We start from the raw sequence: 71,353 nt of genomic DNA, 5'->3' as shown, positions 1-71,353 counted from the left end.
GATCTGAAATTGCCACTCTGGTGTTATGAGTTAATACTAGAGTCTTAAAGTAGTTTCTGGATGGTGTTTTGATAGGGTTTTCAGCTGACCATGAAAGTGCCCTTTCTGTCTTCCTGCTATCTAGTAAGCGGACCTCGATTTTGCTAAACCTATTTTCATACTACGTTTGTCATTTCATCTAAAATCACCGCCAATATATGTGGGGGCCTCTGTCTGCCTTTTGGGGAAATTTCTCTAGAGGTGAGCCAGGACTGTATTTTCCTCTGCTAGGATTAGTTAGTCCTCCGGCTGGCGCTGGGCGTCTAGGGATAAAACGTAGGCACGCTACCCGGCCACTGTTAATTGTGCGGCAGGTTTAGTTCATGGTCAGTTTAGATTCCATCTTCCAAGAGCTAGTTCTTATATATGCTGGGCTATGTTCTCTCGCCATTGAGAATGATGACAGTGAGCCACCCGGAGCCGGAGCGTGGGGTAGGAGCAGAGGACTCCCCCAGCTACCCGGAGGGGCACCGCAACCAGGCCTCCACCGCTGATATTGATTTCCTGCAGGCCGGAGTGGATGACCTCGGCGACCAACTCCGGCGGAATCAGCTGAGCACTGAGGCCGGGTGGAAGAAGACCTTCATTGGGAGCCTCACCAGACGTCTGTCGGCAGCCTCGTCTGGTCCGGAGCAAGAAAGAAGTTCCAGCGCTCCGAAGCCAGAAAGCAAGGCCCTGCCGGGAAGCGAGATGCTGCAAACGGAGATGACAGCGCCGCAGCGCAAGGCCCTGCAACCAGCGTTCCAGATCCCAGCGGAGACGGAGCAGATCGGCACCGGAGGGACCGCATCTGAAGCAGGTATGAAGAACGACCCTGCCCGCCAGCAGAGGACCTGCTGATAGGCCCCATCGTGGCACCCCCTCTCCCTGGGACCTATAGACTCCAGCGCCTTACACCCTGGGATCAGGCCCTGGGTATGGAGCACTTCTTAAAGGCCCCGATCTCGCCGATCACCTTGCCGAGCGAGGTCTATGCGGAGCTACGGCCGCCAGAGCGAGAGTAAACCTCGATGCCATGGATATGTAAATAGTTAACTGCTTGTTTCCCTGCTTTTTGCTGCTAATACCCGACTAGGGTTATTCTTAAAGGGATCCCTTCATTTACCCGGGATCCCTATTGCTTTTTATTTTTGCTTTTATTTTCATTTTTGCTTTTGTTCCACAATGTTACAAAGAACTGCTGGATCATGAACACTGCATGATTACAAACTCATTGTAAATAGTTTGCACCTTCTTAAAGGTGCCCTCTACTGGTTTTACAAAAGAAAGGACTCTTTGCGAAGAGACTGTTCCTGGAAGCAGTATCGGAGTCCTTGCTGCATACGGACTTGCAGCTTGAGAAGTTGCACTACCTCATAGAGACTTGGTCCCCTCTTAAAGGGGACGTTCATCGATAATACTTAGAGAATGATGATACTTTGACAGAAGAAGCAATAATGCTGACATGTAGAAGTTAAATGTAGCTAACTAGTTGATTGTGAGAAATGTTTAATGATGTTGATAGAAGAATGAGGACAGAAAGTGAACCCGTACGGGGTTAGTCAGTGAGTTCTCCTAGGAGCCATACAGAGATGGCTCAGTAATCCTGAACTGAAAGATGAATGATAAGTTCTATACTGTGTATAGTAGTAGAAAGGCAGTAGGCCCGGGCGGAAAGAGGCGGTCCTGTAACAGAAAGGAGAGGCAGTAGGCCTGGAGCAGATAGGACAGGCGGTCCTGCAGATGTAAAGAAGGAGAATGCAGAAAAGTTGATTAGCCTTATAATGTTTTATAAGAAGGTCTTTAGTGGATTCAGCGAGTACGTCCTTAAAGGCAAAGTTAAATTATTGTTCAAAAATTTGCACTTAGTAGAATGCCCGGTTGAGTAAAAGAAGTTATTTATAGTATGTTACTTAAATAATTAACCATGTTTGTAACGTTCAAGTGTCCTCACCTCCCATAAAGGGAAGCTCTGTTAAAGTTTACTTGTTATTGCATTTCAAAAATTGTATGTCTTTTTGCTGACATGTATTGTTGTTTTCTTTCCAGTCCAGGAGTACTGGATTTAACCGGGGGGGAGTGCAGCGCCCCAGAGTCCTGGTCGTTGCAGTACTGTTGCTCCGCCACTAAGGGGGGCTATGGTACGTCTGATGGCACTGAAAGAGTTCTTCTGACCAGGTATCACAGACACCAATACATTTCACAGTCTGGCCTCCAGGGGGAGCTAAGGGCACTATGCATTAGGCCACTCCTCACAATCTGGTAAAACTGGGGGTTGGATAGGAAGTTAGATCAGAAAGCTGACTGGGTTGGAACCAGGCAACACCTTGTGGCAGAGGGTGTTGTAGGGGAAGATTCAGAGGCACAGATTTCCACCTGCAAAGGGAGCTCTGGATGTGCCATCGGACCGGCCAGGCTTGCGTGGCCCGGTTAACGGTATTCCGGATTGAGGATCCTGAAGCCTTCAGTAAAGAGGTAAAGAGACTGCAACCTGGTGTCCTCGTTATTTACTGTGACCAGCACTGCACCGCACTACCACCACCATCCACACTGTTGTGAATTGGGTTTCTGGGCTCCCCCGGTGGTCACTGGTGGTACTGAACTTGTGTGCTTCATCTCCTCTGTTCACCTGTTTCCATCAGGATGTGGGAGTTTTCTATTTAACCTTGCTCCTCAGTCATTTCTATGCCGGCCAACAATGTTACCAGAAGCCTTTCTGTTGCACTCACCTACTGTATTCTCACCCATCCCTTGTAGATTGTGAGCCCTCGCGGGCAGGGTCCTCACTCCTCCTGTACCAGTTATGACTTGTATTGTTCAAGATTATTGTACTTGTTTTTATTATGTATACCCCTCCTCACTTGTAAAGCGCCATGGAATAAATGGCGCTATAACAATAAATAATAATAATAATAATGTTCCTGCTCCTAGACTACTATCAGCTAAGTTGGACTTGTAGTCCTAAGTTTGTTTTGCATTTTTGTTCCAGTTCTCTGTGTTTGAATATTTCTGAGGCTGGAAGCTCTTGTGAGCTGAAATTGCCACTCTAGTGTCATGAGTTGATATTAGAGTCTTAAAGTAATTTCAGGATGGTGTTTTGAAAAGGGTTTTCAGCTGACTGTGAAGTTCCCTTTTCTGTCTTCCTACTATCTAGTAAGCGGACCTCAATTTGCTAAACCTATCTTCATACTTCGTATGTCTATTTCCTCTAAAATCACCGACAATATATGTGGGGGCTACTGTCTGCCTTTTGGGGAAAATTTCTCTAGAGGTAAGCCAGGTCTGTATTTTCCTCTGCTAGGGTCAGGCAGTCCTCCGGCTGGCGCTGGGCGTCTAGGGATAAAACGTAGGCACGCTACCCGGCCACTGTTAGTTGTGCGGTAGGTTTAGCTCACAGTCAGCTCGAGTTCCCATCTTCCAAGAGCTAGTCCTTTTGTATGCTTTACTACGGTCTCTTGCCATTGAGAACCATGACAGTTTGGCCGGCCAAGGGTTAAAATAATTGGCAGAAGAAAGGAGAGAAAAGAAGTCTGCAGAGAATTTTTTTTTTTTTTCCTGAGTTTGCTCATTAGTTGATTCACTTGCATCTCTGCTTACTGCAGCCTTCGTCTCTCTCTCCTTCTAATCCTTGAATGGTTCTGATTTCACCTGATAAAAATGGATCAGCAGAGTTTAGCTACAGGTTTGAATAATCTCGCTATGAAGGTTCAAAGTTTACAGGATTTTGTAATTCATGCTCCTTTATCTGAACCTAGAATTCCTTTACCTGAATTTTTCTCCGGGGATAGATCTCGCTTCCAGAATTTCAAACATAATTGTAAATTATTTTTGTCTCTGAGATCTCGCTCCGCTGGAGATCCTGCACAGCAGGTCAGGATTGTAATTTCCTTGCTCCGGGGCGACCCTCAGGATTGGGCATTTGCTTTGGCACCAGGGGATCCTGCGTTGCTCAATGTGGATGCGTTTTTCCTGGCATTGGGGTTGCTTTATGAGGAACCTCATTTAGAGATTCAGGCTGAAAAAGCCTTGATGGCCCTGTCTCAGGGGCAAGATGAGGCTGAAATATACTGCCAAAAATTTCGTAAGTGGTCTGTGCTTACTCAGTGGAATGAGTGCGCCCTGGCGGCGAATTTCAGAGAGGGTCTCTCTGATGCCATTAAAGATGTTATGGTGGGGTTCCCTGTGCCTACAGGTCTGAATGAGTCCATGACAATGGCCATTCAGATTGATCGGCGTTTGCGGGAGCGCAAACCTGTGCACCATTTGGTGGTGTCTACTGAGAAGGCGCCAGAGATTATGCAATGTGATAGAATTCTGTCCAGAAGCGAACGACAGAATTTTAGGCGAAAAAATGGGTTATGCTTCTATTGTGGTGATTCAACTCATGTTATATCAGCATGCTCTAAACGTACTAAGAAGGTTGATAAGTCTGTTTCAATTGGCACTTTACAGTCTAAGTTTATTCTGTCTGTGACCCTGATTTGCTCTTTATCGTCTATTACCGCGGACGCCTATGTCGACTCTGGCGCCGCTTTGAGTCTTATGGATTGGTCCTTTGCCAAACGTTGTGGGTTTAATTTAGAGCCTCTGGAAGTTCCTATACCTCTGAAGGGTATTGACTCCATGCCATTGGCTAGTAATAAACCACAATACTGGACACAAGTAACTATGCGTATTAATCCGGATCACCAGGAGATTATTCGCTTCCTTGTGTTGTATAATCTACATGATGTGTTGGTGCTTGGATTGCCATGGCTGCAATCTCATAACCCAGTCCTCGACTGGAAAGCAATGTCTGTGTTAAGCTGGGGATGTCAGGGGACTCATGGGGACGTACCTTTGGTTTCCATTTCGTCATCTATTCCCTCTGAGATTCCGGAATTTTTATCTGATTATCGTGACGTTTTTGAGGAGCCTAAACTTGGTTCACTACCTCCGCACAGAGATTGCGATTGTACTATAGATCTGATTCCGGGCAGTAAGTTTCCAAAGGGTCGTTTATTTAATCTATCTGTGCCTGAACATGCTGCTATGCGGGAATATATTAAGGAGTCCTTGGAAAAGGGACATATTCGTCCTTCGTCATCTCCCTTAGGAGCCGTTTTTTTCTTTGTATCTAAAAAAGATGGCTCTTTGAGGCCGTGTATTGATTATCGGCTTTTGAATAAAATCACGGTTAAATATCAGTATCCTTTGCCACTGCTTACTGATTTGTTTGCTCGAATAAAGGGGGCCAAGTGGTTCTCTAAGATTGATCTTCGTGGGGCGTATAATTTAGTGCGAATTAAGCAGGGGGATGAGTGGAAAACCGCATTTAATACGCCTGAGGGCCATTTTGAGTATTTAGTAATGCCCTTTGGTCTTTCAAATGCCCCTTCAGTCTTTCAGTCTTTTATGCATGACATTTTCCGTGAATATTTGGATAAATTTATGATTGTGTATCTGGATGATATTTTGATTTTTTCGGATGACTGGGACTCTCATGTCCAACAGGTCAGGAGGGTTTTTCAGGTTTTGCGCTCTAATTCCTTGTGTGTAAAGGGTTCTAAGTGTGTTTTTGGGGTTCAAAAGATTTCGTTTTTGGGGTACATTTTTTCCCCCTCTTCCATTGAGATGGACCCTGTCAAGGTTCAGGCTATTTGTGATTGGACGCAACCCTCTTCTCTTAAGAGCCTTCAGAAGTTTTTGGGCTTTGCTAATTTTTATCGTCGATTTATAACGGGTTTTTCTGATGTTGCTAAGCCGTTGACTGATTTGACTAAGAAGGGTGCTGATGTTGCTGATTGGTCCCCTGCTGCTGTGGAGGCCTTTCGGGAGCTTAAGCACCGCTTTTCTTCCGCCCCTGTATCGCGTCAGCCTGATGTTACTCTTCCTTTTCAGGTTGAGGTTGACGCTTCAGAAATCGGAGCTGGGGCGGTTTTGTCGCAGAAAAGTTCCGACTGCTCCGTGATGAGACCTTGCGTGTTCTTTTCTCGTAAATTTTCGCCCGCTGAGCGAAATTATGATATTGGTAATCGGGAGCTCTTGGCTATGAAGTGGGCTTTTGAGGAGTGGCGTCATTGGCTTGAGGGGGCTAGACATCAGGTGGTGGTATTGACCGACCACAAGAATTTGATTTATCTTGAGTCTGCCAGGCGCCTGAATCCTAGACAGGCGCGCTGGTCGTTATTTTTCTCTCGGTTTAATTTTGTGGTTTCTTACCTACCGGGTTCTAAAAATGTGAAGGCGGATGCCCTTTCTAGGAGTTTTGAGCCTGATTCCCCTGGTAATTCTGAACCTACAGGTATCCTTAAGGATGGGGTGATATTATCTGCTGTTTCCCCAGACTTGCGACGGGTCTTGCAGGAGTTTCAGGCGGATAGACCTGATCGTTGCCCGCCTGGTAGACTGTTTGTTCCGGATGATTGGACCAGTAGAGTCATCTTGGAGGTCCATTCTTCTGCGTTAGCTGGTCATCCTGGAATCTTTGGTACCAGGGATTTGGTGGCTAGGTCCTTCTGGTGGCCTTCCCTGTCGCGAGATGTGCGAGGTTTTGTGCAGTCTTGTGATGTTTGTGCTCGGGCCAAGCCTTGTTGTTCTCGGGCTAGTGGATTGTTGTTATCTTTGCCTATTCCGAAGAGGCCTTGGACTCACATCTCCATGGATTTTATTTCTGATCTTCCTGTTTCTCAGAGGATGTCTGTCATCTGGGTGGTGTGTGACCGTTTCTCTAAGATGGTCCATTTGGTCCCCTTGCCTAAATTGCCTTCCTCATCCGAGCTGGTTCCTCTGTTTTTTCAAAATGTGGTTCGCTTGCATGGTATTCCGGAGAATATCGTTTCTGACAGGGGAACTCAATTCGTGTCTAGATTTTGGCGAGCATTCTGTGCTAGGATGGGCATTGATTTGTCTTTTTCGTCTGCTTTCCATCCTCAGACTAATGGCCAGACCGAGCAAACTAATCAGACCTTGGAGACTTATTTGAGGTGTTTTGTGTCTGCGGATCAGGATGATTGGGTTGCCTTTTTGCCCTTGGCGGAGTTTGCCCTCAATAATCGGGCTAGTTCTGCCACCTTGGTTTCTCCTTTCTTCTGTAATTCGGGGTTTCATCCTCGTTTCTCTTCCGGTCAGGTGGAGTCTTCGGATTGTCCTGGAGTGGATGCTGTGGTGGAGAGGTTGCATCAGATTTGGGGGCATGTGGTGGACAATTTGAAGTTGTCCCAGGAGAAGACTCAGCAGTTTGCCAACCGCCGTCGTCGTGTTGGTCCTCGTCTTTGTGTTGGGGACTTGGTGTGGTTGTCTTCTCGTTTTGTCCCTATGAAGGTTTCTTCTCCTAAGTTTAAGCCTCGGTTCATCGGCCCGTACAAGATATTGGAGATTCTTAACCCTGTGTCCTTTCGTTTGGACCTCCCTGCATCTTTTTCTATTCATAATGTCTTCCATCGGTCATTGTTGCGCAGGTATGAGGTACCGGTTGTGCCTTCCGTTGAGCCTCCTGCTCCGGTGTTGGTTGAGGGTGAGTTGGAGTACGTTGTCGAGAAGATCTTGGACTCCCGTGTTTCCAGACGGAGACTTCAGTATCTGGTCAAGTGGAAGGGATACGGTCAGGAGGATAATTCTTGGGTGACAGCCTCTGATGTTCATGCCTCCGATTTGGTCCGTGCCTTTCATAGGGCTCATCCTGATCGCCCTGGTGGTTCTGGTGAGGGTTCGGTGCCCCCTCCTTGAGGGGGGGGTACTGTTGTGAATTGGGTTTCTGGGCTCCCCCGGTGGTCACTGGTGGTACTGAACTTGTGTGCTTCATCTCCTCTGTTCACCTGTTTCCATCAGGATGTGGGAGTTTTCTATTTAACCTTGCTCCTCAGTCATTTCTATGCCGGCCAACAATGTTACCAGAAGCCTTTCTGTTGCATGTTCCTGCTCCTAGACTACTATCAGCTAAGTTGGACTTGTAGTCCTAAGTTTGTTTTGCATTTTTGTTCCAGTTCTCTGTGTTTGAATATTTCTGAGGCTGGAAGCTCTTGTGAGCTGAAATTGCCACTCTAGTGTCATGAGTTGATATTAGAGTCTTAAAGTAATTTCAGGATGGTGTTTTGAAAAGGGTTTTCAGCTGACTGTGAAGTTCCCTTTTCTGTCTTCCTACTATCTAGTAAGCGGACCTCAATTTGCTAAACCTATCTTCATACTTCGTATGTCTATTTCCTCTAAAATCACCGACAATATATGTGGGGGCTACTGTCTGCCTTTTGGGGAAAATTTCTCTAGAGGTAAGCCAGGTCTGTATTTTCCTCTGCTAGGGTCAGGCAGTCCTCCGGCTGGCGCTGGGCGTCTAGGGATAAAACGTAGGCACGCTACCCGGCCACTGTTAGTTGTGTGGTAGGTTTAGCTCACAGTCAGCTCGAGTTCCCATCTTCCAAGAGCTAGTCCTTTTGTATGCTTTACTACGGTCTCTTGCCATTGAGAACCATGACACCACACCTTTCATTGGGCGCCCCTCAGCAGGGTCACGGACCGGGTCTAGCCACCGTGACAACTCCAGAACAGAGACTCAGAGACCCGGTACCGGGTACCCCTCGGCCCTGCGACAGTGGGGCGCTGCATTATCCCTTGGCCTTGCGCTGTTAGCGCTGCCCGTCTTCTGACATCATTTAATGTCGGCCGGTGCGGTTCGCGATGACCATGAATCCCAGTCCCGCAGTGCCTTTACAGTGTTTCACACTGTGGGGCTGGGATTCATGGCCTTGTGCAGTACATATGTTCGCCTCTCGCTCGGGTCCTTACACCTGCTTCAGACTGTGCGGCGTCAGCTGATCCCTTATCGCATGCCACGGCCATGAAGCCGCACAGTCTGAAGAAGGCGGAAGGAGCTGAGTGACAGCCTGGCAAAGATATGCACTGCTCATGCCCGTCAATCACACCCTCGCAGTCAAAATAAATAAGACACCGAGGGGCGTTGTGTCGGGCAGGGTGGCCGCAGAGGCGCAGCCAGCCAAACAATGATGTCAGAAGAAGGGCTGCGCTACCAAGGGGGTCACTGCGTGTCATTACAAAGGAAAGTTACACCTCAGGGACGTTTTAATGGTGTCGGGGGACACATTTTAGACGTGTTTCGTTCCACGTGTGCAAGGAGAATAACTTAGTGAGCTACCTTGTACAAATGCAGCATTACTGCTGTACAAGGTGGCTGATGAAGGAACCTGCACTTTCATCTGCACCTTCCTCTTTGTCCCTGTGTAAGGTGGTATAACATGCGGGAAGGGGAACCTTACTTTCAGCAGGGTCAGATTCTGGCTGTGTAGAGTGCAAGGGGAATGTAGTGGTCTAGGTCAATGTACCAGCAGACTCATCTAGCAGTGGCTGGGCAATGGGCAGGATGAGGAGGAAACAGATATAGGGCCAAAGAATAAATTAGGCTAAATGCAGTTCAAAATTGGTAACAGGACTAAACAGGCGGCATTGCTTTGTTAAGTGGAGTAGCAAACCCAAGAGCAGCAAACACTTTTTCAAGGGCCCAACCACACCAGTAGGCCAAATGCAGTTTAATATCTGATACTACAGGCCAAAAGCCAGAAGGTAGAAGCTCAGCTGTATTCAGTTGAGGACAAACACCAGTCAGGGGCAGACACCGTTAGTAGGCCCTAAACACCATTTTTTTTTAAAATGAACAGCACTTAATGAGAGCCAGAAGGTTGAAGCTCAGCTGTATTCAGTTGAGGACAAACACCAGGGAGCAGCAAACAGAGGTATTAGGCCCCATCCAGCAATTAAAAAAAAAAAAAAAAAAAAAAAGCTTAATAAGAACCAGAAGGTAGAAGCTCAGCTTTATTCAGTTGAGGACAACACCAGGGAGGGGCAGACACCGTTAGTAGGCCGGAACCAACAATTTGTTTAAAAACAGCAGTTAATCAGAGCCAGAAGGAAGAAGCTCAGCTTTATTCAGTTGAGGACAACACCAGGCAGGGGCAGACACCGTTAGTAGGCCGGAACCACCAATTTTTTTAAAACAGCAGTTAATCAGAGCCAGAAGGTAGAAGCTCAGCTTTATTCAGTTGAGGACAACACCAGGCAGGGGCAGACACCGTTAGTAGGCCGGAACCACCAATTTTTTTAAAAACAGCAGTTAATCAGAGCCAGAAGGTAGAAGCTCAGCTTTATTCAGTTGAGGACAACACCAGGCAGGGGCAGACACCGTTAGTAGGCCGGAACCACCAATTTGTTTAAAAACAGCAGTTAATCAGAGCCAGAAGGTAGAAGCTCAGCTTTATTAAGTTGAGGACAACACCAGGCAGGGGCAGACACCGTTAGTAGGCCGGAACCACCAATTTTTTTAAAAACAGCAGTTAATCAGAGCCAGAAGGTAGAAGCTCAGCTTTATTCAGTTGAGGACAACACCAGGCAGGGGCAGACACCGTTAGTAGGCCGGAACCACCAATTTGTTTAAAAACAGCAGTTAATCAGAGCCAGAAGGTAGAAGCTCAGCTTTATTCAGTTGAGGACAACACCAGGCAGGGGCAGACACCGTTAGTAGGCCGGAACCACCAATTTGTTTAAAAACAGCAGTTAATCAGAGCCAGAAGGTAGAAGCTCAGCTTTATTCAGTTGAGGACAACTTGAATTAGGGAATGCAGACAGACTTAGCAGGCTGTCACCTGTGTGGACCATGCATCCAATACATTAACCCATTGAGCCACAAAGGACACGTAACCTTCCGTGGCCATGCCTACAGGTCCATGTGTCTGTTGTCAGGTGTACCTTTGGACTCACAGATTGACAGAATGCAAGGACAATGCGGTCTTTAACATGCTGGTGGAGGGGTGGGATGGCTTTTCTCGCAAAAGAATTGTCAACTGGGTAGCTCATAGCGTGGTACATCGTAGTCCATCCTGGCTTTATTAATATTAAATAAAATAAAAAAATAGGCTCTATGCACTTTATAATTGGTTCCAGGGGTACACGGGCAGCAGTGGTCAGGTCAGTGGAGGCCTAGTGGAAGGAGGGACCGCAGACAGGCTTCGAAGGCCTAACACAATAAAATGGGCTGGCTGTAGGCACTTTATAATTGGTTCCAGGGGTACACGGGCAGCAGTGGTCAGGTCAGTGGAGGCCTAGTGGAAGGAGGGACCGCAGACAGGCTTCGAAGGCCTAACACAATAAAATGGGCTGGCTGTAGGCACTTTATAATTGGTTCCAGGGGTACACGGGCAGCAGTGGTCAGGTCAGTGGAGGCCTAGTGGAAGGAGGGACCGCAGACAGGCTTCGAAGGCCTAACACAATAAAATGGGCTGGCTGTAGGCACTTTATAATTGGTTCCAGGGGTACACGGGCAGCAGTGGTCTGGTCAGTGGAGGCCTAGTGGAAGGAGGGACCGCAGACAGGCTTCGAAGGCCTAACACAATAAAATGGGCTGGCTGTAGGCACTTTATAATTGGTTCCAGGGGTACACGGGCAGCAGTGGTCTGGTCAGTGGAGGCCTAGTGGAAGGAGGGACCGCAGACAGGCTTCGAAGGCCTAACACAATAAAATGGGCTGGCTGTAGGCACTTTATAATTGGTTCCAGGGGTACACGGGCAGCAGTGGTCTGGTCAGTGGAGGCCTAGTGGAAGGAGGGACCGCAGACAGGCTTCGAAGGCCTAACACAATAAAATGGGCTGGCTGTAGGCACTTTATAATTGGTTCCAGGGGTACACGGGCTGCAGTGGTCTGGTCAGTGGAGGCCTAGTGGAAGGAGGGACCGCAGACAGGCTTCGAAGGCCTAACACAATAAAATGGGCTTGCTGTAGGCACTTTATAATTGGTTCCAGGGGTACACGGGCAGCAGTGGTCAGGTCAGTGGAGGCCTAGTGGAAGGAGGGACCGCAGACAGGCTTCGAAGGCCTAACACAATAAAATGGGCTGGCTGTAGGCACTTTATAATTGGTTCCAGGGGTACACGGGCAGCAGTGGTCTGGTCAGTGGAGGCCTAGTGGAAGGAGGGACCGCAGACAGGCTTCGAAGGCCTAACACAATAAAATGGGATGGCTGTAGGCACTTTATAATTGGTTCCAGGGGTACACGGGCAGCAGTGGTCTGGTCAGTGGAGGCCTAGTGGAAGGAGGGACCGCAGACAGGCTTCGAAGGCCTAACACAATTAAATGGGCTGGCTGGAGGCACTTTATAATTGGTTCCAGGGGTACACGGGCCGCAGTGGTCTGGTCAGTGGAGGCCTAGTTGAAGGAGGGACCGCAGACAGGCTTCGAAGGCCTAACACAATAAAATGGGCTGGCTGTAGGCACTTTATAATTGGTTCCAGGGGTACACGGGCAGCAGTGGTCTGGTCAGTGGAGGCCTAGTGGAAGGAGGGACCGCAGACAGGCTTCGAAGGCCTAACACAATAAAATGGGCTGGCTGTAGGCACTTTATAATTGGTTCCAGGGGTACACGGGCTGCAGTGGTCTGGTCAGTGGAGGCCTAGTGGAAGGAGGGACCGCAGACAGGCTTCGAAGGCCTAACACAATAAAATGGGCTTGCTGTAGGCACTTTATAATTGGTTCCAGGGGTACACGGGCAGCAGTGGTCAGGTCAGTGGAGGCCTAGTGGAAGGAGGGACCGCAGACAGGCTTCGAAGGCCTAACACAATAAAATGGGCTGGCTGTAGGCACTTTATAATTGGTTCCAGGGGTACACGGGCAGCAGTGGTCTGGTCAGTGGAGGCCTAGTGGAAGGAGGGACCGCAGACAGGCTTCGAAGGCCTAACACAATAAAATGGGATGGCTGTAGGCACTTTATAATTGGTTCCAGGGGTACACGGGCAGCAGTGGTCTGGTCAGTGGAGGCCTAGTGGAAGGAGGGACCGCAGACAGGCTTCGAAGGCCTAACACAATTAAATGGGCTGGCTGGAGGCACTTTATAATTGGTTCCAGGGGTACACGGGCCGCAGTGGTCTGGTCAGTGGAGGCCTAGTTGAAGGAGGGACCGCAGACAGGCTTCGAAGGCCTAACACAATAAAATGGGCTGGCTGTAGGCACTTTATAATTGGTTCCAGGGGTACACGGGCAGCAGTGGTCTGGTCAGTGGAGGCCTAGTGGAAGGAGGGACCGCAGACAGGCTTCGAAGGCCTAACACAATAAAATGGGCTGGCTGTAGGCACTTTATAATTGGTTCCAGGGGTACACAGGCTGCAGTGGTCTGGTCAGTGGAGGCCTAGTGGAAGGAGGGACCGCAGACAGGCTTCGAAGGCCTAACACAATAAAGTGGGCTGGCTGTAGGCACTTTATATATGGTTCCAGGGGTACACGGGCCGCAGTGGTCTGGTCAGTGGAGGCCTAGTGGAAGGAGGGACCGCAGACAGGCTTCGAAGGCCTAACACAATAAAATGGGCTGGCTGTAGGCACTTTATAATTGGTTCCAGGGGTACACGGGCAGCAGTGGTCTGGTCAGTGGAGGCCTAGTGGAAGGAGGGACCGCAGACAGGCTTCGAAGGCCTAACACAATAAAATGGGCTGGCTGTAGGCACTTTATAATTGGTTCCAGGGGTACACGGGCAGCAGTGGTCTGGTCAGTGGAGGCCTAGTGGAAGGAGGGACCGCAGACAGGCTTCGAAGGCCTAACACAATAAAATGGGCTGGCTGTAGGCACTTTATAATTGGTTCCAGGGGTACACGGGCAGCAGTGGTCTGGTCAGTGGAGGCCTAGTGGAAGGAGGGACCGCAGACAGGCTTCGAAGGCCTAACACAATAAAATGGGCTGGCTGTAGGCACTTTATAATTGGTTCCAGGGGTACACGGGCAGCAGTGGTCTGGTCAGTGGAGGCCTAGTGGAAGGAGGGACCGCAGACAGGCTTCGAAGGCCTAACACAATAAAATGGGCTTGCTGTAGGCACTTTATAATTGGTTCCAGGGGTACACGGGCAGCAGTGGTCTGGTCAGTGGAGGCCTAGTGGAAGGAGGGACCGCAGACAGGCTTCGAAGGCCTAACACAATAAAATGGGCTGGCTGTAGGCACTTTATAATTGGTTCCAGGGGTACACGGGCAGCAGTGGTCTGGTCAGTGGAGGCCTAGTGGAAGGAGGGACCGCAGACAGGCTTCGAAGGCCTAACACAATAAAATGGGCTGGCTGTAGGCACTTTATAATTGGTTCCAGGGGTACACGGGCAGCAGTGGTCTGGTCAGTGGAGGCCTAGTGGAAGGAGGGACCGCAGACAGGCTTCGAAGGCCTAACACAATAAAATGGGCTGGCTGTAGGCACTTTATAATTGGTTCCAGGGGTACACGGGCAGCAGTGGTCTGGTCAGTGGAGGCCTAGTGGAAGGAGGGACCGCAGACAGGCTTCGAAGGCCTAACACAATAAAATGGGCTGGCTGTAGGCACTTTATAATTGGTTCCAGGGGTACACAGGCAGCAGTGGTCTGGTCAGTGGAGGCCTAGTGGAAGGAGGGACCGCAGACAGGCTTTGAAGGCCTAACACAATAAAATGGGCTGGCTGTAGGCACTTTATAATTGGTTCCAGGGGTACACGGGCAGCAGTGGTCTGGTCAGTGGAGGCCTAGTGGAAGGAGGGACCGCAGACAGGCTTCGAAAGCCTAACACAATAAAATGGACTGGCTGTAGGCACTTTATAATTGGTTCCAGGGATACACGGGCAGCAGTGGTCTGGTCAGTGGAGGCCTAGTGGAAGGAGGGACCGCAGACAGGCTTCGAAGGCCTAACACAATAAAATGGGCTGGCTGTAGGCACTTTATAATTGGTTCCAGGGATACACGGGCAGCAGTGGTCTGGTCAGTGGAGGCCTAGTGGAAGGAGGGACCGCAGACAGGCTTCGAAGGCCTAACACAATAAAATGGGCTGGCTGTAGGCACTTTATAATTGGTTCCAGGGGTACACGGGCAGCAGTGGTCTGGTCAGTGGAGGCCTAGTGGAAGGAGGGACCGCAGACAGGCTTCGAAGGCCTAACACAATAAAATGGGCTGGCTGTAGGCACTTTATAATTGGTTCCAGGGGTACACGGGCAGCAGTGGTCTGGTCAGTGGAGGCCTAGTGGAAGGAGGGACCGCAGACAGGCTTCGAAGGCCTAACACAATAAAATGGGCTGGCTGTAGGCACTTTATAATTGGTTCCAGGGGTACACGGGCAGCAGTGGTCTGGTCAGTGGAGGCCTAGTGGAAGGAGGGACAGCAGACAGGCTTCGAAGGCCTAACACAATAAAATGGGCTGGCTGTAGGCACTTTATAATTGGTTCCAGGGGTACACGGGCAGCAGTGGTCTGGTCAGTGGAGGCCTAGTGGAAGGAGGGACCGCAGACAGGCTTCGAAGGCCTAACACAATAAAATGGGCTGGCTGTAGGCACTTTATAATTGGTTGCAGGGGTACACGGGCAGCAGTGGTCAGGTCAGTGGAGGCCTAGTGGAAGGAGGGACCGCAGACAGGCTTCGAAGGCCTAACACAATAAAATGGGCTGGCTGTAGGCACTTTATAATTGGTTCCAGGGGTACACGGGCAGCAGTGGTCTGGTCAGTGGAGGCCTAGTGGAAGGAGGGACCGCAGACAGGCTTCGAAGGCCTAACACAATAAAATGGGCTGGCTGTAGGCACTTTATAATTGGTTCCAGGGGTACACGGGCAGCAGTGGTCTGGTTAGTGGAGGCCTAGTGGAAGGAGGGACCGCAGACAGGCTTCGAAGGCCTAACACAATAAAATGGGCTGGCTGTAGGCACTTTATAATTGGTTCCAGGGGTACACGGGCAGCAGTGGTCTGGTCAGTGGAGGCCTAGTGGAAGGAGGGACCGCAGACAGGCTTCGAAGGCCTAACACAATAAAATGGGCTGGCTGTAGGCACTTTATAATTGGTTCCAGGGGTACACGGGCAGCAGTGGTCTGGTCAGTGGAGGCCTAGTGGAAGGAGGTACCGCAGACAGGCTTCGAAGGCCTAACACAATAAAATGGGCTGGCTGTAGGCACTTTATAATTGGTTCCAGGGGTACACGGGCAGCAGTGGTCTGGTCAGTGGAGGCCTAGTGGAAGGAGGGACCGCAGACAGGCTTCGAAGGCCTAACACAATAAAATGGGCTGGCTGTAGGCACTTTATAATTGGTTCCAGGGGTACACGGGCTGCAGTGGTCTGGTCAGTGGAGGCCTAGTGGAAGGAGGGACCGCAGACAGGCTTCGAAGGCCTAACACAATAAAATGGGCTGGCTGTAGGCACTTTATAATTGGTTCCAGGGGTACACGGGCAGCAGTGGTCTGGTCAGTGGAGGCCTAGTGGAAGGAGGGACCGCAGACAGGCTTCGAAGGCCTAACACAATAAAATGGGCTGGCTGTAGGCACTTTATAATTGGTTCCAGGGGTACACGGGCAGCAGTGGTCTGGTCAGTGGAGGCCTAGTGGAAGGAGGGACCGCAGACAGGCTTCGAAGGCCTCACACAATAAAATGGGCTGGCTGTAGGCACTTTATAATTGGTTCCAGGGGTACACGGGCAGCAGTGGTCTGGTCAGTGGAGGCCTAGTGGAAGCAGGGACCGCAGACAGGCTTCGAAGTCCTAACACAATAAAATGGGCTGGCTGTAGGCACTTTATAATTGGTTCCAGGGGTACACGGGCAGCAGTGGTCAGGTCAGTGGAGGCCTAGTGGAAGGAGGGACCGCAGACAGGCTTTGAAGGCCTAACACAATAAAATGGGCTGGCTGTAGGCACTTTATAATTGGTTCCAGGGGTACACGGGCAGCAGTGGTCTGGTCAGTGGAGGCCTAGTGGAAGGAGGGACCGCAGACAGGCTTCGAAGGCCTAACACAATAAAATGGGCTGGCTGTAGGCACTTTATAATTGGTTCCAGGGGTACACGGGCAGCAGTGGTCTGGTCAGTGGAGGCCTAGTGGAAGGAGGGACCGCAGACAGGCTTCGAAGGCCTAACACAATAAAATGGGCTGGCTGTAGGCACTTTATAATTGGTTCCAGGGGTACACGGGCAGCAGTGGTCTGGTCAGTGGAGGCCTAGTGGAAGGAGGGACTGCAGACAGGCTTCGAAGGCCTAACACAATAAAATGGGCTGGCTGTAGGCACTTTATAATTGGTTCCAGGGGTACACGGGCAGCAGTGGTCTGGTCAGTGGAGGCCTAGTGGAAGGAGGGACTGCAGACAGGCTTCGAAGGCCTAACACAATAAAATGGGCTGGCTGTAGGCACTTTATAATTGGTTCCAGGGGTACACGGGCAGCAGTGGTCTGGTCAGTGGAGGCCTAGTGGAAGGAGGGACCGCAGACAGGCTTCGAAGGCCTGTCACAATAAAATGGGCTGGCTGTAGGCACTTTATAATTGGTTCCAGGGGTACACGGGCAGCAGTGGTCAGGTCAGTGGAGGCCTAGTGGAAGGAGGGACCGCAGACAGGCTTCGAAGGCCTAACACAATAAAATGGGCTGGCTGTAGGCACTTTATAATTGGTTCCAGGGGTACACGGGCAGCAGTGGTCTGGTCAGTGGAGGCCTAGTGGAAGGAGGGACCGCAGACAGGCTTCGAAGGCCTAACACAATAAAATGGGCTGGCTGTAGGCACTTTATAATTGGTTCCAGGGGTACACGGGCAGCAGTGGTCTGGTCAGTGGAGGCCTAGTGGAAGGAGGGACCGCAGACAGGCTTCGAAGGCCTAACACAATAAAATGGGCTGGCTGTAGGCACTTTATAATTGGTTCCAGGGGTACACGGGCAGCAGTGGTCTGGTCAGTGGAGGCCTAGTGGAAGTAGGTACCGCAGACAGGCTACGAAGGCCTAACACAATAAAATGGGCTGGCTGTAGGCACTTTATAATTGGTTCAAGGGGTACACGGGCAGCAGTGGTCTGGTCAGTGGAGGCCTAGTGGAAGGAGGGACCGCAGACAGGCTTCGAAGGCCTAACACAATAAAATGGGCTGGCTGTAGGCACTTTATAATTGGTTCCAGGGGTACACGGGCAGCAGTGGTCTGGTCAGTGGAGGCCTAGTGGAAGGAGGGACCGCAGACAGGCTTCGAAGGCCTAACACAATAAAATGGGCTGGCTGTAGGCACTTTATAATTGGTTCCAGGGGTACACGGGCCGCAGTTGTCTGGTCAGTGGAGGCCTAGTGGAAGGAGGGACCGCAGACAGGCTTCGAAGGCCTAACACAATAAAATGGGCTGGCTGTAGGCACTTTATAATTGGTTCCAGGGGTACACGGGCAGCAGTGGTCTGGTCAGTGGAGGCCTAGTGGAAGGAGGGACCGCAGACAGGCTTCGAAGGCCTAACACAATAAAATGGGCTGGCTGTAGGCACTTTATAATTGGTTCCAGGGGTACACGGGCAGCAGTGGTCTGGTCAGTGGAGGCCTAGTGGAAGCAGGGACCGCAGACAGGCTTCGAAGGCCTAACACAATAAAATGGGCTGGCTGTAGGCACTTTATAATTGGTTCCAGGGGTACACGGGCAGCAGTGGTCAGGTCAGTGGAGGCCTAGTGGAAGGAGGGACCGCAGACAGGCTTTGAATGCCTAACACAATAAAATGGGCTGGCTGTAGGCACTTTATAATTGGTTCCAGGGGTACACGGGCAGCAGTGGTCTGGTCAGTGGAGGCCTAGTGGAAGGAGGGACCGCAGACAGGCTTCGAAGGCCTAACACAATAAAATGGGCTGGCTGTAGGCACTTTATAATTGGTTCCAGGGGTACACGGGCAGCAGTGGTCTGGTCAGTGGAGGCCTAGTGGAAGGAGGGACCGCAGACAGGCTTCGAAGGCCTAACACAATAAAATGGGCTGGCTGTAGGCACTTTATAATTGGTTCCAGGGGTACACGGGCAGCAGTGGTCTGGTCAGTGGAGGCCTAGTGGAAGGAGGGACTGCAGACAGGCTTCGAAGGCCTAACACAATAAAATGGGCTGGCTGTAGGCACTTTATAATTGCTTCCAGGGGTACACGGGCAGCAGTGGTCTGGTCAGTGGAGGCCTAGTGGAAGGAGGGACCGCAGACAGGCTTCGAAGGCCTAACACAATAAAATGGGCTGTCTGTAGGCACTTTATAATTGGTTCCAGGGGTACACGGGCAGCAGTGGTCAGGTCAGTGGAGGCCTAGTGGAAGGAGGGACCGCAGACAGGCTTCGAAGGCCTAACACAATAAAATGGGCTGGCTGTAGGCACTTTATAATTGGTTCCAGGGGTACACGGGCAGCAGTGGTATGGTCAGTGGAGGCCTAGTGGAAGGAGGGACCGCAGACAGGCTTCGAAGGCCTAACACAATAAAATGGGCTGGCTGTAGGCACTTTATAATTGGTTCCAGGGGTACACGGGCAGCAGTGGTCTGGTCAGTGGAGGCCTAGTGGAAGCAGGGACCGCAGACAGGCTTCGAAGGCCTAACACAATAAAATGGGCTGGCTGTAGGCACTTTATAATTGGTTCCAGGGGTACACGGGCAGCAGTGGTCTGGTCAGTGGAGGCCTAGTGGAAGGAGGGACCGCAGACAGGCTTCAAAGGCCTAACACAATAAAATGGGCTGGCTGTAGGCACTTTATAATTGGTTCCAGGGGTACACGGGCAGCAGTGGTCAGGTCAGTGGAGGCCTAGTGGAAGGAGGGACCGCAGACAGGCTTCGCAGGCCTAACACAATAAAATGGGCTGGCTGTAGGCACTTTATAATTGGTTCCAGGGGTACACGGGCAGCAGTGGTCTGGTCAGTGGAGGCCTAGTGGAAGGAGGGACCGCAGACAGGCTTCGAAGGCCTAACACAATAAAATGGGCTGGCTGTAGGCACTTTATAATTGGTTCCAGGGGTACACGGGCAGCAGTGGTCTGGTCAGTGGAGGCCTAGTGGAAGGAGGGACCGCAGACAGGCTTCGAAGGCCTAACACAATAAAATGGGCTGGCTGTAGGCACTTTATAATTGGTTCCAGGGGTACACGGGCAGCAGTGGTCTGGTCAGTGGAGGCCTAGTGGAAGGAGGGACCGCAGACAGGCTTCGAAGGCCTAACACAATAAAATGGGCTGGCTGTAGGCACTTTATAATTGGTTCCAGGGGTACACGGGCAGCAGTGGTCTGGTCAGTGGAGGCCTAGTGGAAGGAGGGACCGCAGACAGGCTTCGAAGGCCTAACACAATAAAATGGGCTGGCTGTAGGCACTTTATAATTGGTTCCAGGGGTACACGGGCAGCAGTGGTCTGGTCAGTGGAGGCCTAGTGGAAGGAGGGACCGCAGACAGGCTTCGAAGGCCTAACACAATAAAATGGGCTGGCTGTAGGCACTTTATAATTGGTTCCAGGGGTACACGGGCAGCAGTGGTCTGGTCAGTGGAGGCCTAGTGGAAGGAGGGACCGCAGACAGGCTTCGAAGGCCTAACACAATAAAATGGGCTGGCTGTAGGCACTTTATAATTGGTTCCAGGGGTACACGGGCAGCAGTGGTCTGGTCAGTGGAGGCCTAGTGGAAGGAGGGACCGCAGACAGGCTTCGAAGGCCTAACACAATAAAATGGGCTGGCTGTAGGCACTTTATAATTGGTTCCAGGGGTACACGGGCTGCAGTGGTCTGGTCAGTGGAGGCCTAGTGGAAGGAGGGACCGCAGACAGGCTTCGAAGGCCTAACACAATAAAATGGGCTTGCTGTAGGCACTTTATAATTGGTTCCAGGGGTACACGGGCTGCAGTGGTCAGGTCAGTGGAGGCCTAGTGGAAGGAGGGACCGCAGACAGGCTTCGAAGGCCTAACACAATAAAATGGGCTGGCTGTAGGCACTTTATAATTGGTTCCAGGGGTACACGGGCAGCAGTGGTCTGGTCAGTGGAGGCCTAGTGGAAGGAGGGACCGCAGACAGGCTTCGAAGGCCTAACACAATAAAATGGGATGGCTGTAGGCACTTTATAATTGGTTCCAGGGGTACACGGGCAGCAGTGGTCTGGTCAGTGGAGGCCTAGTGGAAGGAGGGACCGCAGACAGGCTTCGAAGGCCTAACACAATTAAATGGGCTGGCTGTAGGCACTTTATAATTGGTTCCAGGGGTACACGGGCCGCAGTGGTCTGGTCAGTGGAGGCCTAGTTGACGGAGGGACCGCAGACAGGCTTCGAAGGCCTAACACAATAAAATGGGCTGGCTGTAGGCACTTTATAATTGGTTCCAGGGGTACACGGGCAGCAGTGGTCTGGTCGGTGGAGGCCTAGTGGAAGGAGGGACCGCAGACAGGCTTCGAAGGCCTAACACAATAAAATGGGCTGGCTGTAGGCACTTTATAATTGGTTCCAGGGGTACACAGGCTGCAGTGGTCTGGTCAGTGGAGGCCTAGTGGAAGGAGGGACCGCAGACAGGCTTCGAAGGCCTAACACAATAAAATGGGCTGGCTGTAGGCACTTTATAATTGGTTCCAGGGGTACACGGGCAGCAGTGGTCTGGTCAGTGGAGGCCTAGTGGAAGGAGGGACCGCAGACAGGCTTCGAAGGCCTAACACAATAAAATGGGCTGGCTGTAGGCACTTTATAATTGGTTCCAGGGGTACACGGGCCGCAGTGGTCTGGTCAGTGGAGGCCTAGTGGAAGGAGGGACCGCAGACAGGCTTCGAAGGCCTAACACAATAAAATGGGCTGGCTGTAGGCACTTTATAATTGGTTCCAGGGGTACACGGGCAGCAGTGGTCTGGTCAGTGGAGGCCTAGTGGAAGGAGGGACCGCAGACCGGCTTCGAAGGCCTAACACAATAAAATGGGCTGGCTGTAGGCACTTTATAATTGGTTCCAGGGGTACACGGGCAGCAGTGGTCTGGTCAGTGGAGGCCTAGTGGAAGGAGGGACCGCAGACAGGCTTCGAAGGCCTAACACAATAAAATGGGCTGGCTGTAGGCACTTTATAATTGGTTCCAGGGGTACACGGGCAGCAGTGGTCTGGTCAGTGGAGGCCTAGTGGAAGGAGGGACCGCAGACAGGCTTCGAAGGCCTAACACAATAAAATGGGCTGGCTGTAGGCACTTTATAATTGGTTCCAGGGGTACACGGGCAGCAGTGGTCTGGTCAGTGGAGGCCTAGTGGAAGGAGGGACCGCAGACAGGCTTCGAAGGCCTAACACAATAAAATGGGCTGGCTGTAGGCACTTTATAATTGGTTCCAGGGGTACACGGGCAGCAGTGGTCTGGTCAGTGGAGGCCTAGTGGAAGGAGGGACCGCAGACAGGCTTCGAAGGCCTAACACAATAAAATGGGCTGGCTGTAGGCACTTTATAATTGGTTCCAGGGGTACACGGGCAGCAGTGGTCTGGTCAGTGGAGGCCTAGTGGAAGGAGGGACCGCAGACAGGCTTCGAAGGCCTAACACAATAAAATGGGCTGGCTGTAGGCACTTTATAATTGGTTCCAGGGGTACACGGGCAGCAGTGGTCTGGTCAGTGGAGGCCTAGTGGAAGGAGGGACCGCAGACAGGCTTCGAAGGCCTAACACAATAAAATGGGCTGGCTGTAGGCACTTTATAATTGGTTCCAGGGGTACACGGGCAGCAGTGGTCAGGTCAGTGGAGGCCTAGTGGAAGGAGGGACCGCAGACAGGCTTCGAAGGCCTAACACAATAAAATGGGCTGGCTGTAGGCACTTTATAATTGGTTCCAGGGGTACACGGGCAGCAGTGGTCTGGTCAGTGGAGGCCTAGTGGAAGGAGGGACCGCAGACAGGCTTTGAAGGCCTAACACAATAAAATGGGCTGGCTGTAGGCACTTTATAATTGGTTCCAGGGGTACACGGACAGCAGTGGTCTGGTCAGTGGAGGCCTAGTGGAAGGAGGGACCGCAGACAGGCTTCGAAAGCCTAACACAATAAAATGGACTGGCTGTAGGCACTTTATAATTGGTTCCAGGGGTACACGGGCAGCAGTGGTCTGGTCAGTGGAGGCCTAGTGGAAGGAGGGACCGCAGACAGGCTTCGAAGGCCTAACACAATAAAATGGGCTGGCTGTAGGCACTTTATAATTGGTTCCAGGGGTACACGGGCCGCAGTGGTCTGGTCAGTGGAGGCCTAGTGGAAGGAGGGACCGCAGACAGGCTTCGAAGGCCTAACACAATAAAATGGGCTGGCTGTAGGCACTTTATAATTGGTTCCAGGGGTACACGGGCAGCAGTGGTCTGGTCAGTGGAGGCCTAGTGGAAGGAGGGACCGCAGACAGGCTTCGAAGGCCTAACACAATAAAATGGGCTGGCTGTAGGCACTTTATAATTGGTTCCAGGGGTACACGGGCCGCAGTGGTCTGGTCAGTGGAGGCCTAGTGGAAGGAGGGACCGCAGACAGGCTTCGAAGGCCTAACACAATAAAATGGGCTGGCTGTAGGCACTTTATAATTGGTTCCAGGGGTACACGGGCAGCAGTGGTCTGGTCAGTGGAGGCCTAGTGGAAGGAGGGACCGCAGACCGGCTTCGAAGGCCTAACACAATAAAATGGGCTGGCTGTAGGCACTTTATAATTGGTTCCAGGGGTACACGGGCAGCAGTGGTCTGGTCAGTGGAGGCCTAGTGGAAGGAGGGACCGCAGACAGGCTTCGAAGGCCTAACACAATAAAATGGGCTGGCTGTAGGCACTTTATAATTGGTTCCAGGGGTACACGGGCAGCAGTGGTCTGGTCAGTGGAGGCCTAGTGGAAGGAGGGACCGCAGACAGGCTTCGAAGGCCTAACACAATAAAATGGGCTGGCTGTAGGCACTTTATAATTGGTTCCAGGGGTACACGGGCAGCAGTGGTCTGGTCAGTGGAGGCCTAGTGGAAGGAGGGACCGCAGACAGGCTTCGAAGGCCTAACACAATAAAATGGGCTGGCTGTAGGCACTTTATAATTGGTTCCAGGGGTACACGGGCAGCAGTGGTCTGGTCAGTGGAGGCCTAGTGGAAGGAGGGACCGCAGACAGGCTTCGAAGGCCTAACACAATAAAATGGGCTGGCTGTAGGCACTTTATAATTGGTTCCAGGGGTACACGGGCAGCAGTGGTCTGGTCAGTGGAGGCCTAGTGGAAGGAGGGACCGCAGACAGGCTTCGAAGGCCTAACACAATAAAATGGGCTGGCTGTAGGCACTTTATAATTGGTTCCAGGGGTACACGGGCAGCAGTGGTCTGGTCAGTGGAGGCCTAGTGGAAGGAGGGACCGCAGACAGGCTTCGAAGGCCTAACACAATAAAATGGGCTGGCTGTAGGCACTTTATAATTGGTTCCAGGGGTACACGGGCAGCAGTGGTCAGGTCAGTGGAGGCCTAGTGGAAGGAGGGACCGCAGACAGGCTTCGAAGGCCTAACACAATAAAATGGGCTGGCTGTAGGCACTTTATAATTGGTTCCAGGGGTACACGGGCAGCAGTGGTCTGGTCAGTGGAGGCCTAGTGGAAGGAGGGACCGCAGACAGGCTTTGAAGGCCTAACACAATAAAATGGGCTGGCTGTAGGCACTTTATAATTGGTTCCAGGGGTACACGGACAGCAGTGGTCTGGTCAGTGGAGGCCTAGTGGAAGGAGGGACCGCAGACAGGCTTCGAAAGCCTAACACAATAAAATGGACTGGCTGTAGGCACTTTATAATTGGTTCCAGGGGTACACGGGCCGCAGTGGTCTGGTCAGTGGAGGCCTAGTGGAAGGAGGGACCGCAGACAGGCTTCGAAGGCCTAACACAATAAAATGGGCTGGCTGTAGGCACTTTATAATTGGTTCCAGGGATACACGGGCAGCAGTGGTCTGGTCAGTGGAGGCCTAGTGGAAGGAGGGACCGCAGACAGGCTTCGAAGGCCTAACACAATAAAATGGGCTGGCTGTAGGCACTTTATAATTGGTTCCAGGGGTACACGGGCAGCAGTGGTCTGGTCAGTGGAGGCCTAGTGGAAGGAGGGACCGCAGACAGGCTTCGAAGGCCTAACTGTTGTGAATTTGGATTCTGGGCTCCCCCGGTGGCCGCTTGTGGAATTGGACTTGTCATCCTCTTTCCTGTTTCACCTGTTCCATCAGTAGTGGGTGTCGCTATTTAAGCTCATTTCTCTGGTGGTTTCTTGCCGGTCAACAATGTTATCTGATGCCTCTCAGTGCTTGTTCCTGCTTCTGACAACTACTAGATAAGTTGGACTTTTGTCCATGTTTCGTTTTGCCTATTTGTTCCAGTTCACAGCTGAAGTTTTGTTACTGTGTCTGGAAAGCTCTCGTTGATCAGGGATTGCTACTCTGGCGTTATGAGTTAATGCCAGAGTTTAAGGTAATCTCTGGATGGTGTTTTGTTAGTGTTTTTCTGCTGACCATGAAAGTATACTATCTGTCTTCTGCTATCTAGTAAGCGGACCTCAAATTTGCTAAGACTATTTTCCTGCTGCGTTTGTTGTTTCATCTGAACTCACCGTCATTATATGTGGGGGGCTATTGTCTTCTTTGGAATATTTCTCTAGAGGTGAGCCAGGTCTTATATTTCCCTCTGCTAGCTATTTAGGTCTTAGGCCAGAGCTGGGCATCTAGCGATAAATAGGAAATGCTACCTGGCTATTTCTAGTTGCGCGGCAGGCTTAGTTCATGGTCAGTATAGTTCCATCTTCCGAGAGCTTGTCCCTCTATAGGCTTGCTATGATCTCTGCCTGCAGAGATCATGACAGTTTGACCGGCCAATAAAGTGTTAAAGACCCAGGTTGAGAAAGGAGAGTTATAAGAAGTCTGCTGGAATTTTTTTTTTTTTTTTTTCCTCCAGTTTGCCTTGCTGCAGTCTTTTTTCTCTCTCTCCTCCTAATCTCTGTATGGCTCTGTGTGCACCTGACAATAATGGATCTTCAGAGTGTAACTGCGGGTTTGAATAATCTCATCACGAAAGTACAAAATTTACAAGATTTTGTGGTACATGCTCCAGTATCTGAGCCGAGAATTCCTTTGCCGGAGTTCTTCACAGGGAATAGAGCTAGCTTCCAGAATTTCCGAAATAATTGTAAGCTTTATTTGTCCCTGAAGTCTCGTTCAGCTGGAGACCCTGCTCAGCAGGTTAGGATTGTGATTTCCTTGCTCAGGGGTGACCCTCAAGATTGGGCCTTCTCATTGCCAGCAGGGGATCCTGCGTTGCGCGATGTGGATGCGTTTTTTCTGGCCTTGGGCTTGCTTTATGAGGAACCTCATTTGGAACTTCAGGCAGAAAAAACTTTGATGGCACTATCTCAGGGGCAAGACGAAGCTGAGGTTTACTGCCAAAAATTCCGTAAATGGTCTGTGCTTACTCAGTGGAATGAGTGCGCCTTGGCGGCAACTTTCAGAGAAGGTCTCTCTGATGCCGTTAAGGATGTTATGGTGGGGTTCCCTGTGCCTGCAGGTCTGAATGAGTCCATGACAATGGCTATTCAGATTGATAGGCGTCTGCGGGAGCGCAAACCGGTGCACCATCTGGCGGTGTCTATGGAAAAGACGCCAGAAAGTATGCAGTGTGATAGAATTCTGTCCAGGAGCGAGCGACAGAATTTTAGACGGAAGAATGGATTGTGCTTCTATTGTGGGGATTCTACTCATGTTATATCAGCATGCTCTAGGCGTACAAAGAAGCTTGATAAGTCTGTTTCCATTGGCACCATTCAGTCTAAGTTTATTTTGTCTGTAACCCTGATTTGCTCTTTGTCATCCATTGCCACGGACGCCTATGTTGACTCTGGCGCCGCTCTGAGTCTTATGGATTGGTCCTTTGCCAATCGTTGTGGTTTTGATTTAGAGCCTTTGGAGACTCTTATTCCTCTGAAGGGGATTGACTCCACCCCATTGGCTAATAATAAACCACAATACTGGACACAAGTAACCATGCGTATCAATCCGGATCACCAGGAGATTATTCGTTTCCTGGTGCTGTATAATTTACATGACGATTTGGTACTGGGATTGCCATGGTTGCAGTCTCACAATCCAGTCTTGGACTGGAGAGCAATGTCTGTGTTGAGCTGGGGATGTAAGGGTATTCATGGGGACTTACCTTTGGTTTCTATTTCGTCGTCCATTCCCTCTGAAGTCCCTGAGTTCCTCTCTGATTATCAAGACGTCTTTGACGAACCCAAGCTTGGGTCGTTACCTCCGCACCGTGAGTGCGATTGTGCCATAGATTTGATACCGGGTTGCAAATATCCAAAGGGTCGTTTGTTTAATCTGTCTGTGCCGGAACATGCTGCTATGCGGGAATATATAAAGGAGTCTTTGGAAAAGGGACATATTCGTCCATCTTCTTCTCCCTTGGGAGCTGGGTTTTTCTTTGTCTCAAAAAAGGACGGCTCTTTGAGACCATGTATTGATTATCGGCTTCTGAATAAGATCACTGTTAAGTACCAATACCCATTGCCATTGCTTACTGATTTGTTTGCTCGTATAGAGGGTGCTAAGTGGTTCTCTAAAATTGATCTTCGTGGGGCGTATAATTTGGTGCGGATCAGGCAGGGGGATGAGTGGAAGACCGCATTTAATACGCCCGAGGGCCACTTTGAGTATTTGGTCATGCCTTTTGGTCTTTCTAATGCCCCTTCAGTTTTCCAGTCTTTTATGCATGATATTTTCCGCGATTTTCTGGATAAATTTATGATAATATATCTGGATGATATTCTGATTTTTTCTGATGACTGGGACTCTCATGTCCAGCAGGTCAGGAGAGTTTTTCAGGTTCTGCGGTCTAATTCTTTATGTGTGAAGGGGTCTAAGTGCGTTTTTGGGGTCCAGAAAATTTCCTTTTTGGGGTATATTTTTTCTCCCTCTTCCATTGAGATGGATCCCGTCAAGGTGCAAGCTATTTGTGACTGGACTCAGCCCTCCTCTCTTAAGGGTCTTCAGAGATTTTTGGGCTTTGCCAACTTTTACCGCCGATTTATTGCTGGTTTTTCGGATGTCGTTAAACCACTGACTGATTTGACCAGACATGGCGCTGATGTTGCTAATTGGTCCCCTCATGCTGTAGAGGCCTTTCAGGAGCTTAAGCACCGTTTTGCCTCTGCCCCTGTGTTACGTCAGCCTGATGTGAATCTGCCTTTTCAGGTTGAGGTTGACGCTTCGGAGATCGGAGCTGGGGCAGTGTTGTCGCAGAAAGGTTCCGACTGCTCCGTCATTAGGCCTTGTGCCTTCTTTTCTCGCAAATTTTCGCCCGCAGAGCGGAATTATGATGTTGGGAATAGGGAGCTTTTGGCCATGAAGTGGGCGTTTGAGGAGTGGCGCCATTGGCTAGAGGGGGCTAAGCATCAGGTGGTGGTATTGACTGACCACAAAAATTTGATTTATCTTGAGACTGCCAGGCGCCTGAATCCTAGACAGGCGCGCTGGTCTTTATTTTTTTCTCGCTTTAATTTTGTGGTGTCATACCTACCGGGTTCTAAGAATGTTAAGGCAGATGCCCTTTCTAGGAGTTTTGACCCGGACTCTCCTGGTAATGCTGAACCCACAGGTATCCTTAGGGAGGGAGTAATTTTGTCGGCCGTTTCTCCTGATCTGCGGCGGTCCTTGCAAGAGTTTCAGGCGGATAGACCGGATCGTTGTCCGCCTGATAGACTGTTTGTTCCGGATGATTGGACCAGTAGAGTCATCTCTGAGGTACATTCTTCTGCATTGGCAGGTCATCCCGGAATTTTTGGTACCAGGGATTTGGTGGCAAGATCCTTCTGGTGGCCTTCCCTGTCACGAGATGTGCGAGTCTTTGTGCAGTCATGTGACATTTGTGCTCGGGCCAAGTCTTGTAGTTCTCGGGCTAGCGGACTGCTGTTGCCCTTGCCTATTCCTAAGAGGCCTTGGACACACATCTCGATGGATTTTATTTCAGATCTGCCTGTTTCCCAGAAGATGTCTGTCATCTGGGTGGTCTGTGACCGTTTCTCTAAAATGGTCCATTTGGTTCCTCTGCCCAAGTTGCCTTCTTCTTCTGAGTTGGTTCCTCTGTTTTTTCAGAATGTTGTCCGATTGCACGGTATTCCTGAGAATATTGTTTCTGACAGAGGTACCCAATTTGTGTCTAGATTTTGGCGGGCATTCTGTGCTAGGATGGGCATAGATTTGTCTTTTTCATCTGCTTTTCACCCTCAGACTAATGGCCAGACCGAGCGGACTAATCAGACCCTGGAGACATATCTGAGGTGTTTTGTCTCTGCTGACCAGGATGATTGGGTTGCTTTTTTGCCATTGGCAGAGTTCGCCCTCAATAATCGGGCCAGCTCTTCCACCTTGGTGTCCCCGTTTTTCTGTAATTCGGGGTTTCACCCTCGATTTTCCTCCGGTCAGGTGGAATCCTCGGATTGTCCTGGAGTGGATGCGGTGGTGGAGAGATTGCATCACATCTGGGGGCAGGTTATGGACAATTTGAAGTTGTCCCAGGAGAAGACTCAGCGTTTTGCCAACCGTCATCGTCGTGTTGGTTCTCGGCTTTGTGTTGGAGATTTGGTGTGGTTGTCTTCTCGTTTTGTCCCTTTGAGGGTCTCTTCTCCTAAGTTTAAACCTCGGTTCATCGGCCCTTATAGAATATTGGAGATTCTTAATCCTGTTTCTTTCCGTTTGGACCTCCCTGCGTCCTTTTCCATTCATAACGTTTTTCATCGGTCGTTATTGCGCAGGTATGAGGTACCTGTTGTACCTTCAGTTGAGCCTCCTGCTCCGGTTTTGGTTGAGGGTGAGTTGGAGTACGTTGTGGAGAAAATTTTGGACTCTCGTGTTTCCAGACGGAGACTCCAGTATCTGGTCAACTGGAAGGGTTACGGCCAGGAGGATAATTCTTGGGTCAATGCATCTGATGTTCATGCTTCTGATCTTGTTCGTGCCTTCCATAGGGCTCATCCTGGTCGCCCTGGTGGATCTGGTGAGGGTTCGGTGCCCCCTCCTTGAGGGGGGGGTACTGTTGTGAATTTGGATTCTGGGCTCCCCCGGTGGCCGCTTGTGGAATTGGACTTGTCATCCTCTTTCCTGTTTCACCTGTTCCATCAGTAGTGGGTGTCGCTATTTAAGCTCATTTCTCTGGTGGTTTCTTGCCGGTCAACAATGTTATCTGATGCCTCTCAGTGCTTGTTCCTGCTTCTGACAACTACTAGATAAGTTGGACTTTTGTCCATGTTTCGTTTTGCCTATTTGTTCCAGTTCACAGCTGAAGTTTTGTTACTGTGTCTGGAAAGCTCTCGTTGATCAGGGATTGCTACTCTGGCGTTATGAGTTAATGCCAGAGTTTAAGGTAATCTCTGGATGGTGTTTTGTTAGTGTTTTTCTGCTGACCATGAAAGTATACTATCTGTCTTCTGCTATCTAGTAAGCGGACCTCAAATTTGCTAAGACTATTTTCCTGCTGCGTTTGTTGTTTCATCTGAACTCACCGTCATTATATGTGGGGGGCTATTGTCTTCTTTGGAATATTTCTCTAGAGGTGAGCCAGGTCTTATATTTCCCTCTGCTAGCTATTTAGGTCTTAGGCCAGAGCTGGGCATCTAGCGATAAATAGGAAATGCTACCTGGCTATTTCTAGTTGCGCGGCAGGCTTAGTTCATGGTCAGTATAGTTCCATCTTCCGAGAGCTTGTCCCTCTATAGGCTTGCTATGATCTCTGCCTGCAGAGATCATGACACCTAACACAATAAAATGGGCTGGCTGTAGGCACTTTATAATTGGTTCCAGGGGTACACGGGCAGCAGTGGTCTGGTCAGTGGAGGCCTAGTGGAAGGAGGGACCGCAGACAGGCTTCGAAGGCCTAACACAATAAAATGGGCTGGCTGTAGGCACTTTATAATTGGTTCCAGGGGTACACGGGCAGCAGTGGTCTGGTCAGTGGAGGCCTAGTGGAAGGAGGGACTGCAGACAGGCTTCGAAGGCCTAACACAATAAAATGGGCTGGCTGTAGGCACTTTATAATTGGTTCCAGGGGTACACGGGCAGCAGTGGTCTGGTCAGTGGAGGCCTAGTGGAAGGAGGGACCGCAGACAGGCTTCGAAGGCCTAACACAATAAAATGGGCTGGCTGTAGGCACTTTATAATTGGTTCCAGGGGTACACGGGCAGCAGTGGTCAGGTCAGTGGAGGCCTAGTGGAAGGAGGGACCGCAGACAGGCTTCGAAGGCCTAACACAATAAAATGGGCTGGCTGTAGGCACTTTATAATTGGTTCCAGGGGTACACGGGCAGCAGTGGTCTGGTCAGTGGAGGCCTAGTGGAAGGAGGGACCGCAGACAGGCTTCGAAGGCCTAACACAATAAAATGGGCTGGCTGTAGGCACTTTATAATTGGTTCCAGGGGTACACGGGCAGCAGTGGTCTGGTCAGTGGAGGCCTAGTGGAAGGAGGGACCGCAGACAGGCTTCGAAGGCCTAACACAATAAAATGGGCTGGCTGTAGGAACTTTATAATTGGTTCCAGGGGTACACGGGCAGCAGTGGTCTGGTCAGTGGAGGCCTAGTGGAAGGAGGGACCGCAGACAGGCTTCGAAGGCCTAACACAATAAAATGGGCTGGCTGTAGGCACTTTATAATTGGTTCCAGGGGTACACGGGCAGCAGTGGTCTGGTCAGTGGAGGCCTAGTGGAAGGAGGTACCGCAGACAGGCTTCGAAGGCCTAACACAATAAAATGGGCTGGCTGTAGGCACTTTATAATTGGTTCCAGGGGTACACGGGCAGCAGTGGTCTGGTCAGTGGAGGCCTAGTGGAAGGAGGGACCGCAGACAGGCTTCGAAGGCCTAACACAATAAAATGGGCTGTCTGTAGGCACTTTATAATTGGTTCCAGGGGTACACGGGCAGCAGTGGTCTGGTCAGTGGAGGCCTAGTGGAAGGAGGGACCGCAGACAGGCTTCGAAGGCCTAACACAATAAAATGGGCTGGCTGTAGGCACTTTATAATTGGTTCCAGGGGTACACGGGCAGCAGTGGTCTGGTCAGTGGAGGCCTAGTGGAAGGAGGGACCGCAGACAGGCTTCGAAGGCCTAACACAATAAAATGGGCTGGCTGTAGGCACTTTATAATTGGTTCCAGGGGTACACGGGCAGCAGTGGTCTGGTCAGTGGAGGCCTAGTGGAAGGAGGGACCGCAGACAGGCTTCGAAGGCCTAACACAATAAAATGGGCTGGCTGTAGGCACTTTATAATTGGTTCCAGGGGTACACGGGCAGCAGTGGTCTGGTCAGTGGAGGCCTAGTGGAAGCAGGGACCGCAGACAGGCTTCGAAGGCCTAACACAATAAAATGGGCTGGCTGTAGGCACTTTATAATTGGTTCCAGGGGTACACGGGCAGCAGTGGTCAGGTCAGTGGAGGCCTAGTGGAAGGAGGGACCGCAGACAGGCTTTGAAGGCCTAACACAATAAAATGGGCTGGCTGTAGGCACTTTATAATTGGTTCCAGGGGTACACGGGCAGCAGTGGTCTGGTCAGTGGAGGCCTAGTGGAAGGAGGGACCGCAGACAGGCTTCGAAGGCCTAACACAATAAAATGGGCTGGCTGTAGGCACTTTATAATTGGTTCCAGGGGTACACGGGCAGCAGTGGTCTGGTCAGTGGAGGCCTAGTGGAAGGAGGGACTGCAGACAGGCTTCGAAGGCCTAACACAATAAAATGGGCTTGCTGTAGGCACTTTATAATTGGTTCCAGGGGTACACGGGCAGCAGTGGTCTGGTCAGTGGAGGCCTAGTGGAAGGAGGGACCGCAGACAGGCTTCGAAGGCCTGTCACAATAAAATGGGCTGGCTGTAGGCACTTTATAATTGGTTCCAGGGGTACACGGGCAGCAGTGGTCAGGTCAGTGGGGGCCTAGTGGAAGGAGGGACCGCAGACAGGCTTCGAAGGCCTAACACAATAAAATGGGCTGGCTGTAGGCACTTTATAATTGGTTCCAGGGGTACACGGGCAGCAGTGGTCTGGTCAGTGGAGGCCTAGTGGAAGGAGGGACCGCAGACAGGCTTCGAAGGCCTAACACAATAAAATGGGCTGGCTGTAGGCACTTTATAATTGGTTCCAGGGGTACACGGGCAGCAGTGGTCTGGTCAGTGGAGGCCTAGTGGAAGGAGGGACCGCAGACAGGCTTCGAAGGCCTAACACAATAAAATGGGCTGGCTGTAGGCACTTTATAATTGGTTCCAGGGGTACACGGGCAGCAGTGGTCTGGTCAGTGGAGGCCTAGTGGAAGGAGGGACCGCAGACAGGCTTCGAAGGCCTAACACAATAAAATGGGCTGGCTGTAGGCACTTTATAATTGGTTCCAGGGGTACACGGGCAGCAGTGGTCTGGTCAGTGGAGGCCTAGTGGAAGGAGGGACCGCAGACAGGCTTCGAAGGCCTAACACAATAAAATGGGCTGGCTGTAGGCACTTTATAATTGGTTCCAGGGGTACACGGGCCGCAGTTGTCTGGTCAGTGGAGGCCTAGTGGAAGGAGGGACCGCAGACAGGCTTCGAAGGCCTAACACAATAAAATGGGCTGGCTGTAGGCACTTTATAATTGGTTCCAGGGGTACACGGGCAGCAGTGGTCTGGTCAGTGGAGGCCTAGTGGAAGGAGGGACCGCAGACAGGCTTCGAAGGCCTAACACAATAAAATGGGCTGGCTGTAGGCACCTTATAATTGGTTCCAGGGGTACACGGGCAGCAGTGGTCTGGTCAGTGGAGGCCTAGTGGAAGGAGGGACCGCAGACAGGCTTCGCAGGCCTAACACAATAAAATGGGCTGGCTGTAGGCACTTTATAATTGGTTCCAGGGGTACACGGGCAGCAGTGGTCTGGTCAGTGGAGGCCTAGTGGAAGGAGGGACAGCAGACAGGCTTCGAAGGCCTAACACAATAAAATGGGCTGGCTGTAGGCACTTTATAATTGGTTCCAGGGGTACACGGGCAGCAGTGGTCTGGTCAGTGGAGGCCTAGTGGAAGGAGGGACTGCAGACAGGCTTCGAAGGCCTAACACAATAAAATGGGCTGGCTGTAGGCACTTTATAATTGCTTCCAGGGGTACACGGGCAGCAGTGGTCTGGTCAGTGGAGGCCTAGTGGAAGGAGGGACCGCAGACAGGCTTCGAAGGCCTAACACAATAAAATGGGCTGGCTGTAGGCACTTTATAATTGGTTCCAGGGGTACACGGGCAGCAGTGGTCAGGTCAGTGGAGGCCTAGTGGAAGGAGGGACCGCAGACAGGCTTCGAAGGCCTAACACAATAAAATGGGCTGGCTGTAGGCACTTTATAATTGGTTCCAGGGGTACACGGGCAGCAGTGGTCTGGTCAGTGGAGGCCTAGTGGAAGGAGGGACCGCAGACAGGCTTCGAAGGCCTAACACAATAAAATGGGCTGGCTGTAGGCACTTTATAATTGGTTCCAGGGGTACACGGGCAGCAGTGGTCTGGTCAGTGGAGGCCTAGTGGAAGCAGGGACCGCAGACAGGCTTCGAAGGCCTAACACAATAAAATGGGCTGGCTGTAGGCACTTTATAATTGGTTCCAGGGGTACACGGGCAGCAGTGGTCTGGTCAGTGGAGGCCTAGTGGAAGGAGGGACCGCAGACAGGCTTCGAAGGCCTAACACAATAAAATGGGCTGGCTGTAGGCACTTTATAATTGGTTCCAGGGGTACACGGGCAGCAGTGGTCTGGTCAGTGGAGGCCTAGTGGAAGGAGGAACCGCAGACAGGCTTCGAAGGCCTAACACAATAAAATGGGCTGGCTGTAGGCACTTTATAATTGGTTCCAGGGGTACACAGGCTGCAGTGGTCTGGTCAGTGGAGGCCTAGTGGAAGGAGGGACCGCAGACAGGCTTCGAAGGCCTAACACAATAAAATGGGCTGGCTGTAGGCACTTTATAATTGGTTCCAGGGGTACACGGGCAGCAGTGGTCTGGTCAGTGGAGGCCTAGTGGAAGGAGGGACCGCAGACAAGCTTCGAAGGCCTAACACAATAAAATGGGCTGGCTGTAGGCACTTTATAATTGGTTCCAGGGGTACACGGGCCGCAGTGGTCTGGTCAGTGGAGGCCTAGTGGAAGGAGGGACCGCAGACAGGCTTCGAAGGCCTAACACAATAAAATGGGCTGGCTGTAGGCACTTTATAATTGGTTCCAGGGGTACACGGGCAGCAGTGGTCAGGTCAGTGGAGGCCTAGTGGAAGGAGGGACCGCAGACAGGCTTCGAAGGCCTAACACAATAAAATGGGCTGGCTGTAGGCACTTTATAATTGGTTCCAGGGGTACACGGGCAGCAGTGGTCTGGTCAGTGGAGGCCTAGTGGAAGGAGGGACCGCAGACAGGCTTCGAAGGCCTAACAGAATAAAATGGGCTGGCTGTAGGCACTTTATAATTGGTTCCAGGGGTACACGGGCAGCAGTGGTCTGGTCAGTGGAGGCCTAGTGGAAGGAGGGACCGCAGACAGGCTTCGAAGGCCTAACACAATAAAATGGGCTGGCTGTAGGCACTTTATAATTGGTTCCAGGGGTACACGGGCAGCAGTGGTCAGGTCAGTGGAGGCCTAGTGGAAGGAGGGACCGCAGACAGGCTTCGAAGGCCTAACACAATAAAATGGGCTGGCTGTAGGCACTTTATAATTGGTTCCAGGGGTACACGGGCAGCAGTGGTCTGGTCAGTGGAGGCCTAGTGGAAGGAGGGACCGCAGACAGGCTTCGAAGGCCTAACACAATAAAATGGGCTGGCTGTAGGCACTTTATAATTGGTTCCAGGGGTACACGGGCAGCAGTGGTCTGGTCAGTGGAGGCCTAGTGGAAGGAGGGACCGCAGACAGGCTTCGAAGGCCTAACACAATAAAATGGGCTGGCTGTAGGCACTTTATAATTGGTTCCAGGGGTACACGGGCAGCAGTGGTCTGGTCAGTGGAGGCCTAGTGGAAGGAGGGACCGCAGACAGGCTTCGAAGGCCTAACACAATAAAATGGGCTGGCTGTAGGCACTTTATAATTGGTTCCAGGGGTACACGGGCAGCAGTGGTCTGGTCAGTGGAGGCCTAGTGGAAGGAGGTACCGCAGACAGGCTTCGAAGGCCTAACACAATAAAATGGGCTGGCTGTAGGCACTTTATAATTGGTTCCAGGGGTACACGGGCAGCAGTGGTCTGGTCAGTGGAGGCCTAGTGGAAGGAGGGACCGCAGACAGGCTTCGAAGGCCTAACACAATAAAATGGGCTGGCTGTAGGCACTTTATAATTGGTTCCAGGGGTACACGGGCAGCAGTGGTCTGGTCAGTGGAGGCCTAGTGGAAGGAGGGACCGCAGACAGGCTTCGAAGGCCTAACACAATAAAATGGGCTGGCTGTAGGCACTTTATAATTGGTTCCAGGGGTACACGGGCAGCAGTGGTCTGGTCAGTGGAGGCCTAGTGGAAGGAGGGACCGCAGACAGGCTTCGAAGGCCTAACACAATAAAATGGGCTGGCTGTAGGCACTTTATAATTGGTTCCAGGGGTACACGGGCAGCAGTGGTCTGGTCAGTGGAGGCCTAGTGGAAGGAGGGACCGCAGACAGGCTTCGAAGGCCTAACACAATAAAATGGGCTGGCTGTAGGCACTTTATAATTGGTTCCAGGGGTACACGGGCAGCAGTGGTCTGGTCAGTGGAGGCCTAGTGGAAGCAGGGACCGCAGACAGGCTTCGAAGGCCTAACACAATAAAATGGGCTGGCTGTAGGCACTTTATAATTGGTTCCAGGGGTACACGGGCAGCAGTGGTCAGGTCAGTGGAGGCCTAGTGGAAGGAGGGACCGCAGACAGGCTTTGAAGGCCTAACACAATAAAATGGGCTGGCTGTAGGCACTTTATAATTGGTTCCAGGGGTACACGGGCAGCAGTGGTCTGGTCAGTGGAGGCCTAGTGGAAGGAGGGACCGCAGACAGGCTTCGAAGGCCTAACACAATAAAATGGGCTGGCTGTAGGCACTTTATAATTGGTTCCAGGGGTACACGGGCAGCAGTGGTCTGGTCAGTGGAGGCCTAGTGGAAGGAGGGACTGCAGACAGGCTTCGAAGGCCTAACACAATAAAATGGGCTGGCTGTAGGCACTTTATAATTGGTTCCAGGGGTACACGGGCAGCAGTGGTCTGGTCAGTGGAGGCCTAGTGGAAGGAGGGACTGCAGACAGGCTTCAAAGGCCTAACACAATAAAATGGGCTGGCTGTAGGCACTTTATAATTGGTTCCAGGGGTACACGGGCAGCAGTGGTCTGGTCAGTGGAGGCCTAGTGGAAGGAGGGACCGCAGACAGGCTTCGAAGGCCTGTCACAATAAAATGGGCTGGCTGTAGGCACTTTATAATTGGTTCCAGGGGTACACGGGCAGCAGTGGTCAGGTCAGTGGAGGCCTAGTGGAAGGAGGGACCGCAGACAGGCTTCGAAGGCCTAACACAATAAAATGGGCTGGCTGTAGGCACTTTATAATTGGTTCCAGGGGTACACGGGCAGCAGTGGTCTGGTCAGTGGAGGCCTAGTGGAAGGAGGGACCGCAGACAGGCTTCGAAGGCCTAACACAATAAAATGGGCTGGCTGTAGGCACTTTATAATTGGTTCCAGGGGTACACGGGCAGCAGTGGTCAGGTCAGTGGAGGCCTAGTGGAAGGAGGGACCGCAGACAGGCTTCGAAGGCCTAACACAATAAAATTGGCTGGCTGTAGGCACTTTATAATTGGTTCCAGGGGTACACGGGCAGCAGTGGTCTGGTCAGTGGAGGCCTAGTGGAAGGAGGGACCGCAGACAGGCTTCGAAGGCCTAACACAATAAAATGGGCTGGCTGTAGGCACTTTATAATTGGTTCCAGGGGTACACGGGCAGCAGTGGTCTGGTCAGTGGAGGCCTAGTGGAAGGAGGGACCGCAGACAGGCTTCGAAGGCCTAACACAATAAAATGGGCTGGCTGTAGGCACTTTATAATTGGTTCCAGGGGTACACGGGCAGCAGTGGTCTGGTCAGTGGAGGCCTAGTGGAAGGAGGGACCGCAGACAGGCTTCGAAGGCCTAACACAATAAAATGGGCTGGCTGTAGGCACTTTATAATTGGTTCCAGGGGTACACGGGCAGCAGTGGTCTGGTCAGTGGAGGCCTAGTGGAAGGAGGGACCGCAGACAGGCTTCGAAGGCCTAACACAATAAAATGGGCTGGCTGTAGGCACTTTATAATTGGTTCCAGGGGTACACGGGCAGCAGTGGTCAGGTCAGTGGAGGCCTAGTGGAAGGAGGGACCGCAGACAGGCTTCGAAGGCCTAACACAATAAAATGGGCTGGCTGTAGGCACTTTATAATTGGTTCCAGGGGTACACGGGCAGCAGTGGTCTGGTCAGTGGAGGCCTAGTGGAAGGAGGGACCGCAGACAGGCTTCGAAGGCCTAACACAATAAAATGGGCTGGCTGTAGGCACTTTATAATTGGTTCCAGGGGTACACGGGCAGCAGTGGTCTGGTCAGTGGAGGCCTAGTGGAAGGAGGGACCGCAGACAGGCTTCGAAGGCCTAACACAATAAAATGGGCTGGCTGTAGGCACTTTATAATTGGTTCCAGGGGTACACGGGCAGCAGTGGTCAGGTCAGTGGAGGCCTAGTGGAAGGAGGGACCGCAGACAGGCTTCGAAGGCCTAACACAATAAAATGGGCTGGCTGTAGGCACTTTATAATTGGTTCCAGGGGTACACGGGCAGCAGTGGTCTGGTCAGTGGAGGCCTAGTGGAAGGAGGGACCGCAGACAGGCTTCGAAGGCCTAACACAATAAAATGGGCTGGCTGTAGGCACTTTATAATTGGTTCCAGGGGTACACGGGCAGCAGTGGTCTGGTCAGTGGAGGCCTAGTGGAAGCAGGGACCGCAGACAGGCTTCGAAGGCCTAACACAATAAAATGGGCTGGCTGTAGGCACTTTATAATTGGTTCCAGGGGTACACGGGCAGCAGTGGTCAGGTCAGTGGAGGCCTAGTGGAAGGAGGGACCGCAGACAGGCTTTGAAGGCCTAACACAATAAAATGGGCTGGCTGTAGGCACTTTATAATTGGTTCCAGGGGTACACGGGCAGCAGTGGTCTGGTCAGTGGAGGCCTAGTGGAAGGAGGGACCGCAGACAGGCTTCGAAGGCCTAACACAATAAAATGGGCTGGCTGTAGGCACTTTATAATTGGTTCCAGGGGTACACGGGCAGCAGTGGTCTGGTCAGTGGAGGCCTAGTGGAAGGAGGGACTGCAGACAGGCTTCGAAGGCCTAACACAATAAAATGGGCTGGCTGTAGGCACTTTATAATTGGTTCCAGGGGTACACGGGCAGCAGTGGTCTGGTCAGTGGAGGCCTAGTGGAAGGAGGGACTGCAGACAGGCTTCAAAGGCCTAACACAATAAAATGGGCTGGCTGTAGGCACTTTATAATTGGTTCCAGGGGTACACGGGCAGCAGTGGTCTGGTCAGTGGAGGCCTAGTGGAAGGAGGGACCGCAGACAGGCTTCGAAGGCCTGTCACAATAAAATGGGCTGGCTGTAGGCACTTTATAATTGGTTCCAGGGGTACACGGGCAGCAGTGGTCAGGTCAGTGGAGGCCTAGTGGAAGGAGGGACCGCAGACAGGCTTCGAAGGCCTAACACAATAAAATGGGCTGGCTGTAGGCACTTTATAATTGGTTCCAGGGGTACACGGGCAGCAGTGGTCGGGTCAGTGGAGGCCTAGTGGAAGGAGGGACCGCAGACAGGCTTCGAAGGCCTAACACAATAAAATGGGCTGGCTGTAGGCACTTTATAATTGGTTCCAGGGGTACACGGGCAGCAGTGGTCTGGTCAGTGGAGGCCTAGTGGAAGGAGGGACCGCAGACAGGCTTCGAAGGCCTAACACAATAAAATGGGCTGGCTGTAGGCACTTTATAATTGGTTCCAGGGGTACACGGGCAGCAGTGGTCTGGTCAGTGGAGGCCTAGTGGAAGGAGGGACCGCAGACAGGCTTCGAAGGCCTAACACAATAAAATGGGCTGGCTGTAGGCACTTTATAATTGGTTCCAGGGGTACACGGGCAGCAGTGGTCAGGTCAGTGGAGGCCTAGTGGAAGGAGGGACCGCAGACAGGCTTCGAAGGCCTAACACAATAAAATGGGCTGGCTGTAGGCACTTTATAATTGGTTCCAGGGGTACACGGGCCGCAGTTGTCTGGTCAGTGGAGGCCTAGTGGAAGGAGGGACCGCAGACAGGCTTCGAAGGCCTAACACAATAAAATGGGCTGGCTGTAGGCACTTTATAATTGGTTCCAGGGGTACACGGGCAGCAGTGGTCTGGTCAGTGGAGGCCTAGTGGAAGGAGGGACCGCAGACAGGCTTCGAAGGCCTAACACAATAAAATGGGCTGGCTGTAGGCACTTTATAATTGGTTCCAGGGGTACACGGGCAGCAGTGGTCTGGTCAGTGGAGGCCTAGTGGAAGCAGGGACCGCAGACAGGCTTCGAAGGCCTAACACAATAAAATGGGCTGGCTGTAGGCACTTTATAATTGGTTCCAGGGGTACACGGGCAGCAGTGGTCAGGTCAGTGGAGGCCTAGTGGAAGGAGGGACCGCAGACAGGCTTTGAAGGCCTAACACAATAAAATGGGCTGGCTGTAGGCACTTTATAATTGGTTCCTGGGGTACACGGGCAGCAGTGGTCTGGTCAGTGGAGGCCTAATGGAAGGAGGGACCGCAGACAGGCTTCGAAGGCCTAACACAATAAAATGGGCTGGCTGTAGGCACTTTATAATTGGTTCCAGGGGTACACGGGCAGCAGTGGTCTGGTCAGTGGAGGCCTAGTGGAAGGAGGGACCGCAGACAGGCTTCGAAGGCCTAACACAATAAAATGGGCTGGCTGTAGGCACTTTATAATTGGTTCCAGGGGTACACGGGCAGCAGTGGTCTGGTCAGTGGAGGCCTAGTGGAAGGAGGGACTGCAGACAGGCTTCGAAGGCCTAACACAATAAAATGGGCTGGCTGTAGGCACTTTATAATTGCTTCCAGGGGTACACGGGCAGCAGTGGTCTGGTCAGTGGAGGCCTAGTTTAAGGAGGGACCGCAGACAGGCTTCGAAGGCCTAACACAATAAAATGGGCTGGCTGTAGGCACTTTATAATTGGTTCCAGGGGTACACGGGCAGCAGTGGTCAGGTCAGTGGAGGCCTAGTGGAAGGAGGGACCGCAGACAGGCTTCGAAGGCCTAACACAATAAAATGGGCTGGCTGTAGGCACTTTATAATTGGTTCCAGGGGTACACGGGCAGCAGTGGTCTGGTCAGTGGAGGCCTAGTGGAAGGAGGGACCGCAGACAGGCTTCGAAGGCCTAACACAATAAAATGGGCTGGCTGTAGGCACTTTATAATTGGTTCCAGGGGTACACGGGCAGCAGTGGTCTGGTCAGTGGAGGCCTAGTGGAAGCAGGGACCGCAGACAGGCTTCGAAGGCCTAACACAATAAAATGGGCTGGCTGTAGGCACTTTATAATTGGTTCCAGGGGTACACGGGCAGCAGTGGTCTGGTCAGTGGAGGCCTAGTGGAAGGAGGGACCGCAGACAGGCTTCAAAGGCCTAACACAATAAAATGGGCTGGCTGTAGGCACTTTATAATTGGTTCCAGGGGTACACGGGCAGCAGTGGTCAGGTCAGTGGAGGCCTAGTGGAAGGAGGGACCGCAGACAGGCTTCGAAGGCCTAACACAATAAAATGGGCTGGCTGTAGGCACTTTATAATTGGTTCCAGGGGTACACGGGCAGCAGTGGTCTGGTCAGTGGAGGCCTAGTGGAAGGAGGGACTGCAGACAGGCTTCGAAGGCCTAACACAATAAAATGGGCTGGCTGTAGGCACTTTATAATTGGTTCCAGGGGTACACGGGCAGCAGTGGTCTGGTCAGTGGAGGCCTAGTGGAAGGAGGGACCGCAGACAGGCTTCGAAGGCCTAACACAATAAAATGGGCTGGCTGTAGGCACTTTATAATTGGTTCCAGGGGTACACGGGCAGCAGTGGTCTGGTCAGTGGAGGCCTAGTGGAAGGAGGGACCGCAGACAGGCTTCGAAGGCCTAACACAATAAAATGGGCTGGCTGTAGGCACTTTATAATTGGTTCCAGGGGTACACGGGCAGCAGTGGTCTGGTCAGTGGAGGCCTAGTGGAAGGAGGGACCGCAGACAGGCTTCGAAGGCCTAACACAATAAAATGGGCTGGCTGTAGGCACTTTATAATTGGTTCCAGGGGTACACGGGCAGCAGTGGTCTGGTCAGTGGAGGCCTAGTGGAAGGAGGGACCGCAGACAGGCTTCGAAGGCCTAACACAATAAAATGGGCTGGCTGTAGGCACTTTATAATTGGTTCCAGGGGTACACGGGCAGCAGTGGTCTGGTCAGTGGAGGCCTAGTGGAAGGAGGGACCGCAGACAGGCTTCGAAGGCCTAACACAATAAAATGGGCTGGCTGTAGGCACTTTATAATTGGTTCCAGGGGTACACGGGCAGCAGTGGTCTGGTCAGTGGAGGCCTAGTGGAAGGAGGGACCGCAGACAGGCTTCGAAGGCCTAACACAATAAAATGGGCTGGCTGTAGGCACTTTATAATTGGTTCCAGGGGTACACGGGCAGCAGTGGTCTGGTCAGTGGAGGCCTAGTGGAAGGAGGGACCGCAGACAGGCTTCGAAGGCCTAACACAATAAAATGGGCTGGCTGTAGGCACTTTATAATTGGTTCCAGGGGTACACGGGCAGCAGTGGTCTGGTCAGTGGAGGCCTAGTGGAAGGAGGGACCGCAGACAGGCTTCGAAGGCCTAACACAATAAAATGGTCTGGCTGTAGGCACTTTATAATTGGTTCCAGGGGTACACGGGCAGCAGTGGTCTGGTCAGTGGAGGCCTAGTGGAAGGAGGGACCGCAGACAGGCTTCGAAGGCCTAACACAATAAAATGGGCTGGCTGTAGGCACTTTATAATTGGTTCCAGGGGTACACGGGCAGCAGTGGTCAGGTCAGTGGAGGCCTAGTGGAAGGAGGGACCGCAGACAGGCTTCGAAGGCCTAACACAATAAAATGGGCTGGCTGTAGGCACTTTATAATTGGTTCCAGGGGTACACGGGCAGCAGTGGTCTGGTCAGTGGAGGCCTAGTGGAAGGAGGGACCGCAGACAGGCTTCGAAGGCCTAACACAATAAAATGGGCTGGCTGTAGGCACTTTATAATTGGTTCCAGGGGTACACGGGCAGCAGTGGTCAGGTCAGTGGAGGCCTAGTGGAAGGAGGGACCGCAGACAGGCTTCGAAGGCCTAACACAATAAAATGGGCTGGCTGTAGGCACTTTATAATTGGTTCCAGGGGTACACGGGCAGCAGTGGTCTGGTCAGTGGAGGCCTAGTGGAAGGAGGGACCGCAGACAGGCTTCGAAGGCCTAACACAATAAAATGGGCTGGCTGTAGGCACTTTATAATTGGTTCCAGGGGTACACGGGCAGCAGTGGTCTGGTCAGTGGAGGCCTAGTGGAAGGAGGGACCGCAGACAGGCTTCGAAGGCCTAACACAATAAAATGGGCTGGCTGTAGGCACTTTATAATTGGTTCCAGGGGTACACGGGCAGCAGTGGTCTGGTCAGTGGAGGCCTAGTGGAAGGAGGGACCGCAGACAGGCTTCGAAGGCCTAACACAATAAAATGGGCTGGCTGTAGGCACTTTATAATTGGTTCCAGGGGTACACGGGCAGCAGTGGTCTGGTCAGTGGAGGCCTAGTGGAAGGAGGGACCGCAGACAGGCTTCGAAGGCCTAACACAATAAAATGGGCTGGCTGTAGGCACTTTATAATTGGTTCCAGGGGTACACGGGCAGCAGTGGTCTGGTCAGTGGAGGCCTAGTGGAAGGAGGGACCGCAGACAGGCTTCGAAGGCCTAACACAATAAAATGGGCTGGCTGTAGGCACTTTATAATTGATTCCAGGGGTACACGGGCAGCAGTGGTCTGGTCAGTGGAGGCCTAGTGGAAGGAGGGACCGCAGACAGGCTTCGAAGGCCTAACACAATAAAATGGGCTGGCTGTAGGCACTTTATAATTGGTTCCAGGGGTACACGGGCAGCAGTGGTCTGGTCAGTGGAGGCCTAGTGGAAGCAGGGACCGCAGACAGGCTTCGAAGGCCTAACACAATAAAATGGGCTGGCTGTAGGCACTTTATAATTGGTTCCAGGGGTACACGGGCAGCAGTGGTCAGGTCAGTGGAGGCCTAGTGGAAGGAGGGACCGCAGACAGGCTTTGAAGGCCTAACACAATAAAATGGGCTGGCTGTAGGCACTTTATAATTGGTTCCAGGGGTACACGGGCAGCAGTGGTCTGGTCAGTGGAGGCCTAGTGGAAGGAGGGACCGCAGACAGGCTTCGAAGGCCTAACACAATAAAATGGGCTGGCTGTAGGCACTTTATAATTGGTTCCAGGGGTACACGGGCAGCAGTGGTCTGGTCAGTGGAGGCCTAGTGGAAGGAGGGACCGCAGACAGGCTTCGAAGGCCTAACACAATAAAATGGGCTGGCTGTAGGCACTTTATAATTGGTTCCAGGGGTACACGGGCAGCAGTGGTCTGGTCAACGGAGGCCGATTGTAATGAGTGTCTGCCAGTTAGTAGTCAAAAACAACAAATAAATGTGAATGTCTCGCATTAAAACAAAACAAAAACACTAAAGGGTGCAATCATTAGGTTCAGGGGTGGGATCCTCTGCGTTGTTTCAGACCTACTAATTTAGCGCAAAGTATTTACTGTGGTAAATAGAGGACACTGCCCCTGACTATGTTAAGTACCATCATACATGTCAACACAATGGTATTGTCAGTGGCAGGTATGGAAGGATGTCAGCGCATAGACTAAACATTGGTGGAAGTGTGAGAGATAACTGTGGAAGTGGTAGAGCAATGTTTGACCTGGGGGTGGGTGAACTCTCTTGTGGCCGGCGGTACAGGCCCAGGGCCCCTCATGTTACAACAGTGTGTCTGACGTTGGGTGCGCACCACCACCGCCAGAGACACTTTATTGTACTATGAGGGACCCAGTAGCAATGCCGTCGACCAAAAGCGGGCACACCCACCTCTTCAGACAAACAGCAGTCTCACGGGTGCTTGCGCCAAGTCGCGATACCACGGCCCCGTGTGGGGAGTTTGGCCATTTAGGGAGGTACAGCAAAACAAGGCAGAGATGCTTACCTGCCTAGGCCACCAAACAAATGCACTCTCAGGATGCAGTGGACCCATGTGATAGAAAAAACACAGGTGCAGCATAACCGATGAAGCAGCCACTCACAACCTACCAAATTAATGGAGGGGGTGGCTGCTTGGCACATTGCTGCACATAAAAGACTTGTATGCGGCGCTGTTCACACAATGGAGATGCACAGCATCCAGGCAGGCCTAGTAGTGACACCCTTCTATTAGATCAGGCGGGCCTGCCCAGCGCTATCCAAATGCACCCCATGTGAACAGACACCACAGTTTACAAGACAAAAATGGGCCCAACTGCACCCTGGAAAAAAAGTGCAAAAAACACATAAAAAAAAAAAAAATTCTATGTGAGGTATTGGTATTTAGGGAGGTGTAAACATGTCGTATGCTGGACAATCAGCTGCAGAAAATTAGACATTAGAAAAGTAATTCACAGTAGTCCACAGGCAAGAGCTTTTCATAGGAAAGCTAGGTGTCGGCCGGGCAAGGTGGGGCAAAAGATTTTGAAATCCAGTTGTGGTTCATTTTAATGAATGTTAGATCGTCAACATTTTGGGTAGCCAGACGAGTCCTTTTTTCAGTTAATATTGAACCTGCAGCACTGAATACTCTTTCTGATAGGACACTTGCTGCCGGGCAAGCAAGCTCCTGCAATGCATATTCTGCCAATTCTGGCCAGGTGTCTAATTTTGATGCCCAGTAATCAAATGGGAATGACGGTTGAGGGATAACATCGATAAGGGATGAAAAATAGTTAGTAACCATACTGCACAAATGTTGTCGCCTGTCACTTTCAATTGATGCAGCAGTACCTGTCCTGTCTGCGGTCATAGCAAAATCACTCCACAACCTGGTCAGAAAACCCCTCTGTCCAACGCCACTTCTGATGTGTGCACCCCTAACACTCCTAGTCTGCTGCCCCCTGGAGCTCGTGTGAGAACGATCACGTGCGCTGTGTGCTGGGAATGCCTGAAGCAAACGGTCAACAAGAGTTGATTGTTTGGTTGCTAATATTAGTTCCAAGTTCTCATGTGGCATAATATTTTGCAATTTGCCTTTATAGCGTGGATCAAGGAGGCAGGCCAACCAGTAATCGTCATCGTTCATCATTTTCGTAATGCGTGTGTCCCTTTTTAGGATACGTAAGGCATAATCCGCCATGTGGGCCAAAGTTCCAGTTGTCAAATCTCCGGTTGTGATTGGTTGAGGGGCAGTTTCAGGCAAATCTACGTCACTTGTGTCCCTCAAAAAACCAGAACCCGGCCTTGCCACGCAACCAATTTCCAGTGCCCCCGGGAAAGCTTCCGCATTAAAAATATACTCATCCCCATCATCCTCCTCGTCCTCCACCTCCTCTTCGCCCGCTACCTCGTCCTGTACACTGCCCTGACCAGACAATGGCTGACTGTCATCAAGGCTTTCCTCTTCCTCTGGTGCAGACGCCTGATCCTTTATGTGCGTCAAACTTTGCATCAGCAGACGCATTAGGGGGATGCTCATGCTTATTTCGGCGTTGTCTGCACTAACCAGCCGTGTGCATTCCTCAAAACACTGAAGGACTTGACACATGTCTTGTATCTTCGACCACTGCACACCTGACAACTCCATGTCTGCCATCCTACTGCCTGCCCGTGTATGTGTATCCTCCCACAAAAACATAACAGCCCGCCTCTGTTGGCACAGTCTCTGAAGCATGTGCAGTGTTGAGTTCCACCTTGTTGCAACGTCTATGATTAGGCGATGCTGGGGAAGGTTCAAAGACCGCTGATAGGTCTGCATACGGCTGGAGTGTACAGGCGAACGTCGGATATGTGAGCAAAGTCCACGCACTTTGAGGAGCAGGTCGGAGAACCCAGGATAAGTTTTCAATAAGCACTGCACCACCAGGTTTAAGGTGTGAGCCAGGCAAGGAATGTGTTTCAGTTGGGAAAGGGAGATGGCAGCCATGAAATTCCTTCCGTTATCACTCACTACCTTGCCTGCTTCAAGATCTACTGTGCCCAGCCACGACTGTGTTTCTTGTTGCAAGAACTCGGACAGAACTTCCGCGGTGTGTCTGTTGTCTCCCAAACACTTCATAGCCAATACAGCCTGCTGACGCTTGCCAGTAGCTGGCCCATAATGGGCAACTGGTGTGCAACAGTGTCATCTGCCGATGGAGTGGTTGGCCGACTGCGGTCTGTGGAAGAGCTGTAGCTTCTGCAGGAGGACGAGGAGGAGGAGGAGGGGGTGCGAACGCCTACAGCCAACTGTTTCCTAGACCGTGAGCTAGGCACAACTGTCCCGAAATTGATGTCCCCTGTGGACCCTGCATCCACCACATTCACCCAGTGTGCCGTGATGGACACATAACGTCCCTGGCCATGCCTACTGGTCCATGCATCTGTAGTCAGGTGCACCTTTGTACTCACAGATTGCCTGAGTGCATGGACGATGCGCTGTTTAACATGCTGGTGCAGGGCTGGGATGGCTTTTCTGGAAAAAAAGTGTCGACTGGGTAGCTCGTATCGTGGTTCAGCGTACTCCATCAGGGCTTTGAAAGCTTCGCTTTCAACTAACCGGTAGGGCATCATCTCTAACGAGATTAGTCTAGCTATGTGGGCGTTAAAACCCTGTGTATGCGGATGCGAGGATAAGTACTTCCTTTTTCTAACCAGAGTCTCATGTAGGGTGAGCTGGACTGGAGAGCTGGAGATCGTGGAACTTTCGGGTGTGCCGGTGTACATGGCAGACTGAGAGACGGTTGGAGACGGTATTGTTTCCGCCGGTGCCCTAGATGCAATATTTCCTCCTACAAAACTGGTGATTCCCTGACCCTGACTGCTTTTGGCTGGCAAAGAAACCTGCACAGATACTGCCGGTGGTGCGGAAAATGGTGGCCTTACAGTGACGGAAGGGATGTTGCGTTGATGACTAGTGTTGTGAATTTGGATTCTGGGCTCCCCCGGTGGCTACTGGTGGAATTGAACTGGTGTCTTCATCTTCTCTGCTCACCTGTTCCCATCAAGATGTGGGAGTCGCTATATAACCTTGCTGCTCTGTTAGTTTCTTGCCGGTCAACAATGTTATCAGAAGCCTCTCTGTGCTTGTTCCTGCTCCTAGACAACTACTAGATAAGTTGGACTCTTGTCCATGTTTGTTTTTGCATTTTTGTTCCAGTTCACAGCTGTAGTTTCGTTACTGTGTCTGGAAAGCTCTTGTGAACAGGAATTGCCACTCTGGTGTTATGAGTTAATGCCAGAGTTTTAAAGTAATTTCTGGATGGTGTTTTGATTAGGGTTTTTAGCTGACCATGAAAGTGTCCTTTCTGTCTTCTGCTATGTAGTAAGTGGACCTCAAATTTGCTAAACCTATTTTCATACTACGTTTGTTGTTTCATCTTAATTCACCGCCAATACATGTGGGGGGCCTCTGTCTCCTTTTGGGGTATTTCTCTAGAGGTGAGCTAGGACTAATATTTTCCTCTGCTAGCATTATTTAGTCCTCCGGCTGGTGCTGGGCATCTAGAATCAACGTAGGCATGCTACCCGGCCACTGCTAGTTGTGTGTTAGGTTTAGTTCATGGTCAGCTCAGTTCCCATCTTCCAAGAGCTAGTTCCTATATATGCTTATGCTATGATCTCTTGCCATTGAGATCATGACAGTTTGACCGGCCCACTAAAGGGTTAAAATCCTTGGCTGAGAAAGGAGAGAAATAAGTAGTCTGCTGAAATTTTTTTTTTTTTTTTTTTTTTTTTTCTCCCCTTTGAATGGCTCTGTGTCCACCTGTTTGTAATGGATCTTCAGAGGGTAACTGCAGGTTTGAATAATCTCGCCACGAAGGTACAAAATTTGCAAGATTTTGTTTGTCATGCACCTGTATCTGAGCCGAGAATTCCTTTGCCGGAATTTTTCTCGGGGAATAGATCTGGGTTTCAGAATTTTCGAAATAATTGCAAATTATTTTTGTCCCTGAAATCTCGCTCTGCCGGAGACCCTGCACAGCAGGTCAGGATTGTGATTTCCTTGCTCCGGGGCGACCCTCAAGACTGGGCTTTTTCATTGACACCAGGGGATCCTGCGTTGCTCAATGTGGATGCGTTTTTTCTGGCCTTGGGGTTGCTTTATGACGAACCTCATTTGGAGCTTCAGGCAGAAAAAACTTTGATGTCCCTATCTCAGGGGCAAGATGAAGCGGAAATCTACTGCCAAAGATTCCGTAAATGGTCTGTGCTTACTCAGTGGAATGAGTGCGCCCTGGCGGCGACTTTCAGAGAGGGTCTCTCTGATGCCATTAAGGATGTTATGGTGGGGTTCCCTGTGCCTGCGGGTCTGAATGAGTCCATGACAATGGCTATTCAGATCGATAGGCGTTTGCGGGAGCGCAAACCAGTGCACCATCTGGCGGTGTCCACTGAGAAATCGCCAGAGAGTATGCAGTGTGATAGAATTCTGTCCCGAAGCGAGCGGCAGAATTTTAGACGGAAAAATGGGTTGTGTTTCTATTGTGGTGATTCTACTCATGTTATATCAGCATGCTCTAAGCGCACTAAAAAACTTGGTAAATCTGTTTCCATTTGCACCTTACCGTCTAAGTTTATTCTATCTGTGACCCTGATTTGCTCTTTGTCATCTATTACCACGGACGCCTATGTCGACTCTGGCGCCGCTTTGAGTCTTATGGATTGGTCCTTTGCCAAACGCTGTGGGTATGATTTAGAGCCTTTGGAGACTCCTATTCCTCTGAAGGGGATTGACTCCACCCCATTGGCTAATAATAAACCACAATACTGGACACAAGTAACTATGCGTATTAATCCGGGTCACCAGGAGATTATTCGCTTTCTGGTGCTGTATAATCTACATGATGATTTGGTGCTAGGATTGCCTTGGCTGCAATCTCACAACCCAGTCCTCGACTGGAGAGCTATGTCTGTGTTGAGCTGGGGATGTAAGGGGGCTCATGGGGATGTACCTGTGGTTTCCATTTCATCATCTATTCCCTCTGAAATTCCTGAGTTCCTGTCTGACTATCGTGACGTCTTTGAAGAATCCAAGCTTGGTTCGTTACCTCCGCACCGAGAGTGCGATTGTGCCATAGATTTAATCCCGGGTAGTAAATACCCAAAGGGTCGTTTATTTAATCTGTCTGTGCCTGAACATGCTGCTATGCGAGAATATATAAAGGAGTCCTTGGAAAAGGGACATATTCGTCCTTCGTCATCTCCCTTAGGAGCCGGTTTTTTCTTTGTGTCAAAAAAAGACGGCTCTTTGAGACCATGTATTGATTATCGGCTTTTGAATAAAATCACTGTTAAATATCAATACTAGTGTTGAGCGATACCGTCCGATACTTGAAAGTATCGGTATCGGAAAGTATCGGCCGATACCGGCAAAATATCGGATCCAATCCGATACCGATACCCGATACCAATACAAGTCAATGGGACTCAGGTATCGGACGGTATTCCTGATGGTTCCCAGGGTCTGAAGGAGAGGAAACTCTCCTTCAGGCCCTGGGAACCATATAAATGTGTAAAATAAAGAATTAAAATAAAAAATATCGCTATACTCACCTGTCCGACGCAGCCGGGACCTCGGCGATTGTAAGCGGCAGCGTTGTTTCTTTAAAATTCGCGCTTTTACTTGCTTACGTGAATTCCCGGCTTCTGATTGGTCAGGGCGGCCATGTTGCCGGGACTCGGACCAATCACAGCAAGCCGTGACGAAATTACGTCACGGCTTGCTGTGATTGGTCCGCGTCCCGGCAATATGGCGCCGTGACCAATCACAAGCCGTGACGTCACGGGAGGCTGGACACGCGCGCTTTTCAAAATAAGCGCGTGTCCAGCCTCCCGTGACGTCACGGCTTGTGATTGGTTAATGGCGGCCATGTTCCTGGGACGCGGACCAATCACAGCAAGCCGTGACGTAATTTCGTCACGGCTTGCTGTGATTGGTCCGCATCCCGGCAATATGGCGCCGTGACCAATCACAAGCCGTGACGTCACGGGAGGCTGGACACGCGCGCTTTTCAAAATAAGCGCGTGTCCAGCCTCCCGTGACGTCACGGCTTGTGATTGGTTAATGGCGGCCATGTTGCCGGGACGCGGACCAATCACAGCAAGCCGTGACGTAATTTCGTCACGGCTTGCTGTGATTGGTCCGCGTCCCGGCAACATGGCCGCCCTGACCAATCAGAAGCCGGGAATTCACGTAAGCAAGTAAAAGCGCGAATTTTAAACAAACAACGCTGCCGGTTCCTTCGCTGAGGTCCCGGCTGCGTCGGAGAGGTGAGTATAGCGATTTTTTTTATTTTAATTCTTTCTTTTACACCTTTTTACATTAATGTTGTTTCGATACCGATATCCGATATTACAAAAATATCGGATCTCGGTATCGGAAATTCCGATACAGCAAGTATCGGCCGATACCCGATACTTGCAGCATCGGAATGCTCAACACTAATCAATACCCATTGCCGTTGCTGACTGATTTGTTTGCTCGCATAAAGGGGGCCAAGTGGTTCTCTAAGATTGACCTTCGTGGGGCGTATAATTTGGTGCGAATCAGGCAGGGGGATGAGTGGAAAACCGCATTTAATACGCCCGAGGGCCACTTTGAGTATTTAGTGATGCCTTTTGGTCTTTCTAATGCTCCGTCAGTTTTCCAGTCCTTTATGCATGATATTTTTCGCGATTATTTGGATAAATTTATGATTGTGTATCTGGATGATATTCTGATTTTTTCGGATGACTGGGACTCTCATGTCCAGCAAGTCAGGAGGGTTTTTCAGGTTTTGCGGTCTAATTCTTTGTGTGTGAAGGGTTCTAAGTGTGTTTTTGGGGTACAGAGGATTTCCTTTTTGGGATATATTTTTTCCCCCTCTTCCATTGAAATGGATCCTGTCAAGGTTCAAGCTATTTGTGATTGGACGCAGCCCTCTTCTCTTAAGAGTCTTCAGAAATTTTTGGGCTTTGCTAACTTTTATCGTCGATTTATTGCTGGTTTTTCGGATATTGCTAAGCCATTGACCGATTTGACTAAGAAGGGTGCTGATGTTGCTGATTGGTCCCCTGATGCTGTGGAGGCCTTTCGGGAGCTTAAGCGCCGTTTTTCCTCTGCCCCTGTGTTGCGTCAGCCTGATGTTGCTCTACCTTTTCAGGTTGAGGTCGACGCTTCTGAGATCGGAGCTGGGGCAGTGTTGTCGCAGAAAAGTTCTGACTGCTCCGTGATGAGGCCTTGTGCCTTCTTTTCCCGTAAATTTTCGCCCGCTGAGCGGAATTATGATGTTGGGAATCGGGAGCTTTTGGCCATGAAGTGGGCTTTTGAGGAGTGGCGCCATTGGCTTGAGGGGGCCAGACATCAGGTGGTGGTATTGACTGACCACAAAAATTTGATTTATCTTGAGACCGCCAGGCGCCTGAATCCTAGACAGGCGCGCTGGTCATTATTTTTCTCTCGGTTTAATTTTGTGGTGTCATACCTACCGGGTTCTAAGAATGTTAAGGCGGATGCCCTTTCTAGGAGTTTTGAGCCTGACTCACCTGGTAACTCTGAGCCCACAGGTATCCTTAAGGATGGAGTGGTATTGTCAGCCGTTTCTCCAGACCTGCGGCGGGCCTTGCAGGAGTTTCAGGCGGATAGACCTGATCGTTGCCCACCTGATAAACTGTTTGTTCCTGATGATTGGACCAGTAGAGTCATCTCTGAGGTTCATTCTTCTGCGTTGGCAGGTCATCCTGGCATTTTTGGTACCAGGGATTTGGTGGCAAGGTCCTTCTGGTGGCCTTCCCTGTCACGAGATGTGCGAGGCTTTGTGCAGTCTTGTGACGTTTGTGCTCGGGCCAAGCCTTGTTGTTCTCGGGCTAGTGGATTGTTGTTGCCCTTGCCTATTCCTAAGAGGCCTTGGACGCACATCTCGATGGATTTTATTTCAGATCTGCCTGTTTCTCAGAAGATGTCTGTCATCTGGGTGGTGTGTGACCGTTTCTCTAAGATGGTCCATTTGGTTCCTCTGCCCAAGTTGCCTTCTTCTTCCGAGTTGGTTCCTCTGTTTTTTCAAAATGTTGTTCGCTTGCATGGTATTCCTGAGAATATCGTTTCTGACAGAGGGACCCAATTCGTGTCTAGATTTTGGCGGGCATTCTGTGCTAGGATGGGCATAGATTTATCTTTTTCGTCCGCTTTCCATCCTCAGACGAATGGCCAGACCGAGCGGATTAATCAGACCCTGGAGACATATCTGAGGTGTTTTGTGTCTGCTGACCAGGATGATTGGGTTGCTTTTTTGCCATTGGCGGAGTTCGCTCTCAATAATCGGGCCAGCTCTGCCACTTTGGTGTCCCCGTTTTTCTGTAATTCGGGGTTTCATCCTCGATTTTCCTCTGGTCAGGTGGAATCTTCGGATTGTCCTGGAGTGGATGCTGTGGTGGAGAGATTGCATCAGATCTGGGGGCAGGTGGTGGACAATTTGAGGTTGTCCCAGGAGAAGACTCAGCTTTTTGCCAACCGCCACCGTCGTGTTGGTCCTCGGCTTTGTGTTGGGGATTTGGTGTGGTTGTCTTCTCGTTTTGTCCCTATGAGGGTCTCTTCTCCTAAGTTTAAGCCTCGGTTCATTGGCCCGTATAAGATATTGGAGATTCTTAACCCTGTTTCCTTCCGTTTGGACCTCCCTGCATCCTTTTCTATTCATAACGTTTTTCATCGGTCATTATTGCGCAGGTATGAGGTACCGGTTGTGCCTTCCGTTGAGCCTCCTGCTCCGGTGTTGGTTGAGGGTGAGTTGGAGTACGTTGTGGAGAAAATCTTAGACTCTCGTGTTTCCAGACGGAGACTCCAGTATCTGGTCAAGTGGAAGGGATACGGCCAGGAGGATAATTCTTGGGTGAATGCATCTGATGTTCATGCCTCTGATCTGGTTCGTGCCTTTCATAGGGCCCATCCTGATCGCCCTGGTGGTTCTGGTGAGGGTTCGGTGCCCCCTCCTTGAGGGGGGGGTACTGTTGTGAATTTGGATTCTGGGCTCCCCCGGTGGCTACTGGTGGAATTGAACTGGTGTCTTCATCTTCTCTGCTCACCTGTTCCCATCAAGATGTGGGAGTCGCTATATAACCTTGCTGCTCTGTTAGTTTCTTGCCGGTCAACAATGTTATCAGAAGCCTCTCTGTGCTTGTTCCTGCTCCTAGACAACTACTAGATAAGTTGGACTCTTGTCCATGTTTGTTTTTGCATTTTTGTTCCAGTTCACAGCTGTAGTTTCGTTACTGTGTCTGGAAAGCTCTTGTGAACAGGAATTGCCACTCTGGTGTTATGAGTTAATGCCAGAGTTTTAAAGTAATTTCTGGATGGTGTTTTGATTAGGGTTTTTAGCTGACCATGAAAGTGTCCTTTCTGTCTTCTGCTATGTAGTAAGTGGACCTCAAATTTGCTAAACCTATTTTCATACTACGTTTGTTGTTTCATCTTAATTCACCGCCAATACATGTGGGGGGCCTCTGTCTCCTTTTGGGGTATTTCTCTAGAGGTGAGCTAGGACTAATATTTTCCTCTGCTAGCATTATTTAGTCCTCCGGCTGGTGCTGGGCATCTAGAATCAACGTAGGCATGCTACCCGGCCACTGCTAGTTGTGTGTTAGGTTTAGTTCATGGTCAGCTCAGTTCCCATCTTCCAAGAGCTAGTTCCTATATATGCTTATGCTATGATCTCTTGCCATTGAGATCATGACAGACTAGCTTCATTGGCCGAGGGTGCTACAACCTTAAGGGACGTTTGGTAGTTAGTCCAGGCTTGAAAATGCATGGTGGTTAAGTGTCTATGCATGCAACTAGTATTTAGACTTTTCAGATTCTGACCTCTGCTTAAGCTAGTTGAACATTTTTGACAGATGACTTTGCACTGATCAATTGGATGTTGTTTAAAAAAATGCCAGACTGCACTCTTCCTAGCATCGGATCCCTTTTCAGAGATTGCAGACTGAGCTTTAACCGGATGGCCACGCTGTCCTCCAACAGGTTTTCGCTTTGACACGCGTTTTGGGCCAGATACGGGCCCGGCAGATGGAACCTGTTGCGATGTTGATGCCTGCTGCGGCCCCTCCTCCACCTCCGCTTCTGAACTACTGCCGCCTGCACCCTGTTCCCCCAATGGCTGCCAATCGGGGTCAACAACTGGGTCATCTATTACCTCCTCTTCGTGCTCGTGTGCAACTTCATCTGTGTCACTGTGTCGGTCGGTGGTATAGCGTTCGTGGCGGGGGCAACATAGTCTCATCAGGGTCTGATTGTGGATCAGTACCCTGAGAGGGCAATGTGGTGGTCTGAGTCAAAGGAACAGCATAGTACTCTGGCTGTGGCTGTGCATCAGTGCACTCCATGTCAGAATCTACTTGTAATGGGCATGGCCTGTTAAGTGTTTCACTTTCTAAGCCAGGGACGGTATGTGTAAAGAGCTCCATGGAGTAACCCGTTGTGTCGCCTGCTGCATCCTTCTCTCTTGTTGTAGTTTTTGCTGAAGAGGACAAGGAAGCGATTTGTCCCCGACCGTGAACATCCACAAGCGACGCGCTGCTTTTACATTTACCAGTTTCAGAAGAGGAGGCAAAAGAGCTAGAGGCTGAGTCTGCAATGTAAGCCAAAACTTGCTGTTGCTGCTCCGCCTTTAAAAGCGGTTTTCCTACTCCCAGAAAAGAGAGCGTTCGAGGCCTTGTGTAGCCAGACGACGAAACTGGCTCCACAGCTCCAGACTTAGGTGGAATATTTTTATCCCCACGACCACCTGATGCTCCACTACCACTACCATCATTACCAGCTGACAATGAACGCCCACGGCCACGACGACCTCTTGCACCAGACTTCCTCATTGTTTTAAAAACTTAACCAAAGTAACTTTATTTGTTGCTGTCAAACAACTTACACGGTGAGCTATAACTTCAGTATGATTTCAATATCACTTAACAGGTTGGTGAGACCACAAGGAAAATCAGGCACAATGTTACACACTCTGTTTTCTGTGGCACCAAATCACAGAGATGCCACACACGCAGGACTGTCACTCAAGCACAAATATCAATATTAATCTCCCACTGTTTTATTTTTTTTTTCTTTTTCAGGGAGACTTTAGAAACCAAATAATAAAAAATAAATAGGATTTCTATGGCCCACTGAGTGAGAGATGGCACACACAGGAGTCACGAGTGGCACACAAGCAGAAAGGGCAATATTAATCTCCCACTGTTTTCTTTTTTTTTTCTTTTTCAGGGAGACTTTAGAAACCAAATAATAAAAAATAAATAGGCTTTCTATGGCCCACTGAGTGAGAGATGGCACACACAGGAGTCAGGAGTGGCACACAAGCAGAAAGGGCAATATTAATCTCCCACTGTTTTATTTTTTTTTTATTTTTCAGGGAGACTTTAGAAACCAAATAATAAAAAATAAATAGGCTTTCTATGGCCCACTGAGTGAGAGATGGCACACACAGGAGTCAGGAGTGGCACACAAGCAGAAAGGGCAATATTAATCTCCCACTGTTTTATTTTTTTTTCTTTTTCAGGGAGACTTTAGAAACCAAATAATAAAAAATAAATAGGCTTTCTATGGCCCACTGAGTGAGAGATGGCACACACAGGAGTCACGAGTGGCACACAAGCCCTGACTGAGGCCAATATTTTTCTCCCACTGATTGATGTAGTGATTTTTTTTTCAGGTAGATTTTAGAACCCAAATGAAGCAAAAAAATTAATAGGCTTTCTATGGTCCACTGAGTGAGAGATGGCACACACAGGAGTCAGGAGTGGCACACAAGCCCTGACTGAGGCCAATATTTTTCTCCCACTGATTGATGTAGTGATTTTTTTCAGGTAGATTTTAGAACCCAAATCAAGCAAAAAAATTAATAGGCTTTCTATGGCCCACTGTTGTGAATTTGGATTCTGGGCTCCCCCGGTGGCCGCTTGTAGAATTGGACTTGTCATCCTCTTTCCTGTTTCACCTGGTTCCATCAGTAGTGGGTGTCGCTATTTAAGCTCATTTCTCTGGTGGTTTCTTGCCGGTCAACAATGTTATCTGATGCCTCTCAGTGTTTGTTCCTGCTTCTGACAACTACTAGATAAGTTGGACTTTTGTCCATGTTTCGTTTTGCCTATTTGTTCCAGTTCACAGCTGAAGTTTTGTTACTGTGTCTGGAAAGCTCTCGTTGATCAGGGATTGCTACTCTGGCGTTATGAGTTAATGCCAGAGTTTAAGGTAATCTCTGGATGGTGTTTTGTTAGTGCTTTTCTGCTGACCATGAAAGTATACTATCTGTCTTCTGCTATCTAGTAAGTAGTGTTGAGCATTCCGATACCGCAAGTATCGGGTATCGGCCGATACTAGCGGTATCGGAATTCCGATACCGGGATTCCGATACTTGGCGCGTATCGGATACCGGAATCGGAAGTTCCATGATTCAAAATTCAGAAATTCAGCCAATGAGAAAGATTCCAAGTGTGGGCACATCCTGTTTAGCATGGAGGGCATGAAAGTACTGGCAAGGCTGTGATTGGCTGCTGAAATGATGTCATGATGCAGTTTAAAAGTCGCTGGCGCCATTTTGCGATCACTCTGCTGTGAATTCAGTTAGTGACAGGACACTGTTTGCTGACTGAGGGACAGTTTAGAGATAGCGATTTGCTTCTTTGTGCTTTCCAAAGGCTAATTTAGCAACCGCTGTGTTCACCTACTATTCACCTTGCTTTTGCCTTGTAGCGCTGTTTTCACAGCGATCTGCAAGGTCTCTCTGTGTGTGTGTGTGTGAGTGCAGCCCACTCTCTAGTCTGAGTGCAGCCACATAGGCCATCCATAGCTGGTTGTATTCAGTTCAGGGAGGGTGGTTCATTGCCTCATACTGTCCTTTTTTTTTTTTTTTTTTGAAGTAGTGCAGGCTGCTGCACATTTTTTCAAATAATTCCTATTAGTGTCTTTCCACCCGTCTCCATCTAATTTGTGGAAAAACACTACATAGGATAAAGTAGAGGAGGGTTTTTGGGCCTTGCAGCGCCGTTTACGGCTGTCTGCACGGTCTCCGTGTGACTGCAGCTCGCCCTGTAGTCTGTGAGCAGCCGTAGCTTGGTTGTCTCCAGCTCAGGGTTGTTCACTGCGTCATACCGCCAAATCAATTTTAATTTTTTTTCAAGTACTGTAGTCTGCTGTTAATTAATTTAAAAAAATCCTATTAGTGTCTTTCCACCCGTCTCCAGCTAATTTGTGGAAAAACACTACATAGGATAAAGTAGAGGAGGGTTTTTGGGCCTTGCAGCGCCGTTTACGGCTGTCTGCACGGTCTCCGTGTGACTGCAGCTCGCCCTGTAGTCTGTGAGCAGCTATAGCCTGGTTGTCTCCAGCTCAGGGTTGTTCACTGCGTCATACCGCCAAATCAATTTTAATTTTTTTTCAAGTACTGTAGTCTGCTGCTAATTAATTTAAAAAAATCCTATTAGTGTCTTTCCACCCGTCTCCAGCTAATTTGTGGAAAAACACTACATAGGATAAAGTAGAGGAGGGTTTTTGGGCCTTGCAGCGCCGTTTACGGCTGTCTGCACGGTCTCCGTGTGACTGCAGCTCGCCCTGTAGTCTGTGAGCAGCCGTAGCTTGGTTGTCTCCAGCTCAGGGTTGTTAACTGCGTCATACCGCCAAATCAATTTTAATTTTTTTTCAAGTACTGTAGTCTGCTGCTAATTAATTTAAAAAAATCCTATTAGTGTCTTTCCACCCGTCTCCAGCTAATTTGTGGAAAAACACTACATAGGATAAAGTAGAGGAGGGTTTTTGGGCCTTACAGCGCCGTTAACGTCTGTCTGCACGGTCTCCGTGTGACTGCAGCTCTATCCGTTGTCAGTTCAGCCCCCAAAAAAGAAATAAATAATAAAGTTCACCAAACACACCAGTTACACCACTTTACATTTGTGTAGGCCACATTAACTCATATTAAAGTCTAGTCCACACTTTAGCTAATTAGTGTTTCTTATACCTGTTAGGAGGAGTTTTTCAGGAATAAGCACACAAAGCCGTTAGTACTTTTCTGCTTTTCTTTATCAGTCAACCACGATGAAGAAGGCAGTGAGTAAGGCACGTGGGCGTGGGCGCGGAGCAGGGAGGGGACGTGGGGATTCTGTGCCCGCTGCGGGCACCGGTGACTCATCAGCACCCACTTTCACGAGGGAACAGTCGTTCATGCGCAGCTTTGTCGCCGAGCGCCGTACACCGCTGCTGCGTGAAGACCAAATTGAAGCCGTTGTGGGATGGATGGCAGCTAATGCATCAACTTCCATTAGTGCCACATCCTCTCAGACACAGAGCACTGGAGAGCAGCCATCTGTCTCTTCACCACCTGCCAAATTGCCCAGGCAGACAGAGAGCCCAGGACAGGAGCCGTCTCTACTTCTGTTCTCTGAATCTCTTGGCTTGGAAACAGGGGGCCAGCCAAGCAGCATTGGAGAAATGGAAGAAGAGGCAGGGTGCAGTGATGCCCAACAGCTTTTTCTCTCTGAGTCTGAAGAGGCGGGTGGGCCAGTGGCTCCGTTCACCACATCGCAGGCCGCATCAGCTGATGATGACACTCAGGTGCCACTTACTGGTGCGTGCTCTGCTGCTGAGACTACCCGGGAGGAGCAGTTGGGGGCAGAGGGTAGTGTGGATGACGAGGTCCTTGACCCATCTTGGCGTCAGGGACAGGAAGGTGGTGGGAGCAGCTCTGAGGAAGAGATTCCCCGTACGGTCCAAAGAGGGAGAGGGAGGGGGAAGACTGCGGATCCTGCAGCCTCCGCTTTGGCACCCGTAAGGAGCATGTCTCTTCCAAAAGTCAAAAGGGGGGCTCCCAAGACTTGCAGTGCCTGGTCCTTTTTTGACACAGTTGCAGATGACATTTGCTATGTCAGATGCAAGGTGTGTCATCAAAAAATCAAAAGAGGTCAAAAAGTCGCCAACCTCAATACCTCCAACATGTGGAAACATGTGCGCAACAGGCACCCGGCGGAGTTAGACAAACACACTGAAGAGCTAGGCCAACCAACAGCGGCAGCTACCACCTCTTCAGCTCGTGTTGCCTCTTCCTCTAGCTCACACGCAGCTGGTTCGGCTTCCTCCCAGGATCGCCGTGGAAGAACCTCTGGCCCTGTTGTCCAGAGACCCGCTGTAATTCCACCCGCAGCACCACTTTCCCAGTCAACCACACACTCCCAGCCCAGTCTACAGCCATCGGTAGTACAGGCATGGGAGAAAAGGCGGCCTTTCTCGTCAAACCACCCACGAGCACAGGCTCTGACTGCAGGCATTGCCAAACTTCTGTCACTGGAAATGCTGTCATTCAGGCTGGTGGAGACTGACAGCTTCCGTGACTTGATGTCATTGGCAGTCCCACAGTACAGTGTGCCCAGCCGCTTTTACTTCAGCAGGCAAGCCGTCCCTGCCCTGCACAAGCATGTGGAGGGACACATAAAACATGCGCTACTGAACGCCGTCAGTAGCAAGGTCCACCTCACCACCGATGCGTGGACCAGTCAACATGGACAGGGGCGATACCTTTCCCTCACTGCCCATTGGGTTAATGTAGTTGAGCCGGGTACAGACCGTGCGAGTGGCGCAGGACGTGTCCTGCCCACTCCAAGGATTGCAGGAATCCATTCTGTACGCATTGACTCCTCCTCTTACACCAGTTCCTCAGAATCATCGCTGCAGGAGCCGTCACAGTCCACCTCCACATGGACCCGTGATGAACGTGTACCTGTTACGACCGACATGAGCACAGCCGTGGCCAAACGTCAACAGGCCGTCTTGAAATTAATTTTTTTGGGGAATCGTAGCCACACAGCGCAGGAGCTCTGGAATGCCATCAAGCAGGAGAGCGATGTGTGGTTTGAGCCAGCGAATCTCCAGCCAGGCATGGTAGTGTGTGATAATGGCCGAAATCTGGTGGCAGCCCTGGGCCTCGGCAACCTCACTCACATCCCATGTCTGGCACATGTGCTCAATTTGGTCGTGCAGAGTTTTTTGAGGGACTATCCGGATCTTGATGCACTGCTGCACAAGGTCCGCCTAGAGTGTGCTCACTTGCGGCGTTCCAGCACGGCAAAAGCGCGCATTGCGGCTCTGCAGCGCCGACACCGCCTGCCGGAACATCGCATCATATGTGACCTACCTACCAGGTGGAATTCCACGTTACATATGTTGGAGCGGTTGTGTGAGCAGCAGCAAGCTGTAATGGAGTACCAGCTGTATCAGGCGCACAAAAGTCGCAGTCAGCGCCGTACAGACTTCACAACCACAGAGTGGGCCACTATGAAGGATGTCTGCCAGGTTTTGCGTCCCTTCGATTATTCCACGCGGATGGCGAGTGCAGATGATGCACTAGTCAGCATGACTGTCCCCCTTATCTGCCTGCTTGAAAAATCACTGCAAGCGCTAAGGGATGATGTTGTGGAAGAGGTGGAGGATGAGGATTCACCACTTCCATCATCTTCTGGACAGTCAGCGCCACGTGGTTCCTCACAAACGCGTAGGCAGGGGACAGTTTGTGAGGAGGATGAGGAGGAGTCAATGGAGGAGGAAGACATCCGTCCAGAGGAGGGAGTTACACAATTGTCCAGTACTCAGTGTGTACAGCGAGGGTGGGGTGATGACGAGCGGGCAGAGATCACGCCTCCAGCTGGGGACAGCGTTTCTTGGGCAGTTGGCAGTCTGCAGCACATGGTGGATTACATGCTGCAGTGCCTGAGAAACGACCGCCGCATCGACCACATTCTCAACATGTCTGATTACTGGGTGTTCACCCTCCTCGATCCTCGCTACCGGGACAACGTAGAAAGCCTCATCACACCGTTGAACCGGGAGCGAAAAATGCGGGAGTACCAAGACACACTGGTCAGTTCCATCATCTTCTCCATTCCAACTGAGAGAAGTGCTGCTAGTGCATTCCAAAGCAGCTCAGTGCGTCCAGGCAGTGGTGGAGGCTCTGCACAAAGAGGGAGCAGAAGCAGTGCCTCTGCCCAAGGCAAGACCAGTATGGCCCAACTGTGGCACAGTTTTGTGTGCCCCCCACAAAAGTCTACACCATCACAGACGGCTCCAGTCAGCAGGAGGCAACGGTTCCGTCAGATGGTGACAGACTACATGTCTTGCCCTCTTGCTGTACTCCCAGACGGCTCTTCCCCTTTCAAGTTTTGGGTCTCAAAGCTGGATACATGGCCAGAGCTAAGCCAGTATGCATTGGAGGTGCTGTCTTGCCCTGCGGCCAGTGTATTATCGGAACGTGTCTTTAGTGCTGCAGGTGGTGTACTAACTGACCGTCGCATGCGACTATCCTCCGATAACGTTGACCGGCTTACTTTCCTGAAAATGAACAAGGCCTGGATCTCGCAGGAATTTGCCACTCCTCCTCCTGATTAAATAATTAGGTCACTGTATACGTTATCCAGGTCTCCTGTTGTGTTCATCTTTCAACCACCTGAACTTACATTCCTGGGCTCCAACAACGCCAGTTGAGGCTCAGAAGTGCCATCTGCACAGTCAAAACATACGACCCAGTGTTATTGGGTTTCAGTAACGTCAGCTGATCCCCAGCTGTGTAGCCGGCAATGTGTCCTGCGACCGCCACGCTGACACAACTGAAATGTAAGGGAACCTGTCCCCCCCCCCCCCCAAGGCGTTTGTTACTGAAAGAGCCACCTTGTGCAGCAGTAATGCTGCACAAGGAAAAGGTAGCTATTTTCATTATGCTCCTTGCACACGCAGAACTTAACACTTATAAAATGTGTCCACTGATACCGTAAAACCGTCCCGGAGGTGGGACTTTCCTTCGTAATATGACGCAGCACAGCTGTCATTCCTACCCCCTCGGCGCCGTGCCCCGGCTCCTCATCGTTGTTTGATTCCGTCCCGGAGCCTGCGCTGTTATGTTATCCCTTGGCCAGGCACACTTAGCGCTGCCCATCTTCTGACATCATTTGGTGTCAGGCTGGCTGCGCCTGTGCGGCCGCGCTGTCCGAGAGCCCGCCTCGCAGTGTGGTCTAATGTAATCCCACCGCGGGCCTGGGATCAGTGGCCATGCGCAGTGCATATCCTCGCCTCTCGCTCCACTCCCTACGGCTTCTTCAGACTGTGCGGTGCCAGCTGATCCGTAATAGCATGCCACGGCCGTGGCAGCGCACAGTCTGAAAAAGCCGTAGGGAGGGGAGCGAGAGGCGAGGATATGCACTGCGCATGGCCACTGATCCCAGGCCCGCGGTGGGATTACATTAGACCACACTGCGAGGCGGGCTCTCGGACAGCGCGGCCGCACAAGCGCAGCCAGCCTGACACCAAATGATGTCAGAAGATGGGCAGCGCTAAGTGTGCCTGGCCAAGGGATAACCTAACAGCGCAGGCTCCGGGACGGAATCAAACAACGATGAGGAGCCGGGGCACGGCGCCGAGGGGGTAGGAATGACAGCTGTGCTGCGTCATATTACGAAGGAAAGTCCCACCTCCGGGACAGTTTCACGGTTTCAGGGGACACATTTTATAAGTGTTTAGTTCTGTGCTTGCAAGGAGCATAATTAAAAGAGCCACCTTTTCCTTTTGCATCTTTTGAGCTGCACAAGCTGGCTCTTTCAGCTACAAATGCCTTGGGGGGGGGGGTTAAAGGTTCCCTTTCTCCAATCAGGCTTCGGCCTACATTGTGTTCCTCTGCTTCTACTGCTGTCCCTGGGCTCCAACACCGCTAGTTGTTGCCTGGTAGTGCTGTACGCACAGTCAACAGTCGCTCCTCTGTTATTGGGGTTCAGTAACGTCAGCTGTTCCCCTGCTGTGTGTGTGGCAATCCCTCCAACCTCCTCCAACCTCATCCAAACTCCTCCTCCTCCACCTGTCCCTGGGCTCCAACACCGCTAGTTGCCGTCCAGAAGTGCTGTACGCACAGTCAACAGTCGCTCCTCTGTTATTGGGGTTCAGTAACGTCAGCTGTTCCCCTGCTGTGTGTGTGGCAATCCCTCCTACCTCCTCCAACCTCCTCCTACCTCCTCCTCCTCCACCTGTCCCTGGGCTCCAACACCGCCAGTTGCCGTCCAGAAGTGCTGTACGCACAGTCAACAGTCCCTCCTCTGTTATTGGGGTTCAGTAACGTCAGCTGTTCCCCTGCTGTGTGTGTGGCAATCCCTCCTACCTCCTCCAACCTCCTCCAACCTCCTCCTCCTCCACCTGTCCCTGGGCTCCAACACCGCTAGTTGCCGTCCAGAAGTGCTGTACGCACAGTCAACAGTCGCTCCTCTGTTATTGGGGTTCAGTAACGTCAGCTGTTCCCCTGCTGTGTGTGTGGCAATCCCTCCTACCTCCTCCAACCTCCTCCTACCTCCTCCTCCTCCACCTGTCCCTGGGCTCCAACACCGCCAGTTGCCGTCCAGAAGTGCTGTACGCACAGTCAACAGTCCCTCCTCTGTTATTGGGGTTCAGTAACGTCAGCTGTTCCCCTGCTGTGTGTGTGGCAATCCCTCCTACCTCCTCCTACCTCCTCCACCTGTCCCTGGGCTCCAACACCGCCAGTTGCCGTCCAGAAGTGCTGTACGCACAGTCAACAGTCCCTCCTCTGTTATTGGGGTTCAGTAACGTCAGCTGTTCCCCTGCTGTGTGTGTGGCAATCCCTCCAACCTCCTCCAACCTCATCCAAACTCCTCCTCCTCCACCTGTCCCTGGGCTCCAACACCGCTAGTTGCCGTCCAGAAGTGCTGTACGCACAGTCAACAGTCGCTCCTCTGTTATTGGGGTTCAGTAACGTCAGCTGTTCCCCTGCTGTGTGTGTGGCAATCCCTCCAACCTCCTCCAACCTCCTCCTACCTCCTCCTCCTCCACCTGTCCCTGGGCTCCAACACCGCCAGTTGCCGTCCAGAAGTGCTGTACGCACAGTCAACAGTCCCTCCTCTGTTATTGGGGTTCAGTAACGTCAGCTGTTCCCCTGCTGTGTGTGTGGCAATCCCTCCTACCTCCTCCAACCTCCTCCTACCTCCTCCTCCTCCACCTGTCCCTGGGCTCCAACACCGCCAGTTGCCGTCCAGAAGTGCTGTACGCACAGTCAACAGTCCCTCCTCTGTTATTGGGGTTCAGTAACGTCAGCTGTTCCCCTGCTGTGTGTGTGGCAATCCCTCCTACCTCCTCCAACCTCCTCCAACCTCCTCCTCCTCCACCTGTCCCTGGGCTCCAACACCGCTAGTTGCCGTCCAGAAGTGCTGTACGCACAGTCAACAGTCCCTCCTCTGTTATTGGGGTTCAGTAACGTCAGCTGTTCCCCTGCTGTGTGTGTGGCAATCCCTCCTACCTCCTCCAACCTCCTCCAACCTCCTCCTCCTCCACCTGTCCCTGGGCTCCAACACCGCCAGTTGCCGTCCAGAAGTGCTGTACGCACAGTCAACAGTCCCTCCTCTGTTATTGGGGTTCAGTAACGTCAGCTGTTCCCCTGCTGTGTGTGTGGCAATCCCTCCTACCTCCTCCAACCTCCTCCAACCTCCTCCTCCTCCACCTGTCCCTGGGCTCCAACACCGCTAGTTGCCGTCCAGAAGTGCTGTACGCACAGTCAACAGTCGCTCCTCTGTTATTGGGGTTCAGTAACGTCAGCTGTTCCCCTGCTGTGTGTGTGGCAATCCCTCCTACCTCCTCCAACCTCCTCCTACCTCCTCCTCCTCCACCTGTCCCTGGGCTCCAACACCGCCAGTTGCCGTCCAGAAGTGCTGTACGCACAGTCAACAGTCCCTCCTCTGTTATTGGGGTTCAGTAACGTCAGCTGTTCCCCTGCTGTGTGTGTGGCAATCCCTCCTACCTCCTCCTACCTCCTCCACCTGTCCCTGGGCTCCAACACCGCCAGTTGCCGTCCAGAAGTGCTGTACGCACAGTCAACAGTCCCTCCTCTGTTATTGGGGTTCAGTAACGTCAGCTGTTCCCCTGCTGTGTGTGTGGCAATCCCTCCAACCTCCTCCAACCTCATCCAAACTCCTCCTCCTCCACCTGTCCCTGGGCTCCAACACCGCTAGTTGCCGTCCAGAAGTGCTGTACGCACAGTCAACAGTCGCTCCTCTGTTATTGGGGTTCAGTAACGTCAGCTGTTCCCCTGCTGTGTGTGTGGCAATCCCTCCAACCTCCTCCAACCTCCTCCTACCTCCTCCTCCTCCACCTGTCCCTGGGCTCCAACACCGCCAGTTGCCGTCCAGAAGTGCTGTACGCACAGTCAACAGTCCCTCCTCTGTTATTGGGGTTCAGTAACGTCAGCTGTTCCCCTGCTGTGTGTGTGGCAATCCCTCCAACCTCCTCCAACCTCATCCAAACTCCTCCTCCTCCACCTGTCCCTGGGCTCCAACACCGCTAGTTGCCGTCCAGAAGTGCTGTACGCACAGTCAACAGTCGCTCCTCTGTTATTGGGGTTCAGTAACGTCAGCTGTTCCCCTGCTGTGTGTGTGGCAATCCCTCCTACCTCCTCCAACCTCCTCCTACCTCCTCCTCCTCCACCTGTCCCTGGGCTCCAACACCGCCAGTTGCCGTCCAGAAGTGCTGTACGCACAGTCAACAGTCCCTCCTCTGTTATTGGGGTTCAGTAACGTCAGCTGTTCCCCTGCTGTGTGTGTGGCAATCCCTCCTACCTCCTCCTACCTCCTCCTCCTCCACCTGTCCCTGGGCTCCAACACCGCCAGTTGCCGTCCAGAAGTGCTGTACGCACAGTCAACAGTCCCTCCTCTGTTATTGGGGTTCAGTAACGTCAGCTGTTCCCCTGCTGTGTGTGTGGCAATCCCTCCTACCTCCTCCTACCTCCTCCTCCTCCACCTGTCCCTGGGCTCCAACACCGCCAGTTGCCGTCCAGAAGTGCTGTACGCACAGTCAACAGTCCCTCCTCTGTTATTGGGGTTCAGTAACGTCAGCTTTTCCCCTGCTGTGTGTGTGGCAATCCCTCCTACCTCCTCCAACCTCCTCCAACCTCCTCCTCCTCCACCTGTCCCTGGGCTCCAACACCGCTAGTTGCCGTCCAGAAGTGCTGTACGCACAGAGCCAAACACCTCGCCAATGTGTTAGTGGGGTTCAGCACCGCCAGCTGTTCCCCTGCTGTGTATACGGCAACGTGTACTGCGACCGCCACGCAGACACAACAAGTTAAATGTAAGGGAACCTGACCCCCCCCCCCCCCAGGCGTTTGTTACTGAAGGAGCCACCTTGTGCAGCAGTAATAATGCAAAGGGAAAAAGTGCCTCTTTTCGTGATGCTCCTTGCACATGCTGAACCTAACACTTATGAAATGTGTCCCCACACAGCGTTAAACCGTCCGGTAGGTGGAACTTTCCTTTGTCGTGTGACGCAGCACAGCCATCATTTTTACCCCCTTGGCGCCGTGCGCCCACTCCTCAGCGTTGTTTGAATCTGTCCCGGAGCCTGCGCTGTTAGGTTAGCCCTTGGCCATGCACACATGTTGCGCTGCCCGTCTTCTGACCTCATTTGGTGTCAGGCTGGCTGCGCCTGTGCGGGTGCGCTGGTCGAGATCCCGCCTCGCAGTGTCGTCTAATGTAATCCCACCGCGGGCCTGTGATCCGTGCCCGTGCGCAGTGCATATCCTCTCCTCTCACTCCCCTCCCTACGGCTTCTTCAGACTGTGCGATGTCAGCTGGTCCCTAATAGCATGCCACGGCCGTGACAACGCACAGTCTGAAAAAGCCGTAGGGAGGGGAGTGAGAGGACAGGATATGCACTGCGCACGGGCACGGATCACAGGCCCGCGGTGGGATTACATTAGACGACACTGCGAGGCGGGATCTCGGCCAGCGCACCCGCACAGGCGCAGCCAGCCTGACACCAAATGAGGTCAGAAGATGGGCAGCGCAACATGTGTGCATGGCCAAGGGCTAACCTAACAGCGCAGGCTCCGGGACAGATTCAAACAACGCTGAGGAGTGGGCGCACGGCGCCAAGGGGGTAAAAATGATGGCTGTGCTGCGTCACACGACAAAGGAAAGTTCCACCTACCGGACGGTTTAACGCTGTGAGGAGACACATTTCATAAATGTTTGGTTCCGCATGTACAAGGACCATAATTAAAAGAGCTAAGTTTACCTTTTCCAGCATTAGTGCTGTACACAATGGCTCTTTCAGCTACAAACGCCTGGGGGGGGGGGTGTTAAAGGTTTCCTTTCAACTTGCTCGAGTGCAGGCTTCGGCCTACACTCCGCTCCCCCTGCTCCTCCTGCTGACCCTGGGCTCTAACACCGCCAGTTTTTGCCCAGATGTGCTAGCTGCACAGAGAAAAACACCAGCCAATGTGTCAGTGGGGTTCAGCACCGCCAGCTGTTCCCCTGCTGTGTAGCCGGCAACGTGTCCTGCGACCGCCACGCAGACACAAGAACTGAAATTGAAGGGAACCTGTCCCCCCTCCCCCAGGCGTTTTTACGTTATCCAGCCACCTTGTACAGCGGTAATGCTGCATGTGTGCAAGGTGGCTCATAAACGTATTCTCCTCGCACATGTGGAACTGAAAACACGTCTGAAATGTGTCCTCTGTGTGACCATTTAACCGTCCCGGGGGTGTGACTTTCCTTTGTAATGACACGCTGCAACCCCCTTGGTAGCGCTGCCCGTCTTCTGGCATCATTGTTTGGCTGGCTGCGCCTCTGCGGCCGCCCTGACCCACACAACGCCCCTCGGTGTCTTATTTATTGGGACTGCGAGGGTGTGATTGATGGGCAGGATCAGTGCATCAGTTCGCCTGTCCCTCCTCTCCTTCCGCCTTCTTCGGACTGTGCGGCTTCATGGCCGTGGCATGCGATAAGGGATCAGATGACGCCGCACAGTCTGAAGCGGGTGTAAGGACCCGCGTGTGAGAGGCGAACATATGTGCTGCGCCAGGCCCTGAATCCCAGCCCCGCAGTGTTTTAACAATGTTAAGACACTGCGGGGCTGGGATTCATGGTCATCGCGAACCGCAACGGCCGACATTAAATGATGTCAGAAGATGGGCAGCGCTAACGGCGCTAGGCCAGGGGATAACACGACAGCGCAGACTCCTGTACAGCAAATAACAACGCTCAGGAGGCTGCACCCAGCACCAAGGTGGGATTCTTGACATCTGTGCTGCGTCTCATTACAAAGGGAACTCTCGCCTCCATTACACAGTTTGACTGTATAAAGGGCTAAATGTTATACGTGTTCCATTCAGCGTGTGCAAGGAGAAAAATTACAAGAGCAACCTTTGACTTGCGCAGCACTACTGCTGCATAAGCTGTGGCTCTTCTACTTTGTAACCCCTGAGGGGGGGTTAAAGGTGACTTTTGAAATCGGTTCAATTAGGCTTCGGCCTACACTCTGCTCCACCTGCAGAGCCCGGGCTCCAACAACGCTAGTTGCTGTCCGGAAGTGCTGGCTGCACAGAGCCAAACACCTCGCCAATGTGTCAGTGGGGTCCAGCACCGCCAGCTGTTCCCCTGCTGTGTAGCCGGCAACGTGTCCTGCAAAAGCCACGCAGACACAACACACCCAAAGCTGCCGCCTGTGCAGGCTTCGGCCTACACTCCCCTCCCCCTGCTCCTCCTCCTCCTGCTCCTCCTCCTGCTGTCCCTGGGCTCTAACACACCGCCAGTTTTTGCCCAGATGTGCTAGCTGCACAGAGAAAAACACCAGCCAATGTGTCAGTGGGGTCCAGCACCGCCAGCTGTTCCCCTGCTGTGCAGCCGGCAACGTGTCCTGCAAAAGCCACGCAGACACAAGAACTGAAATTGAAGGGAACCTGTCCCCCCTCCCCCAGGCGTTTTTACGTTATCCAGCCACCTTGTACAGCGGTAATGCTGCATGTGTGCAAGGTGGCTCATAAACGTATTCTCCTCGCACATGTGGAACTGAAAACACGTCTGAAATGTGTCCTCTGTGTGACCATTTAACCGTCCCGGGGGTGTGACTTTCCTTTGTAATGACACGCTGCAACCCCCTTGGTAGCGCTGCCCGTCTTCTGGCATCATTGTTTGGCTGGCTGCGCCTCTGCGGCCGCCCTGACCCACACAACGCCCCTCGGTGTCTTATTTATTGGGACTGCGAGGGTGTGATTGATGGGCAGGATCAGTGCATCAGTTCGCCTGTCCCTCCTCTCCTTCCGCCTTCTTCGGACTGTGCGGCTTCATGGCCGTGGCATGCGATAAGGGATCAGATGACGCCGCACAGTCTGAAGCGGGTGTAAGGACCCGCGTGTGAGAGGCGAACATATGTGCTGCGCCAGGCCCTGAATCCCAGCCCCGCAGTGTTTTAACAATGTTAAGACACTGCGGGGCTGGGATTCATGGTCATCGCGAACCGCAACGGCCGACATTAAATGATGTCAGAAGATGGGCAGCGCTAACGGCGCTAGGCCAGGGGATAACACGACAGCGCAGACTCCTGTACAGCAAATAACAACGCTCAGGAGGCTGCACCCAGCACCAAGGTGGGATTCTTGACATCTGTGCTGCGTCTCATTACAAAGGGAACTCTCGCCTCCATTACACAGTTTGACTGTATAAAGGGCTAAATGTTATACGTGTTCCATTCAGCGTGTGCAAGGAGAAAAATTACAAGAGCAACCTTTGACTTGCGCAGCACTACTGCTGCATAAGCTGTGGCTCTTCTACTTTCTAACCCCTGAGGGGGGGTTAAAGGTTACCTTTGAAATTGGTTCAAGTAGGCTTCGGCCTACACTCTGCTCCCCCTGCAGAGCCCGGGCTACAACACCGCTCGTTGCTGTCCGGAAGTGCTGGCTGCACAGAGCCAAACACCTCGCCAATGTGTCAGTGGGGTCCAGCACCGCCAGCTGTTCCCCTGCTGTGTAGCCGGCAACGTGTCCTGCGACCGCCACGCAGACACAACACACCCAAAGCTGCCGCCAGTGCAGGCTTCGGCCTACACTCCCCTCCCCCTGCTCCTGTTCCTCCTCCTTCTCCTGCTGTCCCTGGGCTCTAACACACCGCCAGTTGGGGCCCAGATGTGCTAGCTGCACAGAGAAAAACACCAGCCAATGTGTCAGTGGGGTTCAGCACCGCCAGCTGTTCCCCTGCTGTGCAGCCGGCATCGTGTCCTGCAAAAGCCACGCAGACACTTGCTCTTGTACCTTCTGCTCCCCATCCTGGTTCCAGTACCGTCAGCTGGTTCCGGGCAGAGCCTTTGGCTTAGGTGCCTCCCTTTGGTATCCGAGTTCCACCAACGTCAGGTGGTCCTTGGTAGTGCTTTCAGGCACGGGTACCTCCTGCTTAGTAACCGGGTTCCAGTAACGTCAGCTGGTCCTCGGTAGTTCCATTGGCTCTTGGACCTTCGGCTACCCATCCGGGTTCCAGCACCGTCAGCTGGTTCTCGGCAGTGTCTTTTGCTCTTGTACCTTCTGCTCCCCATCCTGGTTCCAGTACCGTCAGCTGGTTCCGGGCAGAGCCTTT

The sequence above is a fragment of the Ranitomeya variabilis genome, chromosome 2 (genome assembly GCF_051348905.1).
Source record: "Ranitomeya variabilis isolate aRanVar5 chromosome 2, aRanVar5.hap1, whole genome shotgun sequence".
NCBI classification, from domain to species: Eukaryota; Metazoa; Chordata; class Amphibia; order Anura; family Dendrobatidae; genus Ranitomeya; species Ranitomeya variabilis.
This window is presented reverse-complemented; position numbering follows the sequence as displayed.